This window comes from Nicotiana attenuata, unplaced genomic scaffold, assembly GCF_001879085.1.
Source record: "Nicotiana attenuata strain UT unplaced genomic scaffold, NIATTr2, whole genome shotgun sequence".
Lineage (NCBI taxonomy): Eukaryota > Viridiplantae > Streptophyta > Magnoliopsida > Solanales > Solanaceae > Nicotiana > Nicotiana attenuata.
This window is the reverse complement of record NW_017670711.1, coordinates 26,855-97,405: the sequence shown is the minus strand read 5'-3', so window position 1 is coordinate 97,405 and position 70,551 is coordinate 26,855. Positions and strand designations below refer to the sequence as shown.

Sequence of the window (70,551 nt, the reverse complement as noted above, 5' to 3'; positions counted from 1 at the left end):
GAGGAGCTCGGGGCCATGACAATGGGTCATTCACTTTCTCTTCCAGCTTACTCCGAAGAGACAATAAAGGATTTACGGGCTTTGCAAATACCTGACCCGAGCAAGATCCTCGAAGAAAACCCCTTTCAGGATTGTTTCACCGGGGTTGGAAACGTTGCTGACCTTAACGATGCATCCACCCTTTTCAAGGAGGCTCAATGTCTTCTTTCTCAGGTAAATGTTAACTTTCATTGTCGTAATTTCCTCTTCCCTTCCTTTCCTTTGGCTGACACATCTTCATCTCGTGTATAGGCTATCGCCAAGTCTAGAGCTGACCTGAGCCAATGTGAGGCCGAGCTCAGGAGGATTTCAGATGAAGAGAAAGCCCTAAGGCTCCTCTGTGGCCAGAAGGAGGAGGAGCTTAAGGACCTTCGGGCTGAGTTGGCCAAGGCTCGAAAAAATGAGACCGAGCTGGATGAGCAGGTAACTGTGATTTTAACAGAGCATGGTCTTTTTGACCTTAATTCAGAGGCTAATAGTTTGATGTCTCAGCTGCAGCAGAAGTTGGAGATGATTGGGTAGCTTCGGAGCGAGGTTGATCAAGTTAAGGCTGACTGCCATAGGTGGAAAAAGAACATGGATCAGCTCGTTGCCGATAAGGAAGTTGTTTCAGTCCAACTGACCTCGGCTGAAACTCAACTTTGAGGTATTAAAGCGAAGGGTCTGGATCAGGCCAGGAAAATCGAGGAGTTAGAGACGGAGCTTGCTAGAGCCCGGGCTGAAGCTGCACAAGCTAAGGCTGAGGTTGAGAAGACGAAGGCCATGGCTGACAAGACCATTGCCGTGTACTTGAAAGATGTTGCGGCTGAGCTGAGGGAGGCCTCCAACCGGGAAAAACAGAATAATGATTTGGCCAAGCGTCAAGCCCGGAGGAGACTCTCGAAAAAATCCATGCCCGAGGGTTCGACCTTACAGAAGAGATAGCCGAAGCAAAGATGCGGGAAACCGATGCCAGGTTTCTTGTCTCTTCTGATGAAGAAGATGTTGTGAGCGGATCCGAGGGCGGGAAGGTGAGGAAGGTGTTACCGAGGAAGAGGAGGCTCTCGAAGATAGAGCTGCTGAGGGTGCGTTTCCCGAGGAAGCTGCTTCCGGGGACGTAACCCCAAAACAGATTAGGTTCTCTTTTTTCTTTTTTGTGTAAGGGCCCCTCGTGGGCGTTGTAAATATACTTTTATAAAACATCCTTTGTGAATATAAATAATCTTTTTGCTCTATCCTCAACTTGTGTTGAATTTCATTTTGTTCTCACTTGTGGAAAATTCGATTGTATAACTCGAATGATTGGTCCGAGTATTGGTCTGGACTCGGAACATAATAAATCATTAGGTCTTTAAAATATAATAATCCACGAGCTAAGTTTAAATTGAATCGATGCGTTCTCGGGATATCGGGACTCTTGAGTCCGAGTTGAGTGAGAACGGGGTCTCGAACTATATGTTTTGGCCTTAAACCTTTAGAAGTTGGCCCTTAGGCTCTTATATATCGGCCCTTAGGCTCTTTAAGTTGGACCGATTCGGCCTCTAGAGTGGCTACACAATTTTTCCCTCTTTTCGGCTAAAAGACTTAGTGAAAATTTTGTTATGCCTTAGCATGTGTTTTTCGTACCCATTGGGTTTTTCGAAGGTTCGACGAATCGGAACCCTATTAATAATTTGTTTGTGTAAACATAATCAAAAACCTCTTGAGGTTTTTTCGAAGGCTTATGTTTATCAAAGCCTTTAGATTATTTCAGGGCTAAATTTATCGAAGCCCTTTATATTTTGCTTTTGCCGAGGGTAGCCTGATTTAACCAGTTTTTTCAATGTGTTTGAAGGCCTTTGATTTATGGTGGAAGTCGGATGTCTCCGAGCCGCATTATTTCGGTCGTAGCCTTTTATATGACCGTAGTCTTTAGTATGGCCGTAGCCTTTAATTTGGTTGTAGCCTTCGAGTGTGTCTCTTGGACTTGTTTCCCGATAACCTTTTGAACTTTTCGAAAAGTTAGTCCCCGAGTATATTGGTCTTGGCCTTTGTTTCGGGGGGATGCCTCTTTGAGGTCTTATGAGTCCGAGTTTTCGATGGTTCGGACAAGCTAATTGTCGATGGCAGTCCCCGAGTATCTCGGGGTTACATTCGTGCTTCGGTCCTTGAGCCGTTTCCCGTAGGATTAGAAGTGTATAATTCGTATAATAGTACACTTTTTTGAGACACAAAGTGTTTTTATATAAACAGGATGCTTCTTCAAATAATTGATACATGCGTACATGTTTCGCCGTCGGGGTTCAATTCATAAGCTCGAGGTGGAGGCAAAAAGTGATTCGCGTCGTGCCGCAACGTTAAATCAAACGCTTGTTGGGAGGCAACCCAGCTTTATTGCTTTCTTTTATTTATTTTTTATTTTTTTAATTGTATTATTTTTGTAGTGACAATTCTTTTTATTTTTTTAGGAGCATGGAAAGCAAAGGTATTGGAAGGATGCAACAACAAATCAAATGGTTGGAACTAAGTGTGAGGTACCCGCACGAAGGACCAAGCCTGGGAGAAGTCTGAGTACCCCATGAACTGCTAGTGCTTCGGCCTTTGGCCTACTAGGGAGTTTCTCTTACCCTCTTATGGTTATGTTGTGCATTGGGGACAATACAAAATTTTATGTGTGGGGTGATGAGATTGTCTGGGTGACTTTTCATGCTACTTTAGTTGTATTAGTTTAATTAAATAGTATTTTTTTTTTAAAAAGAAGATTGGAATTTTCCCGACGATGGATCTATTAGATAATTTTCTTGAGGGATTTAAGTCTAAAGAAAAAAAAATATCTTTTTGTAGGTAATGTAATAATTCCCCCTTGGTTTTTCTTTGTGCCACGATTCTTTTCCAAGGGTTTTATTTGAATCGGTTGTAGTTAGTTTTTTTTTAGGAATATGAGCCATTGTGTTGTGTTTTGAATTTAAGCAATATCTCTTGACTTTGTTATGCCTTGAGAATAGTGAGTACTTTGGTTGTGACGCTTAGGCTCAGTTTTTGACTCTTGTATAAGTACCTTAAATTGTATGATTTTAAATTTGCTTAACTGCTTTGACTAGAGTGTCTTGATAAATCCAATCCTGAGTGAGTTATGTGCCATGTGTGTGTGAGGTTTGGTGTTATTCTGTGCATTGCATTTGATGCCTAGAACTTGCCTCGTGTGTTTGCAAAGCGAAATAGTAGTGTTGTTCAGTCTTGGAAGTGATACCTTGTTGAGCCAGATATGTATATTTACCCACCTAATTGTTATGTATCGTAGTTAACCTCTTTGAGCCTATAATCCTTTTTCTTTGGCAACCACATTACAAGCCTTACCCATTTGTTTGAATTAACCATCTATTTGAACCTTTTCACCTCTCATGAGCACTTGAATTGTTATGAACATTGTAAAAGTTAAAGTGTGGGGTGGTTGGTTTGGCTTTTGAGTGGAACTAATTGGATAAGGAGAAAGGTGCACTGTTTTGAAAAAGGAAGAGCCACTTGAATTGAAAAAAAATATAGTTGGATTGTCGTGAAAAAAAAAATTCCATGATAAGTGGTGGCTCTTGACGTAAGTGTGCTTAAAGAAGAATGGGGTAATTTACATTGATGTGAAGGTGGAATTTTGGTTTGACATAAGTATGGGGTTTAAATCTTAAAACGTATGTATTAAAGTGCTTAGGGAGGTGTAGTCACTCTTATATCTAAATATATCCTACCCGTCCCGTAGCCTACATTACAACCAAATAAAGTCCTAATTGATCCTAGATTGAATGAGCTTGATTAGTGGAGTAGCACACTACGGGCAAGCTTATGGTGCATCTTTTGTGGCATATGAATGTTATTTCTGAGAGTGAGTGAATTCTTTTTATCTTGAGTTCCTAAGTGTTCTTAAATTTTATTGTGTGGAACTACTCTCTTTTGTTGTGTGAGGGCACTTGATTCATGAAAGAAAGGTAATGTCAGTGATCTCTATGTTAGAATAAGTGGGTGAGTTGTGAATAACGCGTCGTACTTGTGAGTCAAATCTTGAGGTGAAGATGTTACGCTTTTGTGCTTAGTCTATTTTAACTACTCTTGGTGTGATGAGTTAGGAGAATTGTTTAAAAAGGTTGTGTCTATAAAAAAATGTAGTTTAATTGCTCGAGGAAGAGCAATGGTTTAAGTGTGGGGTGTTGATGATAGGCTATAATTACGTATTTTAGTCACTTATTATACTCTAATTTACTGCACTTTAGTTGAGTTTGCGCTTTAATCGCTAGTGTTTTGCACTAACGGCGTGTTTTATGCCTTGTAGGAGTGATTCCGAGATATATAGATATTATGGAATGAATTCAAGTGATTTGGAGCTTTGAAGTCTAAGTAAAAGCCCAAGGAATTAAGCCAGGATCGTATTCGGGGATCAACGGATGATAGTTAGAGCGAACGAAGAATCGAGTAGGCATATCGTGCAGTGTCTAGTTAAATGAATATAACTTTTCGCTCAGAACTCCATTTAGGCTTCACAGTATATGGTTGGAAAGCTAACTCAAAGGGCTACAACTTTCATGTTTTACGTTTTTCTAAATTCTAAATGGAACAGGGTCACAAATGCGATTGACACTGCGACTGCGGACCTGACGCGGCAGAACACTGTTGCAGATTCTGAAGGCCACTCTGGCCGCCGTCCTGGCGTAACCGCGGTAGGACCGCGGCAGGACGTGTAAAATTCAGGGAACAAAGTGCAAAACACGGGATTTTAAGCCCTAAACCCTATATTAAATGAGGGAAGCCGGCCAAGAGCGAGGAGAATGATTTTCGGAAGTGAAAAACATCAGAAGGAAGGGCAAGAGGCAAGGAGGATCATTGGGCATCATCTTCTTCTTTGTTCTTTTACCTTTGAATATGAATTCTTTTGTGATTTTTGTTATTCATGAGTAGCTAACTTTTCTAATCTAAGGTTTTGGTGAAACCCGTTGGGGATGAATTGGTTGTTATAAGTAATATAGATTCGAATTAGTTTAATCTCTATTTGTTCAACTATGTTTTGATTGTGGTTAATTGAAATGATCCTTAATTAGCCGTTCCTATTTATTATGTATCTACTTGAGAGAGAGTGCATATTTAGGTAGTTGTTTGAACAACATCACTCCCGGAGTACAGGCGAGAGTCATAACCGAGGGTTTAGAGGTTGGATTAGAGATAACGATACCTTGGGTGCGATCTAAGTGAACTGTAATGCGAATCTAGCTAGCGTAGCTTGAGAGAGTGCGTCTAGTAAATTATCATAATTGCTTGAGAGAGAGTTATGATAGCTGGAGAGTTCATGATTGATAGAGGCAACTAAGTCAACGCTATAAGAAACATACAACCAAGGAAATCAACAACGGGGGAAACCATTACCTTAGGCTTTTATTCTAATTGTTTACAATTCAAGCATAGTTAGTTTTCAGCTGTTTATTTATTTTCAATCTTGTCTTCTTGGTGATATTAAATAGATACAGCTAAGCCTTAGTTCTCTGTGGGATTCGACTCCGAACTTTTAGACCGGATTATATTTGCAGCGACCGCTTATCCTTTTTAGTACTAGAGTTGGGCGTGATCAACATGGCTCATTTGATCGTTTGGCCCATTACAAAATTTTCCTATCGAGGCCCTCTTAGGCGAATTTTCCTATCGAGGCCCTCTTAGGCGTGAAGTATTTTCTTCGAAAATATAATCTCCGAGGGTGATGCCCCCCAGTATTTGAGGTTGATTGAAAAGAAGCCTTGGATACTGTTGAATTCTCCTTAGGTAGCATATAGTTGTTGCCTCGTTAAAAACCTTGTTGGTAAAACCCATTTGGGACAAAATCCGATCTAAGGGAAAAAGAGTGAAACGCATGCTTTAAAACCTAAGGCCTTCGTGCAAAAAGGGTGCCTTCGGTAGCTTCGATCGAGAATCTGCAATGAGTTAGTTTTAAACTCAAATGGACAAAAAGGATAAAGCCATACCTTAGCAGTAGTATCGTTTGAGTAATGATACGTTCCAATTATTTGGCAGTTGTTCACCTACCATCGTGCTAAGTTTGTAAGATCCTTTACCGACAACCCCGAGGACTCGGTACGGTCCTTCCCAATTCGGGCCTAGTTTCCCTTCATTTGGGTCTCGAGTATTGAGGGTAACTTTCCGTAGAACTAAGTCCCCGATTCCGAAGTGTCGGAGATTGGTCCTTCTATTGTAGTATCTTTCGATCCTTTGCTTTTGCGTGGCCATCCGAACAAGTGTCGCTTCTCGTTTTACATCTAGTAGCTCGAGGCTAGTATTCATGGCCTCGTGATTTGACTCCTCCGATGTGTATCAAAACCTGGTGCTGGGTTCTCCGACTTCGACGGGGATGAGGGCCTCAGAGCCATACACTAAAGAGAACAGGGTAGCCCCCGTGCTGGACTTCGATATTGTTCGATATGCCCAAAGAACCTCGGGTAGAACTTCTCTCCATTTCCCCTTTGCATCGTCCAACCTTTTCTTTAGGTTTTGAATGATAGTTTTGTTTGTTGACTCGGCCTGTCTATTTCCAGTTGGGTGGTACGGTGTCGATAATATCCTCTTTATTTTATGTGCTTCGAGGAACTCCGTCACCTTACTGCCGATGAATTGTTTTCCATTGTCACACACAATCTCGGCAGGTATCCCGAATCGGCATATGATGTGGTCCCAGATGAAGTCAATAACTTCTTTTTCTCGGACCTTCTCGAAGGCCTATGCTTCCACCCACTTAGAAAAATAATCAGTCATAAATAAAATAAACTTAGCTTTACCTGGGGCCGTTGGCAGGGGTCCGACTATGTCCATTCCCCATTTCATGAAAGGCCACGGGTATAAGACCGAATGGAGTTGTTCCCCGGGCTGATGGATCATCGGTGCAAATCGTTGGCACTTATCACATTTTTTGAGAAATTCCTTAGTATCTTTTTCCATACCGTCCCAATAATATCCTGCTCTGATGATTTTGCAAATCAAGGACTCGGCGCCGGAGTGATTCCCACAAGTGCCTTCGTGGATTTCTCGTAGAACATAATCTGTGTCCCCCGACCCCAAACATACCGCCAGTGGCCCATCGAATGTTCTCGGGTACAATGTTCCATCTTCATCTAATGCAAACCTAGCAGCTTTGGGTCGTAAGGCCCTCGATTCTTTATGGTCCGATGGGAGTTTTCCACTCTTCAAATAGTTGATATACTTATTCCTCCAGTCCCACATCAAACTTGTTGAATTTATCTCGGCATGACCCTCTTTAATCACAAACATCGATAACTGAACGACAGCCCCTGGGATGATGTTGTCTTCTTCGACCGAGCATCCCAGATTAGCAAGTGCATCGGCCTCGCTATTTTGTTCCCGAGGCACATGATCCAGTGTCCACTCCTTGAAGCGGTGCAAAGTTACCTGTAGTTTATCCAAGTACCGTTGCATTCTATCCTCTCGAACTTCAAAACTTTTGCTTAAATGGTTTACCACCAATAGAGAATCGCACTTAGCTGCGATGAAAACTGTTTACCTCGAAAATACGAGTAACAATTAAATTTGATTTGTGGTGTTAAAGATATGTGATTAGATTCAATACCAATTAATAATCAAGAAATATGAAGTAGAAATGAAAGAAACAAGTGAATCAAACCAAAGTTACTCAGCAGCGATGACCTCGAGGTAGGTTAAGAGCAATAAGAACAATTAAGTAAGAAAAGTAAAGTAAGAGCAGTAGAGCTAAAGTACAATTTTGATGAACAGTAAGAGAGAAAAGTAAGATAGTATATTCTTGCCAATGATGAAATGATGTTACAAATGATTGGGGTCCCTTTTATATAATAAGGGGCACCCTAAATAAGGTATATTTCTATTTACAGTAAGGAATATTCTTGGTACAGCCGTCTAACCGCCTGGTACAGAATAGTACAATCCTATCCGGGATTTGCGTAGTGATCTTGGGGACGTGGCAGGAATCTAGCCCATTCTGTCACAAGTCTATAACGGTACTATTCCGGGGTCGAGCATACTCGACCTCAGTATGTATCATGCTCTGTCTTCGAACCCGGGTCTGGTCCCTCGAGCTCGAACTCGACCTTTCCTGAACTCGGACTTAGGATGACCTCTCGAACATATAGATCGAAGGCATATGATCTCGATTGTATACAGAGAGTAAGTACAACAACAACAACAACCCAGTAAAAATTCACAAGTGGGGTCCGGGGAGGGTAGAGTATACGCAGACCTTACCCGTACCCCAGAGGGATAGAGAGGCTGTTTTCGAAAGACCCTCGGCTCAAGAAGAAGAAAATAAACAATAGACAATAGATCAGTGACAACAACAGAAGCCAGAAAAATGGTATCAGCATCGTAAGAAACAAAAAAGTAGATGTAAAAGCAATAACAATAACCAGCAATAATGCCATAGAAAATAGTGTAAAAACTACATAAACCACTAACAATCCACAACGAAACATTATCAGCCCAGCCCAGCCCAGCCCAGCCCCCGGAACAACATAGAAAAACGCTTGACTCCCTCCTAACCTATAAACCTAATGCTCGATCTCTACACCTTTCTATCCAAAGCCGGATTGTAAGTACAATCTTAACATTATCAAAATTTCATATCCGAACTTTCTTATAAGACGGAGGGCGTAGCAGCTGCGCGAAGTTGCACCCTGTAACAATAGGCTGACATTACTTGAGCAAACGCTTGAATACGTTGCTGAGTTGCTCCACATACTTGTTATCAAAGGCTACACAGCCATTGGCTACGGACAACACAAACTGGACAAATACAACTATAGCATCTCTTTGTAAATATTCTTTGTAAAATTTGTAAAATCTCTAGAGCTGGATCCTGCAAAATCTGTATGTTCTGGCTTATGTAGTGGCTTATATTTGCTAATGAGTCGACCAATCTTCCTATCCTTGAAGGTGTGACCTGCTAACTCTTTGACTTCTTTTTGGTCATTTTGATGTCGTGGTCACTTAGGCCGGAAGAAGGGGAACGTTGGAGCAACGATAAATTGTTTCTTTGTGATTTATAGGTTACGGGTTGGAGTCATGGAATTAGCCACAGATGTTTGCATTAAAGTAAGCTACCTATATTATATCCCTTGGAATGTAGCTTCTCCACAGACGTTACGTGAACACGATGATTCATGCATTAGGCTTAGGGATGGGCATAATTTGGGCAAATTCAAAATTCGAATTATTTGAATTTTTGGTTTGGATTTGATATTGGATTTGGTACTTCGGATCTTTATATTTAGTCCATTATCCATATGCTAATAGTAATAAGTTCAACACTCTACCCATTAGATATTATCTCATATATCCAATATTAATTACTAAGTTACTATCAGAATACTTTCTATTTGGACATGATTTTACTATTGTTACTTCTTATCAACCGTATTAATGTCTTTGCTGTATTTTTTAATAATAATTTCATTACTTGAATACTTTATTTGGATGATCGCGGCAATAATGAAAAACTTTTTAGGCAATTTAACATGGGTACTTCATCTGGATATTCATTTTGTAAAAAAAGTAAGAACATCTCAACTTATACACTCAAAACCAAAATCCATAATATCCAAACCGATATCCGAAATCGAACCTAAAAAATCCTATCTAATCCGAACTTATTTGGATTGGATTTGGATTATCATTTCTTCAATCCAAAAATCGAAAATCCAAATCGAAATTCTCATATCCAATCCGAACTGCCCGAACGCCCACCCCTAATTAGGCTGCCCAATGTTCATTTAGGTGGGATACAAAAAAATGCTAATTGATTTCTTCTTATACGTGTAAGATTTTGTGGGAAGAAATACTCCATACATTACTTTTTAAATAGTAGGAGCTGCATAAACCAAGCTCCCGCCACCATAAATTCTGACGTAAGCTCGACGACTTGGATCGACCTTGGGTAAGGACCTTTCAAAGAGGTCATCCATTAGGCCATGAACTTATTAATCGCCAATTGACCCCGTCCAGTTAAGTGAGTTACTCCATACATATGCTCTTATGAAATATACTTAAGTATCTAGTGAAATAATTAAAATATCGCAAACATACCAAGACACCACTAAAAAGAGTAGGTGCACTAAACTCCCTGTTTTACCAAAAAAGTACTAAACCTTTCTTAAAACGAATTAATGAGAAAATAGAGGGTGAATACTAGTTAAATATAATAACCACTAGATCTGACGTTTAGATGTATTGATAATGTAGGTCCGAATCCGAAAATGTTATATACCAACTACAAATGCTCAATGATTGTCAATGAATATAGTAACAAAAGCATGTAATAAATGTAGATAATGGCAATGAATGTAATAAGAAGGAATTTATCGCCCAAATATTAGATGACTTGGATGATTCTCCTTCCTGACAACAATGTGGGGGAATAGAGAATGAAGATGGACAAGGAATCTTTGGATCTTGTGAATAAAACGTGTATATTAAACAATGTAATCAGTGGACAAGACAAGCTTTTGTATATTCTTTGTAGTCAACCTTTTACAATGTGGTCTCATCAGAAAAGTGAAGATCCCCCTTTTATTCTTTATCTCTTCCTATTTATAGGGGATATTCCTAAAAAACCCTAAAAGTACAACTGAAAGAATATTCAATGGAATATTCTTTCCTTTTATTCTAAACTTATCCTACCGTTACTTCCTTACATCCTTTGTTCGACCTCGGCACTAATCCCTCTTAAGACGACTCCTCGCCATTAGACCGTAGTCGGCTTAATCCCCGACCACGTCCATTTGCGGTTATTAAGTCCAGTCCAAATTTTGACCAATACAGTTAGTCCCTCCGCTTGTTGAGGTCGTGATCTTGGACTTCCTCGATGAGTGGATCCTGCCTGCAACCGTTCAGAGGAAATTTGGTCGTGACGATTAAATCGAATCGGCCGAGGTCGAAATGGCGGCGAGGCTGCAGTTGGTGTCGCTATCGTAGGATGACGTCATGCCACGCGCATCATCATTATACGTCTTCCCAATGCAGTGCCTGTGCTTCTGTTGTTTCGATTTTGGTGCCATTGACGGCTCTTTGCCTTGGTTCTGGTGTTACCCAGCCCTATAAATAGAGGAGAGGGGTTTCATTTTTGAAGCTTTCAACATTTCTCTGTTTGCATGCATATTGTTCTTCTTTAACCTTCTCCTCCGATCTCCATTTCCGATTTCTCACAGCTTCTTCAATTCCGGTTCCTGACTTCTTTCCCGGATGATATTTTCTCTCTCTGATTTTGTTGTGCACGCTTTACTACAGAAATATGTCAGATTCCCCTCATATTCACAATGGAGTCTCCGATGCACCTCCTTTATCGGTGGCCATTCCTCCTGGCGATGAGGAACTCATGGTTGAGGAGGAAGAAAGCTTCCCTACCGTGGAGGAGGTGGTGAATCCTTTGGTTAGAAACGACTTCCCAAAGGAACCTGCTCCCGCTCCTACTCAGGAGCTTTCTGAGACGGGGCTGCGTCAAAATAGCCGACCTCCGATCCAAATATCGTATTCCTTCTCACGTTGAGATTATTCCTGCGGGAGACGACATAGTACAAGTTCACCGACCTGGATATTGTGCTTTCTATGTTTACCCGTTCCTAGTAGGTTATTCTCTTCCTCTCCCTCCACTAGCGGAGGAGTTTTGCCGCTTTTACAACATATGCCCGGCGCAACTCTCCCCTTATTTATACAAAGTTTTTTTTTGATGCTGGCGAAGTACGCAGAGTTGGCCGGCTGTGAGGTCAATATTTTCCATCTGATGCATCTCTTCTCGCCTAGCTTTTATAGAGGCACGTAGATACATCTACGACATCATGGAATCAAAGGGTTGGTTGCCGGGATGGATGATAAGGCGAACTGGTGGTTCTGGCATAAATACTTCTTCATCAAAATCGAGCACCCGGTGGCGAATCCGATCGGGTTTCCCGAGCAATGCAACTATAATCGTAAGTATCTTGTCGTGCGTTCGTTATTTTCTTTCTTCCTCTTCTTCTTTAATTTTTGAACTCATGGCTTCCTTATTTTAGGCGTGCACCTTCTCCCGTCTTCGATATTGAAGATTGGGTGACTCGCATGTTACCCCACATAGTGGGAATTCGCGACTGGGCGTCCTTTCACAAGCGCTTTAGACCCAAGACTTCGTCCAGTAAGTGTTATTTCTACTTTCCAACTTATTGCCGTTCACTATCGCCTTTTGAAGCGACCTTCCTTTGGTGCTAGGTCGGCGGATTTCCAAAAAGGCGAAGGCTCCAGTGCCTGCATTTCGCCAGGCTATCGCGTCGGCTGGAATACAATTTGCTTTAGCTGAGTCTGCTCAAGGAGGTCGGACTCAAGTTACACCAATGAGGGATTCCGCCCCTCAAACTGTTGTTATGCCGGATGAGATCTATTCTCAGCCTATCTTTCACCTTGTGGACGAGTCATCTCACGGCGAGGATGCGTCGTCGAGGAAAAGATGAAGGGTGGAGACCGGGAAGGCCATTGTCACTGATGTTGAGCCGAAAAGATTCATTGCTTCGGTGTTTACACCAGACGTCGAGGTCGTTTTCGCGATGGGTGCCGCCATGAAGAGTAGGCCCTCTGAGGTTGAGGAGGTTCGTGGTAGCGGAGAGATTATGCGAGCTGGTGAAGGTGGCTCATTATCGGCAGGTGGGAGAGGTAGAGCTGTCCCTGCGGGGGACGATGACTCTGGTTCGAACATCGACCCTAAGGAGATACGGACCTTCGTAGAGAGGACTACTTATGTGGAGATAAGGACGGAGGGTCCTAATTGGCATATAGTCATTCCCGTGGAATACGACCTCTTGGCCAACTCAGAACGGGCGGTGTCGGCCTTCGCTCCCCTATGCGTGGCTTCCCATAATACGATGCTACAGATGCGAAAAGATGCGGATCTATCGTTCGATATATCCAGCATGGCCCTGCGAGTGAGTTTGCTTTTCCATGTTAGGTTAAGTTTGTTTTGTATGTGTAATTTGCTTACAATGACCTTTTCTCCTTTTTTGCATGTCAGACCCTTATTATGGGGATTGAGCGCGGTCGGCGGGAGGAGCGGAGGACGGCCATTTTTAAGAAGATGACCTCCAAGTACAGAGAGTACCGGACCAAGCACCGAACGCTAGCTGACTTTCTCAGCCAGGAACCTATTTCAGTCGCTCCGTGATGGGCTCAAAGAGAAGGACGATGAGCTGACGAAGAAGGACGAAGAGCTGAGGAAGAGGGAAGAGGAACTTATGAGGGCCATCAGTAGGTGTAGCGTGCTTGAGGGAGCGCTAAAGGCTAAGGAGGACGAGCTCGAGGTGAGCAGGGGAGTGATGGCCGAGAATGCTGACCTTCAGGCGCAGGTGGCGTCTTTAATGGTTGAACTCGAGCAGAGGAAGGCAAGTTCCGTCGATCTGAGGTATGAATTGAGTGCCAAGATCGAAGAGTTGGGTCAGGCTGAGAAAGTCAGAATGGCTGCTGCGGCTGAGGCGGCGGCCCTAGATCACGCCCTTCGTGTTTGCAGGTCCGAGCGGGCTAATAAGATGGAGACGTCGGCGCTCAAAGTGGCGAGGTTGGTGGAGCGGATTATGGGTTTGGAGGCGGAGCTGTCTGAGTTAAATAAGCAAGTCGTTGCCCTGAGGGCCGAGAAGACACGACAGCAGGCACAACCATCTACATCTCATACTTCCGCTGATCCCGGTGTGCCGCGGGAGTTGTATGATATGTGGGTCCATGCCGAGGCTCAACTTGATGCGTACAAGTCTTTGAAGGTTGCCGGGAAGGTTTCTGAGGCGGAGCTTGAGGGCGTTCGTGTCAAGGCACGTGCCGCTCGTGAAGCTTGTGGTTATGACCCTGGTACACCCGGCGGGGATGATAATGACGATGCCGCGGATGGGCTTGCCTCTGATCCTTGGTATAATGATGAGTATGTTGATAGGGATGATGTGGCGTGAAGCTTTTGTACTTAGTTTTTTTTTGCTTTGCTATTTTTGTGAGGCCGTTCTCGAGCCCTTTGTAAAAAGTACTGTAATCCGACAATTGAAATGGAACAATTGCCTTTTTGCTATGTATTTCCGGATTCCCATTCTTTTTTTTCTGTTTGCTATGCGGGAAAGTCCCTGATTTTTCGGCCGTTTGCATGTAATGTTGATTTTGGCGTAGTCGAACATAAACCGACTTGAGGCCGAGTATTAATTAGCTCGAACGAGGTCGAGGTTTGATGAGGTCGAAAATCAAATAATTCGAGCAAGGTCGAATGTGAAGTATTTCGAGCGAGGTTGAATGTGAAGTAATTCGAGCAAGGTCGAATGTAGAGTAATTCGAGCGAGGTTGAATGTCGAGTAATTCGAGCGAGGTCGAATGTAAAGTAATTCGAGCTAGGTCGAATGTAAAGTAATTCGAGCGAGGTCGAATGTCGAGTAATTCGAGCGAGGTCGAATGTCGAGTAATTCGAGCGAGGTCGAATGTAAAGTAGTTCGAGCAAGGTCGAATGTCGAGTAATTCGAGCGAGGGCGAATGTAAAGTAGTTCGAGCAAGGTCGAATGTCGAGTAATTCGAGCGAGTCAAATGTAGAATGTAAAATGATTTGGTGGAGTTGTGTAAAGATGCTGCTGCTTTGTTTATTTCATTCATTGGAGAAAATTACATGTTTCTATTTGTTCCATACATACATTTGAGAAGTTCCAGTCTACCTAGTCCCTTCATCGCTCGGCCTGAAGAAGTAGTCGATAGGCGGGGCGATGAATTATACTTGAACTTCGAGACGTTCCCTTCGTCGCCTCATTAAAAACCTCCCCGATAAAACCCAATTGGGATAAAACCCGGGTGAGGGAAAAAGAGTACGACTTGGAGGGCGTCCATTCTCAGAAGTTGAAGTATTTGAGGTGGGCGACGTTCCAATTGTTTGGTAGTAGTTTTCCCTCCATTGTTTCTAGTTGGAATGATCCTTTATTTGCTGCTGCCGTAATTTTGTATGGCCCGTCCCAGTTGGTTCCTAGTTTACCTTCTCTTGGGTCTTTGCTCGCCTGTGTTTTGGCCTTGAGTACATAGTCCCCGACTTTGAGTGGTCGTACTTTGGTCCTTTTGTTGTATTACCGTTCTGCTTGCTGTTTTTGGGCTATCATTCTTATGTAAGCCATGTCTCTTCGCTCCTCTGCTTTGTCGAGGTCTTGTTTCCTGTTTTCGTCGTTGCTTGGTCCGCTCTCATTGGAGTATTTCAAACTTGGTTCCCCGACCTCGACCGGTATCAGTACGTCAGTCCCATAGACTAGTGAATATGGCGTTTCTCCTGTGCTTGTTTTTGGCGTGGTGCGGTATGCCCATAGCACTTCTGGTAGCAATTCCTGCCACAGTCCCTTGGCGTCTTCAAGCTTTTTCTTCAAGATGTTTAGTATTGTTTTGTTGGAGGACTCGGCTTGGCCGTTGCCTGCAGGGTGCTATGTGCGAGGTACGGGAAAAGACCAGACCAGAAAGGTTTATTGTAATTTGTAAGCAACCTTAGCCTGATCTTGCTGTTTCAACGGCTTGAACCCGTTACACATCGGCGACTGTCACAAATCATTGATTTGTGTACCACGCAGTGAGTGAACCTGGATACTATCCGTTAGTAATACTAAATTGTAGAAACACGATAGTATATATAGCTCATGTCGGTGCCTTTCTTTAGTCCTTTTTTTCCACTTCTGTCTCGTTTATTGTTGCTTCGCTTATCTGCCATTTGCTGAGTATTAGTAATAAAACTTATGCTCATAAATTGTGTGAACTCTCTTCTCTCTTCCTTTTTTTCTTCTTCAATACAATAACAGACGCTTACTTGTAGACAAACCTCTGCTTTTCCATTCTCCATTCTCCAGGTATAATTCCCAATTTCAACTTCTTATTATTTCCCCCCTCATTTTGTTAGTTTCTGCTTGTTTGCTTTCCAGTTCCTATTTTTCTGCTGTTATTAAATTATATACTAGTAGTAACAATTTCTTGACTTTAAATTGGGTTTTTCCTGCATTTAACAAGATCCTTTATTTGGGTTTATCTTTTGGAATTTCTACTGCATTTTGTTTTGGTTAGTTTCTGCTTATTTCCTTTACATTCTCAGCAGTAATTAGCTTTTTTTTCTGCTTATAAAGTTCTGAATTTTGAACTGGGTTTTCATTTACATTGAACAAGATCTGTATACTTGGAGCTTTCTCTTTGTAATTTTCACTGCATTTTAGCTTAATTTAGTTGTGTTTTTCTCAAGCTTTACTTCTTTAATTTCCTGGTATAGCATTCTTGGAGCTTTTTCCCCACTCTTGACAACCAAAAAAAAGTTTTTTTTTCCTAACCCTTTTGATTAATCTTGCATAATTCACAATTAGCTCACATAAAACTTATATTAGGTATTGTAACAGAACAGGTCCTAACGAAACAAATGGATATTGAGTATTCTCATAGCGAGCCCAAACTAGTTTAGGATTGAGATGCAGTTGTTGTGATTTGTTTATAATTAAAAAAATCCCTTTTTTTAGTTTTGATTAATCTATCATAATATTCTCACTTAAAGCTTGTGTACGTTTTTTTTTTGCCAGTTTTCTTCAACCTAGGGACAATGAATAAATGGGCTGGATCAATTTTCCTATGCATTTTGGGCATGTTGCTTCTGATGAACTGGTCAGTCATGGCGGAGGTGGAGACGTGCTCGGGGATAGTGCCAATGCAGTATAGGTATGATAAGATATCAATATTGGACTATGGAGGTGTAGGTGACGGACGGACGTTGAATACGAAAGCGTTTATGGAAGCAATTTTTCGAATTCAGCACTTGAAGAGGAGGGGTGGAACGTTGCTTTACGTACCTGCTGGTGTATATTTGACTGGTCCATTTAATCTTACTAGTCAAATGACTCTTTATTTGGCCCGTGGTGCTGTTATCAAAGCCACTCAGGTATACTCTAACATTTCCTTTGTTTCTGCTTTTTTCAGCAGACTTATTCTTTATTCTTCATATGTGTACTATATAATCTCAAAATAACTGCATTTAGAGAGAACAATTTGACCCATTTTTATTCTTTTTCCTTTTGATTATCATTTGATCCATTTCAACAATGAGTGCAAAACTTTAGTTGAAATGTGATGAACTTATTCATGAGTGCTAATTATGAGCTGAGTTTGCTGTGGCATAGACAGCTGAATGGTGAGTGGCATATTTTCTTGACCTAGATTTTGGTTCACGTGTTTATGCATCGTTGTTAATTTTGAATGTGGGGCATACAACATTATGTACCATATGTTAAACAAGATATGGATAGGAGGAGGGCCAGCTTAAGTTTCTGGTGTTCATTTAGCGGTACTATATTTGGAGTAGGCTACATTAAGTTTGTGTAGGATGAGCAGTAATATAGGTATGGCCTATAAGGATTATGTGCATTAAGTAATTGGTGGGCCTTGGGATAATGACGGGACCTCATACATGTGATGGTTTTTAAAATACTAAGGATTGTGGTGGACAACCATGGGGTTTATTGAACTATTCAATAATTTATTAAACTATTCAATTGTCATCAGCCACAAACAGATAAAAGAGGAATACAATGAAAGCCAACTTGATCTATGTCTCATTGTATTATTACAATTCAGGATGCCAGTCAATGGCCATTAGTTGATCCATTGCCTTCATATGGGAGAGGAAGAGAGCGACCTGGTGGAAGGTATATGAGCTTACTCCACGGAGACGGGCTCCATGATGTGATTATCACCGGTAAATATCAATTATCATATTCTTTTACATTTTTCTCAATACCTTTTTGGCTACATTTTGTGGCAAGTAAGGACCTCCTAACTAAATTATAATGAATTTCAAGGCCTGATATATTGTTGTTTGACTGAAGTATTTAAACTAATTTCTCAGGTGAGAATGGTACTATTGATGGCCAGGGTGATGTTTGGTGGAATATGTGGAGGCAAAGAACTCTTCAATTCACAAGACCTCATCTCATTGAACTAATGAACTCCAGAGGCATAATCATTTCTAATGTCATTTTCAAGAACTCTCCCTTTTGGAATATCCACCCTGTTTATTGCAGGTAGTTTTTGCATAATTTTGTATTTTACCCTGTGCATTTTGAAAAGCGTGTCAAAATCTGAATAAAAGCTCATAACCTCTCGAGTAATCTTCTTCTTTTATTTATTATGTATATTTCATTGCATTCACTTCCTAGTTTGCTGGGTCAGTTAAAATTTTTCTATAGAGCTGGATTTATTCCATGACGGATGTGTGATGACAGGTGACAATAATCATGCATGTGACACTAACATGCTGTCTTTGTTATAAGAGAACATCTAGCTAGTCCATTGCAGTCTGATCTGATTTGCTTGTTTGTTCTTTTGCCAGCAATGTTGTTATTCGGCATGTCACCATACTGGCTCCAGCTGATTCTCCAAACACCGATGGAATTGATCCAGGTTTCTCCTCTTGTCTTCTGAGTCTCCTTTCGTTGGTGCAATTCGTTATAGAATAATAGCTCTTGGTTAAATGACCTAGGCAAACTTTTCCGCAGAAATCCATTAGCTCTTTAGAGTTGAGATATCTAGTTTTCTTTCTTTTTGGGAAGTGACATTATGCAGAAGACACATCATGTAGAGGTTATCATTATTCTGTGCAAGAACGAGTAATCTTCAACCTTCTATTTGATGCATCGTTGGAGTGCATGTATTAAGCTTCCATTTAGCATCGCTTTTGCTTAGCAATAAAGAGGACTGCTAAAAGAAATTTTTCTGGGCCTATATTTATCCATTATCTTCCGTAAAGAAGCTAGTTGCTTCTTGTAAGAAACTTCGTTCCAATAACCCGATTTCTGTTCTTGGAGGGTGAATTAATTGGGTTTTTGAGTGCGGAGGGTTCTCTAGACATTATCAGAAAATTGAAGACCTACAGTGGTTAGTGGTTGCTTTTTCTTTCTTTACCGTTAATTCATTAGTGTGTTTATTTACTATTGCAGATTCAAGCTCCCATGTTTGCATAGAAGATTCCTACATTTCTGTAGGGGATGATCTAGTAGCTGTGAAGAGTGGATGGGATCAATATGGCATTGCTTATGGTCGCCCTAGTCATGGCATAACCATCCGAAGGATAACTGGATCATCTCCATTTGCTGGAATTGCTGTTGGAAGTGAAACTTCCGGTGGCGTAGTGGATGTTTTAGCTGAGCATATAAACCTTTTCAACATGGGAGTTGGCATTCACATTAAGACAAACATTGGTCGAGGAGGGGTGATCAGAAACATTACGGTCGCAAACGTCTACATGGAAAATACACGAACAGGGATTAAGATTGCAGGTGATGTTGGGGACCATCCAGATGAAAAATTCAATCCGAATGCTCTTCCAGTGGTTAAGGGTATCAAGATTAAGGATGTTTGGGGTGAAAAGGTTTTGCAGGCTGGTTTGATCCGTGGTTTGAAGAATTCCCCTTTCTCTGGGATTTGTCTCTCCAATATCAACCTTCATGGCAACAAACCCGGACCACGAAATTCCCCTTGGAAATGCTCAGATGTTAGCGGAGCTGCAATTCAAGTCAGCCCTTGGCCTTGCTCAGAACTCACCAGCAGCCAACAAACTGGTGCATGCTCTACCTTCTTCTGAATATCTTGTAATTCTTTGCTTCCAATTCAAGTCAGTAAATCACAAAGAAGAAATGATGAATTTTATTCTTGTTCTAAGTAAAATTGTAATTTCAACTTGGTATTGCAATCATATTGTATACATGTTAGAATCCTTGCTACTACATCTCACATGGATGCAAAGTTTGTTTACGACAACTAAAAAACACACATCAACAAGCTAAAGGCTTATCGTATGCACAAAGTGCTTCCCTGCTTAGTCCAGGGTATAGGGAGAGGATGGGCGTATATGGTATGCAACCTTCTTCTTGTATTTTACAAAGAAGAGGTCTCCAGGCCTCAACCAAAAGGAGCAATTCTACCATTGCACCAATGCTCGCTCTCAACGAGCAATCCTACAAATACATATGTTAATACAAAATACTAAAGCAAAACATGGAGCATGTTGGCAAAGGTGCTTCATTCAAAGTAGTGATCCAAGAACTTGCGAATGTGCCTCACGAAACCACCTGTCTTCTTTTCCTCCTTATGTGCCTCATTCTGCTCTTCAGCTCCTTGCTCCTCTTCCTCATGGTGATGGCGCAAATGCTTCTTCAGCTTCTTCTTAGCAATGCTATTATGATCGTCATACTGCATTGCCGTAATATTGTCATCCTCATCTTCATCCTCCTCATCCTCATCATCAAAGGGGTCATAGAACTGATTCTTCAGTTTCAGTTTAGCAAACTTATTGTGATTATCCCGCTTGATTATGAACTTTGACATCTTTTGTTCATCATCATCATCTTCGTTGTTGTCGTGGAGGAAACTCATCCATTCCTCCGGAACCTGATGCATACCTCCATCGAACATTGCATGGTCATCAAAATCACTCTTCTCACCAGAAGAAAGTATCATATCTTTACCATAAGGGATCTGATCATGATCATCAAGGTGTGTTTTTGGCTTCAGGTTATGTGCATGGTGGAAATGGTGGTGGCATAGTCTGTTAGGAAGCCTAGATGATCTGGCCCGAAAGTGGCGGTTGATCGGACGAAGCCGGACAAACGTCAAAGGTAATGCCTTGATCTTTTTGGCCTTAGGTTCAGGAAGATCTTGAATCTCTTGAACATGGTGAGTCTCTTTGTCAAGCTGGTTTGTGGGGGTGGCGTCGCGTTCGGGGAGAGTATGGGGAAGTTTGATATCATTTTCTTGTTGAGTTAAGGGTGTGCGAGCAAATGAGAGGGTGAAGAAGATGAAGAAAATGGCAATGGAGAGTTTGTCCATTATGTGAATTGGTTTAAAATAACTAAGTTTATTTCTGTCTAAAGGAGAAAAGGAAAGACATGGTTATATATAGGATAAAGCAACGGTAAACTCGGTTAACCATCAATGTGAATGATTATTATTTCCTCATTTGGAAAGGTGGGCAGTAAATATGGGGAAAGAAGAGGGGAAAATGTAGTGACATTTGAATCCCACATTATTTGTGCGTAGAGGGAAATAGTAACCATTTGGCTGTAATTTCAATATCATTGTCCACGTTGTTGGAGTTGAACTACCAAAGCTTTGGATGGATCTCTAACTCACCTTATGAAATTTCAATGGAGACAAATAAAATTATCTGTCTAAGTCTCGATGTATAAAGTTATATGGTACTTGTGGGATTGTTACACAAATAGCCGGCCTAATTCAATATTTACTTTTTCTAGCCGATTACCTTCCAAACAACTATGACATAAATAGACAGATCCGAGTGTACTTCAGGAAACTAGCAAGCTTTGCCATTCGGATTTATACATTGATTATATTCAGTTATACATATTATACATGAATTACATATATATTATATATTTTTCGGCTATTTTTAGTTTAAGAGATTAAGTGGACGACTATTTGGGTTAGTTCAGTACGAGAGAAAAAAGTGATAAAGGGGTTTGTTTCCATGGAAAAAAAAAGGTACTGTATTTCACTATTTCTTACATCACCTTTTTTTTACTTCTCTTGTTGCTGGACTGTTCAATTCGTTAATCTTGCTATTTGTCATTGGACAAGGTAGGTTGAATTAAAAACAGAAGTAAACCATAATATAAAAATGTAGCATTATTAATTTATAAATGTATGGAAGATTCAAGTAAAAACCCCTGGACCGATATTATCGAGATAGATCCACAAATTATTAATGACGCAGTTTAGTTACAATATAAGAACAAAAGAGAGATCAATGTTTTCTTGATATTGAAGTATATTTTTATACAGTATGTTTTATGAAGCAGGTGACGTGTGATATTGAAGTATATTTTTATACAGTATGTTTTGATCGTTACTACTCCATGTGTTTAAGTTTATATGAATCTATGTTCTTTTTTGTCCGTTCTAAAAAGAATGATCCATTTCTAAATTTGGTAACAATTTAGTTTAAACTTACAATTCTGCCCTTAATGAGAAGTTTTTATAATCACACAAATACTCTGGGTCCCTTTTTGACTTGTTTAAGACCACAAATTCCAGAAGTCTTCATTTTCTCTTAAACTCCGTCCCCAGTCAAACAGGTTCACATAAATTGGAATGAAGGGGTATCTTTTAAATTTTCTTTTTGTTGCATTGGGGAAGGCTCGAGGTAAGTAAAAAAGGAAAAGAAAGTAAATACTTATAGGTATCCGATGCTTACATAAAATTAAACAAGTTAATCTTTAACAGTTAAAAAAGTTTAAATACATATCATATAGTTATGATAGATAAATATATGTATGACAGACAAATATCTTGCATTCGTTAATTTGACGTAAACATAATGCAAGTAAATTTTTATCACACAATAATTAGAAGGTTATAATCAGTGGACACAGGACAATATGATTCCATGACATCAACTTCATTTGATCTAGCGAATATGCTATCATGAATTTAGTACGTAAGCAAGTATATAAATCAAGGTATATGTATCCAAACCAATAATTATTTGTGTTAAAAACAAGGATTCAAACTCACTATCTCCTTAAATCCCATAAATATATTAATCTTAAACATCATATAAAACTATTTTTACCACCTGGAATTCGATGTATTCTAAGATGCTATAACCAATAAGACAACACCCCAAACACAATAAATTCTCTCCAAGAAACCTCTTTCAGAAAATTTCCTTAAATTTAGAACCATTTTTTTTAGTTAAAAAAAAAAAAAAAAGATGTTATCACGAGCTTTTGTCACTAAACACCAAGTTAGAAGGAATTTCAACGATCATGAAGAAAACAGCTGCAGATCAATGTCTATACATGAGTACGAGGAATTCATCATCGGATTCAAACAAGATGTTCCCCTCGTATTTTTCGATGAAAATAACGATCCTAATCATAACCATGGTAATGTTGAATTGTGCAACCGTCTCATCTAAAAGCTTAATTAAACTCTTAGAAAGAAAATAATTTTACTTAATTATATTATGTCTCAACAGGTAAAGCAGTCGCTCGTTCTTGTGAGCCAAGATTGACACTAAAAGAAGTTTTAAGGGCTTCAGCTGGAGTCATGGGAGAGAGTCATTTTGGTATGACTGAGAAAGTTGTGCTTTTAAAAGGGAAAATATGTGCTCTAAAAAGGTTTAGGAAAGTTGTTGTGAAAAATAGTGAATTTGGGAAAAGAATTGAGAAATTTGCTAGGGTTAGTAGAGAGTGCAAGCAACTTGTTCCAATCACAGCTTATTTATACTCAAAGAGGATCAAGTTTGTTGTTTCTGACTATTATCCCATGGGTAGTCTAGCTGATTTACTTTCAGGTGAGCTTTCTTTTTCATATATATATATATATATATATATATAACTGAAAATAATCTAATTGCGGATTAATTATACATTATCAATGTATATAATATTTTACTTGTCGAGAGGCATAAGCTAATTTTTAATTAAATAGGAAGAAGGTTTTTAAAATGGCATATTATGCTTAAGTTACTGATATCTAAATTAATAATTTGTATATATTAAATAGATTTTTTAAAAATAAATATAGAGTTTGGACTAAAACGACTAGGTTTGACCGAACTCATGCCGTCAATGCTAGCTCCGCTACTGATCCAGACCCTCCTAGAAATGGTTATTGGTAGTATAAAATGAATAAAATAAGAGCTTCCTTGATATTAAAATTAAGTTAAATGTGCCATGTTTGATACAACGCCAAATAAAAAGTTAAGAGCTTTATTGAATACAAAACTAGCCAGAAGGTGAAACAAACAATCTGCTACAACATGTTAAATTATATTAATCGCATAAAAAGAGTTACACTATCAATGCATATAAGTGAAATCTTTTTACTCAAATTTCTTATCCTTATAGAATTCTTGGTTGCAGGGGCAAGGGATCTAGGTCAAACTGCACTAGAATGGAAACAACGTTTAAAAATAATTCTATGTATTGCTAATGGCCTTGCATTTATCCACTCTCAAAATCAACCAAAAAATCAAATTAAGGATCACAAGGACATATACTTAAATGTTCATGGCAATGTCAAGGCATCCAATGTAATGATCAACATTGATTTCACTGCTTGCCTTTCCGACTATGGCTTCGCGCAATTAGCAGAGTGGACAGAGTTTTCCGATACCTGGCAAAAGAAGCCACCCCTTCTTGAATATCTATTTTCTCATGAATTGCTAAGCCAGAAAAATGATGTGTATAATTTTGGTATTATTTTGTTGGACATATTAGGAAGGCAAGGGATGAAGAAAGAAGAGATGGAAAATATGGAGTTTGAATTTATAGTACAAGGGAAAGAAAGAAAACAAGCTTTCAATGTATTGAATATAGCTTTGAGCTGCACAAATAGTGATCAAGAGGCTAGGCCTACAATGGAAGAAATAGTGATATACTTAGGAGATGTTTTGAGGGTGAGAAATTAGTTGTTTTTTTTTTTTTTTTTTTTTTGTGCGCGTGAAATTAGAGACGATCCAAGATTTGAAGTTTATGTTTCTATTGATCTCAAGTTAATATACAATAATAATTGGGTTCATATTCAATTATGTATAAATATTTAGTGAATATGTGTATACTGAGTATAAGCAAAAACTACTATATTCACATGTACTCATATATTATACGGACAAGGGTTAAAAATGCCCCTAAACTATTGGAAAAGGTTTTAAAATACCCTTCATCCACCTTTTTGGTTCACTTATGCCCTTTGACCGTTAGGTTAATGCTGAATTAAAAATAATAATTATTTAATTCCACATGTCAACTTCTTATTGGTCGAAATTAAAACATCTAACCTATTAGAAAGATCCACCATATCTGCCCGTTTTTCGAACTAACTCGTCCGAACATTAAGCCGGCCTGAATAAAAGATTCAACCAAAAAAAGACGCCTCACTTCCATCTTACTATTTTCACCATGCTTATCTTAGGTTTGTCCACCTTTATGCCACTAAAAGTTGAAAGAAATAATATAATAGGAGTGACAATTTCTATCACTTATGCTAGTGCGAACTTCCAATAACTATTAGCAGTAGCATTACATCTGTGTGAAATATCTTTACCTCAACATGCATGTCGGTGAGTAAGTATTTTCCTAGGTTTGGTAGTTTCTTAATATTTATTAGCATTAACATTACATCAGGGCTAACAAATCCTAACTAATAAGCCCTATCACCCACATAAGCTGAACATTTATTTTCTCCAATTCAGTGCTAATTCTGTTTGTTGCATTGAAATTTATATATTCAACAACTTTCTCTGCCTCTTGTGGTTTCCCAGATTAGTCGAGAAAGTCCACTAGTGAAGCATAATTTTGATCTCCTGGTTTCCTAATGTGCTCTTTGCAGCAGTTAACCTGGAGTTAGATGGAAGTAGGACGTCTTTTATTAGTTGAACTTTTTATTCCGGTCCAGTTAATGTTTGGGGCGGGTTAGTCCGAAAAACGGGTAGATATGAGTGTGTCTTTCTAATAGGTTAGATATTTTAATATCGACCAATAAGAAGCTGTCACTTGGAATTTAAATAATTATTATTTTTAATTCATCATTGACCTAACGGTTAAAGGGTATAAGTGAACCAAAAAGGTGGATGAAAGGATATTATTAGCCCAATAGGTAGACGAAGGGTATTTTTATACCTTTTCTAATAGTTTAGGGACATCTTTAACCCTTTTCCGTATATTATATTATGACCCGCCCCACTGTAAAACATATGTTTGGTCCGCATATTATATGGATAAAAAAAATATAAATGATGAAAAAGAAAGTACGTCTTGAAACATGTTTGAAACTTTTGGGTTACTGAAATGATGTTTTTACTATCGGTCTTTGACCATATTTGTTGATATGTTTGATCTTTTTCACACTATATTATTAGATTCTTGACATAAACATAATGGTCCTTGACTAAAAAAAATTGGGATTTTTATCTAGTTATACTATATTAGAAACTTATTTACCTATGTTCTCTATGTTTTGAAGTTTTTAATAAGTATCTAGGTTTTTCTTACAAATTATATATATTGCTTCCTAAAAGAATACACTCCATTATTAGTGCCTTCAATTAAGGGATTAAATTATATTCTTTCCTTTTTTTTCCCTCTCCTCTTCTCTCTCCTTTTTTTTTTCCAATTAAAATCCCTTAATCTACGCCCAAAATCTCCATCGTCTCTCCTCTCACCATTAACTTTATATTATTAAAAAATATTCTGAAATTTATTGTAGGATAACTGTATAATAATTGTATCTGGGTTGTGTCAGCTACATAAATGCTTAAAATATAAATGTATCATACTTGTATCACGTTTGCATCTAACTTGTATCTGGTATATTAATACACAAAATAATACATGATACAATACTAATAAACTAATATACAATTATCATACTTGTGATACAAACTGTGAAATTCGCCATGAACGCACAATTGCTCGTAACAATATGCAATGAATATACAATAATCATACGTTTGTAATACAATTCGTGCAACAATGATACATATACAATTATAATACAATCCCGATACATTTCTGAAAAATTATGACACAATTATGATCTTCATCTTCATCTTCTGTATATGATTGCCAATGAGTCACAGCAAATTTCGCACCCTCCTTGATAAAGAACTTTTGTCTCTAAATTAACAAACAAAAAAGGTTTTTTTAATCGATAGTATTATTTTCTAAAATTTCATAAACATATGAAATTTAAGAAACTAAATTCATATGTAATAACATCAAACATACAAAAAACATACTATACTGATATAAAAAAATGTAGAATAATTTTTACAGTAGCTCATACAATCAGTATACAAAAAACTTAACGAGAATAAATAAAATTAATCTCTATATAAGCAATGTAAAACACAATAAAAACAATGTAATTAANAATCATGTCCTTACAATTCTTGATTGTGGAAGAAGTTAAGCTTTTGGCGAATAAAAAAATCTTTGACTATACTGATAATAAAAAAAATTGGTGAAATTAATTTTTTCAGAGGCCTCATACAATCAGTATACAAAAAAACTTACGAGAATAAATAAATTATCTCATATAAGCATGTAAAACACAATAAAAATATGTAATTTAACGTACATTTTTGAAAAATTGTGACACAATTATGATCTTCATCTTCTTCAAATTTCAATCACAATATAGGTCTTCATCTTCTTCATCTTCTATATATGATTGCCAATGGTAGAAGTTTGGGGTGGGTCTTACGAGGAAGGGAGGGCAATGTGGCTTGAGACTTGGAGAAAATTGAAAAAGATTGAAATTTGTTGAAGATGGGAGTTGAGGGAGAATCGGAATCGCTGAAGAAGAGGGGTTGGGGAGGGTTTTCTGAAAGAGAACATATGATTTTGGGGTGGGTTTGTTGAGGAAATGAAGGGATTTTGGGTAAGTATTGATTTTGGGTATCTTAAATGTGAGATATTTTATGTAACTAATACCCACTATTTAAGGTATATTTAATTTCCTCTTTTTTTAAGGTTTTGGGTAAAACAAGTAAATATAGGTATATAGAGTTATTAATAAGAAACCTAAATAAAAGTAGTAAATAGGTTTCTACCATAGTATAGCTAAGTAAAAATCCCAAAAAAATTATCAATTCAAATATGAATCTTGACGTGTGAAATTTAAATAAGCATTTTACTACGTAAAAGTTTGGTGGGCTTAATATGTTGGGTCTCCAAAGCCACACACTTAAGTTGGCTCATTCTTTATTTATTTGGTAAATAGACAGTTTTATAGAGATAGCCATTTTTTGTATTGTATTAGAAGTAGTCAGATGTAATAGCTTAGTTCAATACATTGTGCTAGTTTTGTAAACATTATGGATCGGGTCTAAGTGAAGTATAAACAGTCAAAGGCCCAACTGTATTGGGTTGGCCGACCATTTTCCATCTCTCACTGCCTCGTTCGTATCTTTCTCTCTGATAAGAAGGATCTAGAATCCCTAATCTCCATTGACGATCCTTTTGATTGAGCTAATGTTTTCTGTATCAACATGGTATCAGAGCGGGAGATGGTCAGTCCTTACTCTCCTCTATCGAGCAATGTTACCCTCACCTGATTTCGTCAAGTTTTCACTGTCGTCGGAGTTTGGTGGCTTCCGTTGATTTCTCGACTGGAAGTTATTTTTTTTGGTTTGATTTTTTCATTGTTGTCATCAGAGAAGCTGTATTAGCGCGAAGTTTCCATTTTCTGATTGAATTTTGGCTACTCGAAGGTTCCAGATTTTGTCAGATTAGGGTTTGCTCGGTGAACTCATCAGAGTTTTGTTCGTCTTCCAAGCCTTACTTCTTCAGGTTGCGAAGAAGGCTGGTATTCTCTTCTCTTATCTGATTGCTTGCTTTGTGGTATTTGGTGTTATCATTTGTGACTTGTTGCCGTGAGTTGTCGATTGATACTTCCTAATTGCTATCATGACTGGTTCTAGTACATCTTCTGCATATACTCCTGAGCCTTCATCCCCCTTGTATCTCCAATCTTCTGATGTTCCCGGAGTATCACTTGTTCCTGTACATTTCTCGGGGAATGGTTTTGGGGGATGGAAGTGTAGCATGATAGTTTCTCTGTCCGCTAGGAATAAGATAGCTTATATTGATGGTTCATGTCCCAAACCTACTGCGACTTCCCCTGATTATAAGCAATGGGATTGTTGTAACAACATGGTTATATCATGGATAACTAGCTCGTTGTCTTCAGAAATAGCTGAAAGTGTTCAATACTCTGAAACAGCTGAAAGCATTTGGAAACAATTAAATAATAGATATGGAACTATAAATGGGACCAAAGTATTTGAATTAAAAGGGGAATTAGCATCTACTTATCAAGGATCCCTTGATATTGCTTCCTATTTCACCAAACTTAAAAGAATATGGGATGAGTTGGGGGTAATGTGCAGTAGTCATGCAAATACTTGCATATGTGCTGCTAAAGAAGGTCTTCAGAAGGAGAAAGAGGAGGATAAAGTTCATCAATTCCTCATGGGATTGAATGAGGTATATGTGGGTGTCAGAAGCAATATGATAATGATGCAACCTTTGCCATCTCTTGACAATGTCTATAACATCCTCCTGCAAGATGAAAAACAAAGACAAGTCAATCCTGCCACACAATCTGCTACTGAATCAGCATCTTTCAATGTCAATCCTCCCAACAACAAACCTTTTCAACCACAAATTAATGTTCAGGGATATCAGAGACAATTTAATCAAAGAGTCAGTTTTGACCAATCCAAGTCTAACCTCTTTTGTAAGTATTGTAAGAAATCAGGACATTCCATTGATAAGTGTTTCAAGCTTCATGGGTTCCCTCCAAATTTCAAGTTCGCTAAAGGCAAGAAAGTAGCTGCCAATGTGGTTATGGACTCTGATTTTTCTACTTCTGAATGTTCTTCTCCCAACCAAGCCCTTGTTCCTGCTGTTGGTTCAAATGAACATAGTTCTTGGGTACCTGGTTTGACAAAGCAGCAGTATTCTCAGCTGATTTCACTGCTACAGCAATCTCATATCTCTGATTCTGGACCTTAACTCAACATTATGAGCTCTGCCAACTTTGCTGGTACTTTACTGCCTAAGAATGTAGTATATAGTTTTAATTCTACTCTACTTAGTCAATCTGATTCTTTAACTTGGATAGTTGACTCTGGTGCATCAGATCACATGACCTCTAACAAAGATTACCTTATTAATATCACACCTTTACCTATTCCTTTCCTTGTTTCCCTACCAAATGGGTACAAAGTTAAAGTCACTTGTACAGGTTCCTTTTCCTTAACTGATTCCATTATTCTTACAAATGTTGTCTATCTACCTTCCTTTAAACACAATCTTATTTCTGTACATAAACTCACAGACCAGTTTGATCGCATAGTTAAGTTTACCAGACTTTCTTGTCTCATACAGGTCCCTTCTCTGAAGAAGTCTCTGGATCTTGGTAAACTGGATTGTGGGTTATACAAGTTTGTATGGGAGAAGCCTTCTCAGCATCAAGCTGCTCTGTCAAATTCTTGCAGCTTACCATCTGTTTGTGATCCTGTTCCTATTTCTTCTATTGTAAATACTATTTCTTCCACCTGTAATAAAGCTGCTATGAATAAAATGATGGATATTGTTTTGGCATAGTAGACTTGCTCATGTTCCTTTTTTTAGAATGAAAAGTATTTCCTAAGTGTCTTCTGATATTTCTTCCACACAGTCTTTTACATGTCATGTTTGTCCAATGGCTAGGCAAACTAGATTGCCTTTCCCCGATAGCTCAATTCATAGCTCTAAGCCTTTCCAACTTATCAATGTTGACACTTGGGGACCATATCACACACCTACTTACTCAGGTTCTAAATACTTTCTTACTATTGTTGATGATTTCACTAGAAGCACTTGGACTCACTTAATGGGCTCCAAGAGTAATGCTTTCCCTCTTCTTAAGGCCTTTGTTGCACTTGTAAAGACACAATTTCATATGACTATTCAGTGTATAAGGTCTGACAATGCTTTAGAGTTAGCAGCTAGTCATGCTGCTATTTCCTTCTTTTCTGAACATGGTATAATTCATCAAACAAGCTGCCCTCACACACCTCAACAAAATGGTGTGGTTGAGAGGAAGCATAGAACTCTTCTTGAAGCTTCTGGAGCCTTACTTTTTCAGTCCCAAGTTCCCATTAGATTCTGGGGAGACTGTCTCCTCACAGCCACCTATATTATAAATAAACTTCCCTCTAGCTTGCTTCAAAATAAATCTCCTTATGAGTTTTTATTTGGCAAAAAGCCTCCCAGCACCTCTTCTCCTCCTGACATAGATGCTGCAGTTTCTCCTTCAGTTGTTGTCCCTGATTCTGCCCCTGCTTCTCCTTCTTTCAATCCTGATGCTGTTATTCCTGCACCATCCTCTATTTCTCTTAGAAAATCTGATAGACCTTATAATCCTCCTTCTTATTTAAATGATTACATCTACAAGCTGCCCAATTCCCTTTCTTTCTCCTCTTCTAAGCTAATAGAATTTGAACCATATACATATTCCCAGGCAGCTCCTATCCCAGCTTGGCAAGATGCCATGAGGAAAGAGTTTGAGGCTTTGGAAGCAAATCACACTTGGGATATTGTTGAGCTTCCTCCGGGCAAGAAGCCAATTGGTTGCAAATGGGTCTATAAGATCAAATACAAAGCTAACGGTGAGATTGAAAGATACAAGGCTAGGCTTGTCATTAGGGGGGACACATAGATTGAGGGGGTGGATTTCAATGAGACTTTCTCTCCTATTGTGAAAATGTCTAACTGTTAAGTGCTTGATTGATGTTGCTGTTAAAAAGAATTAGTCTTTGTTTCAACTTGATGTCAATAATGCTTTTCTTTATGGTGACTTAGATGAAGATGTTTATATGAAATTACCCCCAGGTCTCTCTGTTGCTTCTCCTTCTTCTGTCCCTTTGGCTTGTAAGCTGAAAAAATTACTCTACGGGTTGCGTCAAGCCTCTAGACAATGGTATGCCAAGTTATCCGAGGCTCTTTATTCTAGAGGGTATCATCATTCCCTCAATGACTATTCTCTTTTCATCAAAGGATCTCCAGGTCATTTGGTGATATTAGTAGTCTATGTTGATGATATCATCCTCACGGGTGATGATTTGGTTGAAATTTCAGCTTTGAAGCAGTTTTTGGATGATGAGTTTAAAATTAAAGACTTGGGTTTCCTACACTATTTCCTAGGCATTGAGGTTACTGTTTTCCCTGATGGTGTTCTTTTAAATCAAAAGAAATTTGTTTCTGATATGCTAAAAGAGTTTGATTGTTTGGGGGTCACTTTTTTTGCTAGTCCTCTAGAACTCACCCCAAAGTTCAAGGCTGCTGAAGGTGAGGTTTTGTCATCTCCTGAGAAGTACAGGAGACTCATTGGCAAGCTGCTTTTTTAACTCACACTCGACCTGACATATGCTTTGGGGTTCAACATTTGAGCCAATTATTGCACACTCCCAGGATACCTCATATGGTTGCTGCCCTCCACTTGCTCCGCTATCTTAAAGGCACACTTGATTTTGGTTTATTTTACTCTAACAATCATGATTTCTCTGTGAAGGCTTATACTGATAGTGATTGGGCTGCTTGCCCCGACACTCACAAATCTGTCTCAGGCTATTGTATATTCTTGGGCGACAGTCTTGTTGCCTGGAAATCCAAAAAGCAGCATGTGGTTTCTCTCTCATCCGCTGAAGCTAAGTATCGAGTTGTCCGGCATGTGGTGGCTGAATTAGTTTGTTTGTCCCACTTGTTACATGATCTGGCAGTCCCTATTTTTTTTCCTGTTTCCGTCCTATGTGATAACATGGCAGCTCTTCATATTGCGAAGAACCCGGTGTTCCATGAGCGTACAAAACATATCGAAGTGGATTGTCACTTCATCAGAAATAAATTGGCTGAGGGGTTCCTCCAATTGTCCCATGTTCCTACCTCCAATCAAATAGCCGATGTCTTCACTAAACCACTGCCTGGGGTCCCCCATCATACCTTTCTAGGCAAGTTGAAGGTGGTTTCCCCCTCCAACTTGAAGGGGGGTGTTGGGCCTCCAAAGCCACACACTTAAGTTGGCCCATTCTTTATTTATTTGGTAAATAGACAATTTTATAGAGATAGCCATTCTTGTATTGTATTAGAAGTAGTCAGATGTAATAGCTTAGTTCAATGCATTGTGCTAGTTTTGTAAAAATTATGGACCGGGTCTAAGTGAAGTATAAATAGTCAAAGGCCCAACTGTATTGGGTTGGCCGACCGTTTTCCATCTCTCACTGCCTCGTTCGTATCTTTCTCTCTGATAAGAAGGATCTAGAATCCCTAATCTCCATTGACGATCCTTTTGATTGAGCTGATGTTTTCTGTATCAACATAATATGAAATTAATATATGTGCCTTATATATCAAGGAGCTTCGTAACCAATAATGATTTAATAGCTATTTCCTTCTCTCTTTATAAATAACAGTCCCGTTCGATTCATAGTGTTGATGTTACTTTTTCTTTGACTTTTATACTATTGCATTTCTTTCTATATTATATTGCGATCATGCATACTTGCTTTGAGCCGAGGGTCCTGTATGGGGTCAAATTTGACCGTCAACGTCTCTACGCCAATGGGTACGCCCAGTGAGTATACGTCAACTAACGTAAGGGTACGACTTGGACGTGGGGACAAAAGCGACATCGTTTAAGACTCAGTGTCTTCACTAGGAAAACGTTACCTATTTTTGTATCTTTTTGATTATTTCGAGGGAGGTCTCCTACTATATAAGGGAGACCTTCACATTGTAAAGGGGGATGATTCTGGAAGAATACAACTCACTCATTTTCTCCTACTCTCTCTCTATCTCTATCTCTAACGAATACTTTCTCTTGAGTTCATATTATCATTTTACACTATTAGATCTACAACAACAACTTCATTTTTCATCTCTAGGTCTATTATATTTGATTACGATTTACCCTTTCCTACTTTTGATTGTTCTTAAGCTTGCAAAGTATATCGATAACTTTTGAGCAAAACAATTTGGCGCCGTCTGTGGGGATTTCGAGAATAAAAATCATAGTATCCACCTAGAGAGCAACCAACTACCATTCTCTACAAAAGATGGCTGAAAATAACACCAGAATGAAAGCGATAGTGGGTGTTACAGCCAATCTCCTTGATCCTCTCAACGAGGCCGGTGACGAGGGCATTTTTAATGCAACCCCTAGCATCACGTCAGGTGCATAGATCTCATCTTCCCCATCCGAATATCTGGGAGCTTCCACATCTGCGGCTAAGGAAGCACCCCCGGTGGTCAAGAAGCTACTGGGAGAATGGCTAACAAGCACTCTAAGTGGCTTGGTTGAGAAGTCACCGCAAAGTAATGTCAGGTGTATACCAACGGTAGGTACCACTGCTGCCGTGGGTGAACCTGAAGCTGCACGAGAAAATAACAAACCCATCGAAGAAATGGAGAAAAGGCACTCCGCTGAAAGAACATCAGGAGAGGGTAGACAAGATCCCCGGAGCTCCCAAGTTGCTACCAAAACGCGACGTGGGGAGGTTCGTTGAACAACCATACACTGAAGAAGCTGCCCCTCACCCTATCCCAAAAACCTTCAAGATGCCACCCTACTTGAGGGTATATGACGGAATCACAGATCCCGAGGATCATCTGATCCATTATGTCACTGCTGTAAAGGGCAAACAAAGGGATGGTTCGAGGGCAACCAAGAAGCTACTAAGCCGCCTTATGAAATATCCCCCTACCACATGGGAGGAAATCCACAACGCCTATTGCGCTGAGGTACGAGCGGACGAGGATGATCTTAATGGGTCGACCCAACGGCTAACAACGATACACTCAGAAATAAGGAGGGATCGACGCAATGAAGGACGGCGAGAACAACTCCTACGCTCCAACAAAGACGACACCAGCCATACACCAGATCCTCCCATCCACCACCAAGGCATACGGACGCGCTACAGCGACACGTCGCCCCACTCTGAAACAAAAGAGGTACGCCTCCTTTATTATCCGCCCATAACTTTTGTATGTCTCCTTCAGAAATAGTGTACGCACTGGAGAAGCTGGGCACCAAAGTGCAGTGGCCGCAGAAGATGAAATCAGACCCTGCCACGAGGAAATCAAACGTCCTATGTGAGTTCCATCAGGAACGGGGACACAAAACCGAAGACTGCATAGGCCTACTGCACGAGGTGGTCAGGATGCTGAACCAGGGATACCTGAAGGAATTACTCAGTGACAAAGGGAAAATCAACTTGGGACGCGGACGGGAACAACCCCACGGGCCGCCAAAGCTGCCCTCCCCAGCACGCACGATAAATATGATCGTCGGAGGCGGCGATGACTTAGCGATCAATCATGTCAAGTTCGCCACCACGCACAAACTAAAGCGGACCATCGCCCATGAACGGTATGACGACTTCGAAGATAGTATCACCTTCGATAAGTCTGATGCCGACGGTTTGTCTTTCACTCATTACGATGCTTTAGTTATCACTATACGTATCGCTGATACAGATGTTAAAAGAATCATGATTGACGACGGAAGCAACGCCTGTATTATCCACCCGAGGGTCCTCATACAAATGGGACTCGAGGATAAGGTAATACCGCGTTGCATAACACTAACTGGTTTTAACAATGCAGTAGAACAGACATCCGAAGAAATATCACTGCCCGTTTTAGCAGGAGGAGTCACGCTGGAAACAACTTTCCACGTGATGAACCAGGAAACGGCGTACAACGTCATCATAGGGCGCCCGTGGATACACGCTATGCGAGCGGTCCCTTCAAGCCTTTACCAAGTGATCAAGTTCCCTACCCCATGGGGAGTATTCAGCATTCGAGGCGAGCCGCGCACCGCACAGAATGCTACAAAATAGCTCAAGATTGCGCCCACACCCAACAGCTAAAGGGGGCGAGCGCGGAGGCATAGCAATTAGCTATGTCGGGGACTAAGGTCAACCCGACAACGAACGCCATTAGAGACCCCGACGTCGTGGAGGCCTGTAAAGCAACGGTCGAAGATCTCGACCCAGTCCAATTGGACGACACCGACCTTACAAAGAAAGCCTACATCGGGCACGGCCTCGCCAACCCAAGTAAGTATCATGAATTCCTAACTAACCATGCAGATTTGTTCGCTTTTTCCCATTCAGATATGCCGGGAATCCCGCGAGACATCGCCACCCACAAGCTGAATGTCGATCCATTACATCCGCCCGTGCGACAGATGAGAAGGAAATTCAACGCCGCTATCAATGAACCGGTCAGTGAGGAAGTAGACAAGTTACTGGCCAACGGCTCCATCAGAGAATCGATGTACCCCCAGTGGGTCGCCAATGTCGTCATGGTCAAAAAGAAAAATGGGAAGTGGAGAATGTGTGTGGATTTCACCAATCTGAACAAAGCATGCCCAAAGGATTCATTCCCACTACCCCACATCGACCAATTGATTGACGCCACCGCAGGACATGAACGGCTGAGCTTCTTAGATGCCTACTCTGGCTACAATCAAATCATGATGGCCGAGGAGGACCAGGAGAAGACGACTTTCATCACCCACCAAGGGACTTACTGCTACAAGGTAATGCCCTTTGGGCTCAAAAATGCAGGGGCTACGTACCAAAGACTGGTCACCAAAATGTTCAAAGAGCAGCTTGGTAAGACTATGGAAGTCTATATCGACAATATGCTGGTGAAGTCGACAAGAAAAGAGGACCACATCGACCATCTGAAAGAAGCCTTCGGGATATTGAGAAGGTACGGGATGAAACTGAACCCCGAGAAATGCGCCTTCGACGTGACCTCAGGAAAATTCTTAGGATTTCTCGTATCACAACGAGGCATCGAGGTCAACCCAGATCAGATCAAGGCGATAGACGCAATACCTGAGATGTTGAACAGCAAAAAACAGGTGCAAAAGCTGACGGGGCGAATAACCGCCCTATCCAGGTTCATCTCACGATCTTCCGACAGGTGCCATAAATTTTTGAATGTGCTGAGAAAGGACAATGGGTTACAGTGGAATGAGGAATGCGTCCAAGCCTTGAGAAAATCGAAAGCATACCTATCTTCGCCACCACTGCTGGCCAAAGCAAGTCCAGGCGAGCCCCTGCAGGTATATTTGGCCGTATCCGAGGTCGCTGTCAGCGCAGTCTTGGTTCGTGAAAACGAAGGTACGCAATCTCCTATTTACTATATTAGCAAAACCTTAGTGGACGCCGAAACACGGTATCCGCACCTTGAAAAATTAGCTTTGGCATTGGTCGTAGCTTCACGGAAGCTCTGACCCTATTTTCAGTGCCACCCCATAAAGTAGTGACGACCTTCCCCTTGAGAAGCATCCTACATAAGCCTGAGTTATTAGGCAGGCTCACCAGATGGGCCATAGAGCTCAGCGAGCACGATATCTCATATCACCCAAGAAACGCCATCAAGTCGCAAGTACTTGCCGACTTCAGCGCAGAGATATTACCAAAGGCAGAACTAGAGGCACGTCGTGCCCCCTCCAACACCGACCTATGGACTCTTTACACTGATGCCGCCGCTAATGCCTCGGGATCGGGACTGGGACTCGTTCGCGAGGTCCCCACGGTGAAATAATTTACCAGTCCATACGATGCCCCGAGATGACTAACAACGAGGCCGAGTACGAGGCTGTTATTGCAGGTATTAAACTAGCCATCAAGTATGGAGCTCGACGACTCATTCTCCATTGCGACTCCCAACTCGTGGTGAACCAGGTCACTGGGACTTACCAAATCAAGGAGCAGAGATTGCAAAAATACCAGTCAGAAATCCACAGATTAATGACTGAGTTCGACGAGTGCCGCTTCGAACAAGTTCCGAGGGCACGAAACGTTGAAGCAGACGGTCTAGCAAAATTGGCCGCAGCCACTAAAAACTTCAACAAAGAAAGTATGGTCACCCTCCTCCATTCAGCCATCGATCACCCTGAGGTACTCTCTTTAAATTTGACTTGGGACTGGCGCAACCAATTTGTATCCTATCTGCAGGATGGAACACTCCCACTCGACAAAAAAGAAGCCAAGAAGCTCCGCGTACAGGCCGCCCGGTATTGCCTGATAAACCACGAGCTCTACAAAAGGACGTTTGGCGGACCCCTAGCCAAGTGCTTAGGGCCACACCAAACAATGCTCGAAGAGGTATAAGAAGGTCATTGCGGTGCCCACACAGGTAACCGCGCCCTCGTGCGCTGCATAATACGGTCCGGCTATTATTGGACCACTATGAAGAAAGACGCAGCGGAATATGTTCGCCGATGCGAACAATGCCAAAAGTATGCCCCCATGATACACCAACCAGGAGAACCACTTCACTCAATCACTTCCCCATGGCCTTTCATCAAATGGGGAATGGACATAGTCGGTCCCCTACCAGCGGGACGAGGAAAGGTACGATTCCTATTAGTTTTAACTGACTATTTTTCCAAGTGGGTGGAAGCAGGTGCGTACGCCCAAATACGCGAACAGGAAGTCATCGCCTTCATATGGAAGAATATCATCTGCCATTTCGGCATCCCCAAGGAAATCAGCTGCGACAACAAACGACAGTTTATCGGCCAAAAGACGACAGAGTTCTTCGACAAATGGCATATTAAGCGAATACTCTCCACGCCATATCACCCTGCCGCCAACGGCCAAGCAGAGTCTTCCAATAAAACAATACTGAACATACTGAAGAAGAAATTTGAGGAAGCTAAAGGGCTATGGCCCGAGCTACTACCGGAAGTGTTGTGGGCACACCGGACCACACCCAAATCCTCCACAGGAGAAACACCATACTTACTGGTCTACGGAACCGACGCGGTCATACCAGTCGAAGTCGGCGAACCAAGCTTGAGGTATTCACATACCAGCGGAGCAGAGAATGACATAAACAGACTTCAAGACCTCGATGAGGCCGAGGAAAGAAGAGAAATGGCCCACATAAGAATGGTGGCTCAGAAACAACAAGTCGAAAGATACTACAACAAGAGAGCCAAAATAAGACCACTAAAAGTGGGAGACTACGTCCTCAAAGCCAAAACGTTGGCATCAAAAGACCCAAGCGAAGGAAAACTGGGCACCAATTGGGACGGACCCTACAAAATCACAGCAGCAGCAAGTAAAGGAGCATTTCAATTAGAAACAATGGAAGGAAAAACGCTCCAAAACAATTGGAACGTCGCCCACCTCAAGTATTTTCATTTCTGAAAGGCGTCTCCCGAGTCGCACTCTTTTTCCCTTACCCGAGTTTTGTCCCAATTGGGTTTTCTCGAGGAGGTTTTTAACGAGGCGACAGAGGGGACACCTGGAGATATTTGCGGAACAAGTTTATCATACCAGTCACTCCATACGCTCTCCTGACTGACATGACAAAAGGACTGGACTAGCATGATCTCCAATGTATAAACGGCTAAGGCCATCTCCAATGTATGAACGGCTAAGGCCATCTCCAATGAATGAACGACTAAGGCCATCTCCGATGTATGAACGGCTAAGGCCATCTCCGATGTATGAACGGCTAAGGCTATCTCCAATGTATGAACGGCTAAGGCCATCTCCAATGTATGAACGGCTAAGGCCATCTCCAATGTATGAACGGCTAAGGCCATCTCCAATGTATGAACGGCTAAGGCCATCGTCGTCGATAAGTCGACCCAGCCCGACTACGACAAACTAGTAATTCAAAGACAATCGAAGTTATGTACATGGCTAAGGCCATTGACAGTATTATGGCTCAGGCCACCATCGTCAATAAGTCGACCCATCTCGACTACGACAAGCAAGTAATTCGACGACAATCGAAGTTACGTACATGGCTAAGGCCATCGACAGTATTATGGTTCAGGCCATCGTCGTCAATAAGTCGACCCAGCTCGACTACGACAAGCAAGTAATTTGACGACAGTCGAAGTTACGTACACGGCTAAGGCCATCGACAGTATTATGGCTAATGCCATTGTCGTCAATAAATCGACCCAGCTCGACCACTACAAACAAGTAATTCAACGACAGTCGAAGTTACGTACATGGCTAAGGCCATCGACAGTATTATGGCTAAGGCCATCGTCGCCAACAGTCGCCAATCCTGTTCGACTACGATGAAAGGTACTCAAATAACAATTGAAGTGATGCCATTATTATCTAAAGCCACCACTATCTAGCGTCGAAGCCGCATCCTATCGGCGGATAACACAGACAACGTTCGAGAAACACACTGAAAATCCTAGAAGTAAGTGAGCACCCGCTCTGCGGAGACGAGGTACCAAAAATAAAAGATACAAAAGGAAAAGAATGACAGCAAAAGTACGACTTTCATTATCATTCAAAAAATGCATGTACACCTGACCTTTCAAAAGGTCCCATTTACATTCCAAAATACAACAAAACAAAATATATACAAGTCCTAAGAGGCTTCGCCGCTTCAACCGTCGTCCCCCGCCTGAACGCCACCTTGTTCATCGCCGCTCCCGGGTTGATAAGTTGCAGAGATCCAAGAGCCGGATTCTAGACGGTTAACGTCTTCGGAGTTATAGCCCGCCTGGTCTGGGGAGTCAGAACTATAACCACAGGTTTCGCGGGCGACGCGGGCTACGCGCCGTTGCCAGAGGCGTATACCCACCCTCATCAGGCCTTGGTGCATGCTTCTTTTGCGCCCGCCGCCTCCTCTCCACCTCCAAAATGAGAGTCTAGGTCATATCCTTGCGGCCTGCTCGCTGTGTTGTAACAGGTTATACCCTCCTGGGATCATAATTCGGCGGTTGGATCGCTATCCCCTTGCCCGTTATCAACCGCCGTCTCTTTCTCTCTGGCGACTCCTCACCTTCAGAAGTCTCCTCCATAGACCGCGGGGACGGCACTGAAGGAGTCGTTTCACTTGCGGACGCCGCCATAGGCGCAACCTCCTGCTGCTCTTCTCCCTGTCAACACGAGTAAGTCAGGTAACAAAACCTAAGGGAGCTTCCAAACCAAGGCCGAAGATTACCTGACGGGCCGTACTGTTGAAGAAATGCAGCCCAGGTACGGCATTCCTCCGCATAAGGTATCAATCTTTCCACCCACGATTTAATACTGTCAATAAACTGGGGTGGAGAAGCCCTCGCTACAAAAAAAAAAGAAATCACAGTGGCCGAATGGTCAAGGTCACGAACAGTCATGAATTCTGCAAATAAAGGTACTGGTTCTGGGTTCCATCTTTCCGGGAATCCTTTAGGGTTAGACACCAGGTGCTCCGTTCTGATGTAGAAGTACCTACGCCAGAAGTGGCGGTTGGCCTTGTCGTCAGACTTAACTACCAAACCTTTCGTGCCACGGCTTTTCAATTGCAACATGGTACCCATCAGGTAACCAGGGCTGAATAACTGTAAAAGATGATGAACTGAGACGCCGCACTCAGCCTTAGCTGCGTACGTGGTCAGAATCCTGCACACCTTCAAGGTGTAAGGAGTAAGCTGAGTCGGACACACATTGAAAAAACGACAAAGCTCCTCTGCTAGAGGGTAAATCGGGAGACTATAACCGATCAAAAATGGGTACTCGTAAAATATGCAGTACCCAGGCCTGTGCACATTGGCATAGTCCATCCCAGCCGGAGCCATTTCCACATGGTCCGGAATGTTGTGTGTCGCTCGAAGGTTGTCTAGATGAGATTGCAATAAATCACTATGCTCCCAGGAAGGGCTCGCCCTAGATGGGTCAGTGTCCTTGGTCTTTTTACCACCTTGACGACGTTTTACCATGATGATTCTGTTGGGGAAATAAGGCACTAACGACGAGAAATATGACTTCAAAGAAGTGGAGGAGTCTCACACGAAATAACGGTTACAAGAAAGAAAGGCAAAGAAGTAAACCAGAAAATGTTTTCCAAAGGTTCGAAAGATGAATCGGATTGAACCTCTCCCCCATTTATAGGGTTAGGTTGCGCAGAAATCGAAGAGTCATGATTCAAAACGTGCGCGGGAAACCAAAATGTCACATCATCCTTTGAACCGCCTCGGGAGTAAGTATAATAGTGACGCATACAGGTGATGACGTCATTCCGAAAAGGAAGCCACGCGTCAGTGGCTCAACAACGTCATACATTTCCCCTCATTCACGTTGCCGCCCCAGGTCGAGGTCAAATTCTCCTAAGACGAGGTTTGCATTTCCGCCCATTGAAGACGCCTACTGAATGCGTCTCCAACGAACGGAGGGACTAACTGTATAGGGTCAAATTTGACCGTCAACGTCTCTACGCCAATGGGTACGCCCAGTGAGTATACGTCAACTAACGTAAGGGTACGACTTGGACGTGGGGACAAAAGCGACATCGTTTAAGAATCAGTGTCTTCACTAGGAAAACGTTACCTATTTTTGTATCTTTTTGATTATTTCGAGGGAGGTCTCCTACTATATAAGGGAGACCTTCACATTGTAAAGGGGGATGACTTTGGAAGAATACAACTCTCTCATTTTCTCATACTCTCTCTCTATCTCTATCTCTAACGAATACTTTCTCTTGAGTTCATATTATCATTTTACACTATTAGATCTACAACAACAACTTCATTTTTCATCTCTAAGTCTATTATATTTGATTACGATTTACCCTTTCCTACTTTTGATTGTTCTTAAGCTTGCAAAGTATATCGATAACTTTTGAGCAAAACAGGTCCAACGGAATTAACCTCTTTACTTGCATAAAGTAGGGGTAAGATGGTGTATACACTAGCCTTGTAGATCCCATTGTGAGATTACACTGCGTATGTTATTGTTATTGTTATTGTTGTCCTATTTGATTCAATTTAGGAATATCTTAATTGATTGAACATAATATTTTACGATTTTCGTCCATTTTGAATAATCGTTATACCACATATCTTATTGTGATCTATTTGAATGTGAAAAAGAAGTTGTGGTAAAGAAGGTCTTATTTTTCCCCCATAATAAAGGGATCTTAGAAGGGACAGACACTGATGAAATATGGAGTAGCCTCACGTGTGGTTCTGCACTTTGATTCGTTGGTTCCTTTCTAGTTTTCTATCACTAATTACAGAGTCAAGAGGACCACTTTATTTCTATAATGTCACTGAATCATGTCAGATCTTACACGTGTGCTTTTATTACTACCCTTCACTCTCATGCCAGACAGGGTCCTCCTCCTCCTCATATAATAATAATAATAATAATAATAATAATAAATACTTTTAAGAAAAACACTTCTCAAGATGTCGGACTTATTTAATTTGTTGATGTTGAAACATTGATATCGAGTTTTGAACATGTTATCATGCAATAAAATTTTAAATCTTATACCATACTATTATTTTTCGTGCTGTATCTGAGGCTGCTTTTAACTTTTTTTTAAAACTTCAAGGGCAATTTTGTCATAAGAATTTTGGTACCAAATTACTTTGGCACATGAAAGAATTGTAATTAGCAATAGCTTCTACCGTAACTCACAAAAATGACTTCGTTTGGATGTGGTTATTCATTAATAACATTTACTTATTCTTCAAGAATTGAATTTGTATCATTAAATTAAACTCAATATTCCAAGTAATATACAGTTCACATTTCAAGCTCTAAGTGTAGCGCGATTAAGATATGATTCAATCAATCTCATTTAGTCACGGTATCTATGACACTTGGACCAATTACTACACATTGTACCACTCCTTTTCCTTTTAATAACTGAAAATATAGGTGAATAGGCCTGCAGTTAGAATATTATATTACTAACAGTAACAAGCTATCATTATTTGTTTGATTAAATCATGTAAATTGTTTAGTCTAATCGTACATTTTGACTGATCCCAGTAGCCAGTAGTTTACTTTAATTTTTTAAAAAAAATATAATGTGTTGACTTTTTCTTCCAAAGCGTGTGGGTTAGCAGTATTTTAAGATTCTTTTAGCAGAACCCAAGGAATCAAGAAGCTTCGGGTTAGATTCATTGTGTCTCCTTAATTAAAGCATGCTTTTGCAATAATTTACATTAATTTCACATTATCTTTAGCGCTTACACGAAGGATTAGTGAAGAGATAAACAAAACTTCAATATCTTTTTTCTTGAAAAACTTCACTATTTGAGAGTGGCATATATATATATATATATATATATATATATATATATATATATATGTGTGTGTGTGTGTGTAAAATTTAAAAGTTATTCTAAAAAAATCATACATTTATACAAAGCTTGTACTGTCATTGCTAATTATACCATACTGAATTCTACTCTCTGTAGACGACTAATAGTAGGAACTGCATTTTTTTTAATTAAAAAATAGTGACAAAAGGAGGACCGTTAATCAAGAATATCAAAATATCATATCAAGCAATTAAGCAGTTGTTACTTGTTACTATTCTATTGCATTCGAATAAAGTGATCAGTATTGGCGAAATAATTACAACACGACTATATCGCCTGCTGATAAAGGAAAGACAGTATATCAAGCTTGTCCAATCGTTCGAATTTCATGCATCCTACGGGCAGCAACTTCACACTGACTGACTTAAAATTTTGAATCATTTTTCTAGTATTTGGGGTATTAAAATTTTTCGGGCTCTCTAAAGTCTAAAACAAGTAAATACCAACATTGTGAGGTTTAGTGTATTTCTCAGTAAGTCAAATTATTTTCTCTCTCTGTAAATCACTTAACCCTTTTATTACTTGCAACAATTATTATATATATTTATGTTGCAGAATGGAGCCTTGGAGCAACGGTAAAGTTGTCTCCGTGTGACCTATAAATCATAGGTTCGAGCTGTGTAAACATACACTAATGCTTGCATTAGAGTAGGCGGTCTATATGACACCCTAGGGTTGTGACCCTTCGGTGGACCACGTGTGAATGCGAAATGCTTTCTGCACTGAGATTTTTTTTTTTTTTTTAAATAAAGTCTGTTGACTCTCTATGTATAAATAGCACCCTGTTGAGCTTCATTTCCTCGTGCACATTTTCATCGGAAATATATAAGAAGAAAAAGAAAAACTAAAGGCAGAAGATAATGGCAAGTGGAGAGACTGAGCTTTACTTTGTTTTCATGAACTATGATCCTGAATACGAACGCCTTCTATCCAAAAGGTCAGTATTATTATTCTTCTTCTTCTTCTTTTCAAAGAAATCAAAACCTTGAACCTGTTAGGTTTAAATCTTGAATCCGCCTCTAAATTTAATATTAATCAGAAGTTATATTCTTGGTTTTATATAATGATAGAAAAAAGAAGGGAAGCTATGAGCTGGATCTGTACATAAGCAAGAAACATGATGAGCTGTTAGCAAATACCTTTGAGCCAGGCAGCTATAAAAAGAGATTATCTTTGGTTATTGTTGATGGTTTTGCTGTTGAAATCACTGATTATCAGGTTTGTTTAATACTAGCTTTCTTCTTCTTCTTCTTTCCTAAATAATATTTATATATTTTGAGTCATGTTGTTCGCACTCTTCAACACTTAAAAAAGTAACTGCCGGATGCGTGTCGTCAGATCTTTCAAAAATAGTATTTTTTCTATCCGATACGGGTGCGGGTGCGGGTGCGGGAACTTTTTTAGAGAGTCGAAGCAACATAAATTTTGAGTATTTTTTTTTAAATTTATTGTTAACATTAATGGTATTTCATGATTGCAGGCCAATGTGCTTAGATCTGCAAAAGAAGTGAGGGTTGTGGAGAAAAATCAAGAGCTTGCATAATGCCGGCCGATGACTGTTTCTTGTCAATGATTAATTCTTGGAGAAAATTAATGGAAATCTAAAACTCCCCCCCCCCCCCCCTCCAAAAGAAAAAATTAAAAAAATGAGAAAAGAAAATTGTGGGGTTTGGTGGGGAAAGAAATAATTGTTTTAGTATTAATGCTTCATATTTTGGAGCTAAACTATATATATGTAAACTCATCTTTGTTCTTAATTAATTAAGCTAACATATGGTACTGTTTTCTAGCTCTCTCCCTCCTCAACTGTATGTTCTTTTTTATTGGTAAAGGATGTATCTTCTCTCTCGAACCAAAGCCTCGCATATTTAATTTCCACATTTTATCTTAAAATAAAGTAACTAAATGTTACATATGAATACACTGAACTAAAATAATGGATGTCCACTGAGTACTCCTATCCAATGTAGATTATATATGTACTTATTAAATGTTTATCTAAGTCATGTGACATTCGTGGTGGTCCTAGAAAATAGAGCATTCTTAGCCCAATGAAAGATTAATGAAATTATCTGAAAATAATCTTCCAATTCTTTATACTTTATAACAATAAATATATTTTAATTTAAGGTGGCATACTAATATACATACTTATACGTCTCCGTAGGGGAGTACTACATAGGTCGGGTTCGTTCGGATTTTGCAATTACCAAACAAACTAATTGTGTCGGGTTATTAAATCTAAAGATCAAACCAAACCAATAAAACTCGGGGTTTTCAATCTCGGTTTCTCGGGTTTTCGGGTTATTCGGGGGTTTTTGGTTTTTTTTTTCCGACAAAATCTTCGTAGCACAAAACATATAACTTGTGCTCAAAATATTTCTTTAATCCTAGTAAGATACAACTATATAAGGTATTTTCTAAGAAAATAATACAAAATATGAGATGTGTCATGGCATTATCCTAGAATATTCAACAATTAAAACAATAAAATTATGTAATATAAATATTGCTAATTAAAAAGCTGTAATAAAAATAAACATAATCTAAAAGAACTAAGTCATGCCAAAGTAAGTAGACTAATAAGGGAGTATTAATTACATGACTAAACGCTAAATAAAAAATAAAAATAGGTTATGCATTTTTATCTAAATTATTGCAAAAAAAAAAAAAAAGATATTCAATACATTGTTGTTCGTAGCATTGAATTGAATGTTTTGTTAGTTAATTTGATTTGATTTTGGTTTGGACTTTTGTTAGCATTATTTAACTTACTAATATTAATGGCTATAAAACTTATTGGAATATTCAAAAGTTGTAAGTCCAACCTTGAAATAATACCTTAAAAGATAAAATTATGAGAAAGTTTAAGAAATATTTATAAATTACATCACAATAAGTATCGTTATATATTAAATATATCTGAAATTTCTATATATGTAATGTCAGGTTGGTTTGGTTTTGGTTTGACTTTCTTTAGTTAAAACCAACCCAAACCAATTATGGTCGGGTTTTATTTTTCAACACCAAACCAAATCAAACCAAACCATAGTCGGATTTTTTTTCGGTTTGACTCGGATTATCGGGTTGGTGCGGTTTGTCGGTTTCCTTTGTACACCTCTACGTCTCCGACTAGCAATCTGCCAATATTATATTGAGCATGATGAATCAATAATTAAGAAACCAAATTCCAATTGACTTTCTATTACAACTTGGATATGTAAATCAAAAATATAAAAGGAGAAAAAGAAAAAAAAAAGGAAGCAAACGCATTACGCAATAATTAAGAAAACAAAATTTAAGAGATCAATCAACTACTGTGATTCAGGGGGCGAAGTAGTATATATTATGCGAGTTCAACAAACACAGTAATTTTGGTCCAAATTTTGCATGTGTTAAAAATTATCAAATATGTATAAAAGTTAAATTCAAAACCTAACAATTAAGGCCGTGTTTTAGGATTTAGAACCCATAAAATTTAAATTCTGGCTTCATTTCTATTATGACTTTTTTTTTTGGTTTCCCACCCGGTATTCGTTATCCGTATTGGAGCCCGACTATATCCGAATTCGCGCCGCGTAGGGCCCCATTCGGGGGGAAAGTGCTCCCTACCAAGGTTTTTTCCATATCCAGGGCTCGAACTTGAGACCTCTGGTTAAGGGAAGAGCAGTCTCATCCACTGCACCACATCCTTTGGTAGTCTATTATGACTTTTTTTTTTGTGTGTGGAGATAACCATGTGGGGGTCCTGGTGAATAGATAAACAGTCAGGCAGCACTTGGTGCTGTCGTCGTCCATACAAATGCACAAACAAATTTGGTGAACAGATAATGGGAAGTCAGATTTCTGCAATTGTTGGAATCATAAGGGCAAAAATGAATAGTGAAATTCAAAATTGATGTGAAACCGCATACTCAGTACTCTGCATTTTTATCTAGTTAAGGTTATATTGGAGTACAACATTTTTACCTGCAATCCTTCTATTTTTCGACAACGTTTAAGTGCAACTAGCTAACCCCTGGCATTATTGTTGTGGGGTACTTCGTCCTTGTGCATTTGTACTATACTCCCTTTCACATGCTACCTTTTTTTCTGCCGAACCGAGGGTCTATCGGAAACAATATTTTTATCCCATAAAAGTAGGTATAAGGTCTGTGTATACTTTACTTTTTCGAGATTCCACTTGTAGGATCACACTGGATATGTTATTAATATTGTTGTTGATGTTATCAGTTTGATTCTATAGTTAGATAAATGGAATCTTACATAAATGTTCCAAATAAGTTTTAACTTACCAACCTCTAACCATTAATTATAGACTTACCAAAACTAGTCAAGCACATATAAAAATTGAAAACCCAAATAAATAAGGTTCTTTCTCTCCGAGAGTCACACGCAAAAGATCTCCTTTCTTATTTTTAAGCGTGATCAACAATATTAGATGCAAGACGGAAAGAAAATTTTATGGATAAAGTAGCAAACAAGGTGATGAAATACAAAAAAAAAATATATGGTTGAAATGATTGAAAACATATAGATGAGTCAATATACAAATTTTGAGGAAGATTGGAGGTAATTTGAACGGATTTGGTATCAAAATTCGTAGTTAAAATCGAGTTCAAAAATTCATTTGCGACACATGTATCAAACATGTATCACACAAACATGTATACATGGATATACATGTGATACAGTATATTTTTTTTCCATGTTTCATCTTCTACTTCGAATTTTCAATTCAAACCACCTCAAAACTCCGCCAAATCATCCCAAAACTGAGATCCAAACTCCTTAAGATATACTCAATCGATTCTAACAACACCCACTCAAAAAAAATTGACATTTTTTGGCTACAAATAGCTAATTGTCTAATATTAGGAGTAATATTTATTGAATTGATCAATTTTTGTAATGAGCTACTTATTGAATGGACATAAAATAATTAAATAAATAAAAATGAATTTTAAGTTGGACGTATTGAGTATGACTCATTGTTTAGTTCAAACCGACCTCCCCATGCTGAATTATGACTCAGTTTGTTTGGTTCAACCCTTCTAAGTCCGACCAAATGTAACATAGTCGCCCATATTTAAAGCTGGAATAAACAAAAGCAAGCTAATAAGGGAACTAAAATCAAATTGACCTTGGGAAAATGCCTTGATTAGTGAGTCAAAATTGAAAAGTCAACCCAAACACGATACAGTTAATTTGCCTGAGAAGGTGGAAGTAATTGGGGCGATTGGGACGTTGTTAGTTCGCCCGAAAAGTTTTGTCCAAGAAAGTGAAATATTTTAAGACAAAAAGATCTTGGAATAAGAATAACATGAAGGTATTTCACCAGAAATCTGAGTTTTTAAAAGTATATAGTTTGGTCAATTGACTTGTATTTATCGGATTGAGGACAGAAAAAGTCAAGTTAATAGTTTACATTATTTTAACTCTGGGGAATGCTATGAGAGAATTAATTTAACATATCAAGAAGTCAATCTTCCTCAAGAAACAAATACCTAAGGAAAAAAGAAAGAAAGAATAAGTTTCTCAATAAATTTAAAAAGTCATTGGACGGTGAACCACATGCATGCATGCAAAGTTAACGCAGAAAAATAAAGATGTCCCAATTGCAAAAATTAATGCAAATTTTCTCAATATTTTGCATTCGTCGATATAAATTTTTGAATCTGTAATCTTTACAAAAAAAAATTATGACTGACAAGACATGACGACCTGTGAGAGAGTGAACAAGCAAGTATGCCTTGAAGAATCTAAATTCCTTTTTCTATATTTTGTATTTACTTACTTGAAATTCTGAATTCTTCTTTATTAAATAGTTATCACGGACAAGACATGCATAACTTGTTCGTACTCCGTCAAGAGATTCTTGTCATCATAGGTAGAGCCAAGATTTGAGGTTTATGAGTTCTAAATTTGTCACAGAACCCATAACTTATGTTAGTTATTGGGTTCACAATTAAATATTTGTACATATTTAATAAATTTTCTAGTACAATATTGTATTTTAGCAAAAGTAACTGAGTTCAGTCGAACTCGCACCTCATAAGCTAACTCCGCCTCTGCTTGTAATGCGTGATGTGGATCCATTGGTGGTCTTTAACTATGCTACAATGTGTGCGTACATGCAGGGACGAATGTAGTGTTGAATCGACAGGTTCAATTGAACTCGTAACTTTCAACGCGAAGTAAAAATTTATATGTAAAATTCATTAAAATTACAAAAATAGTAGATATGAATCCGTAACTATAAAAGTATAATGAGTTTAATGTTATAGACCTTGAAAGTTGAACTTATACGATTTAAATCTTGAACTCGCTTCTGCGTGCATGGCCAGACCATACTAGATCAATATCACGATAATAAGAAGCCCTTGAGGGAGAGTGAACAACCCATGCATTGAAATTGCTCGATACACAAAGATTGATTAATGAGCCCCTTTTTATAATAATTATATAGCCCATGAATGTAAAAAAAGCAAGTTGCCTACAATGAAATCTTGGAGATCAAAACCATTATCCAATTTGGGTGTGGGATCTCTCTCCATACATATCTTCTGCCTTTTGTTACTTTCAATTTTCAATGCCAATTCTTTAGAAGGATAAGATCATGGAATAGTCATAGCCATATTTGCAATTTATGTTAAGCACATTTGACTTTAATTTGTTCATTTTAAAAAGAAGAATTCACCCAAGTAGCTGTCCACATAATCTCTAAAATTATAAATAGCAAGCGGATATATATATATACTAGTGAGATGATGCCCGGGCTTAGAATGAAGCTTCATGTTAACAAATTTATGAACATTTTCATCTTCCTTGGAATTATCAAAACAAATAGTAGAAGTAGCAACTGAACCTAACATTCTGCTAGTGTTGTTACCAAAGATTTTGTCATTTCCTTGAACATTCATATCAAGGAAGAACACGTTTACAAGAAAATACAATGGAACAATTAATGGAAGCCTAAAAGAACAAATAGCACTTTAAAATTGCAGAAGATGAAATCTAAAGGTAATGTCTGTAATATGCAGGAAAACAGATTCGAATAACCCCCTTTGGTATTGTCAATACTTGCTTCTCTTGAATCACCAAGTGGTAAATCTTCTCTGCTGCCTGAACATTTGAAGAAAACAATGATAACAATCAAAATCGTTGCACAAACGAACTACCTTGAAAGCTTAATTAATCTAGGCTGAAAAATATCTGCTGCCTTAGTAGACAACATAGGCATCACCATCCAGCAGTCACTGACAATACAACTGATCTCACAAATATATGGTACACTTGTTAATAATTTTATCCAGACACCACCCAGGGCAGTACACTGAAAAGTTAGCAGCAATAATTGGAAAATTTACACATTTTCAACTCCTTACCACTCTGCCTTCTCAGGTTCCATACGTACTACTTCAGCAAAACCCTCAAGTACTCCTTCACGATCAGTTTCGACCAAACATGTGGGTGACATGAATGCAGATTGTTGGTTTGATGCTGTGTTTGAATGGAGAGGGAGAAGGATCTATAATAAAACAGATCAATACAATTAGAAAGTATATCTCTAGGCAGCAATATCAAAAATTACAAGAGGACGCATAAAGTAATAAAAAGGCAACAGTTTTACCTGGCATTTAGCATCAACAAAAGGTACCTTAGCTTACAACTGAATAATACTAAAAAGGAGCGTCTATCAGATTACCATTTTTTGTAGTTACTCAATATTTACATTGGCTGATTCATTTAAATAAGCAGTGCTATACTTCCACCTACAGTGCAGTAGTGCAGTTTAGTTTGCTGATAAATGTACACCCTTAAGAATGTCGTATATGCAGCTATTTCACTGCAAGACACAGAAGAAAACAATAGCAGCAATTAGTGAAATTTGTAGTAAAGCTATTACTATTAAACAGGAAAGGACTTTGATGGATAAGAAGCAACTTTATTATATAACGGAGAAGAACAAATTCAAGATGAATAAAATCATCAAGAAATGAAAATGAGACAGTTAGAGGACTAACATCTAATAGACAGTAAATCCTGCTCCTTTAACCAGGCGCGGGACCAACCATGTTATAGTATATCTCAAACACAGTCGGAGTTTAAAAAAATATTAAAAGATTGGAGACAGAAAAGTTATCAGACACACTATTAGATTTTTTTTATGCAAGGGTTGTTCGCCTGAATTAAAGATTGACTTAAGCAACAGCCGAAAATAAAAGCATGGAGTTGTCGAATAAGCATTGCCTATTTTTTCAGTAATATGTTACATAATAGAGTCTTTTAATACAATGTGCTTCTCTCAAACAAAAATAACACTTAAGGGAGGTAAAGAAATGAAGCAGCATCAGATCAAGGAAAGAGAGAATTCTCAGATGGTATCATGATATTTCATGAATATTCAAAACAAAATACAAAGGAGGAGATAGTAAATATCTGTATCGTACTTCAAAATGCCTCGACCGTTTACATCAAATCTGTGGTGTACAGTTAAAGTAACATCTTTGTGTTGTATGTCATAAGCATGTTACTTTTCAATTAGGTTACTAAATTCAGGAAAATGTTTTTCGAATAACTTCATTGTAAACTACATTATATGTAGAATGGTCATCATGGTTATCTGATGTAGGTGGTCGTATCAACAATCTGACACACTCTGAACTTTTAGCTCTCGATAATGCAACGTAGAGTTGACCATGCGAAAAAACAGGCTCGCGTAAATAAATACCAACAATCTAATGTTTGACCCTGTGCTTTATTTATAGTCATTGCAAAGCATAGTCGTATAGGAAACTGTAATTTTTTGAATGGAATAGGGACTTTTTCATCATTTGACGATATCAGTGGAATTCTAGGAATAAATACATGTATACCCTGGAAATCACCGGTGGCAATTTTAGCACTTATAACATGCGTTTTGAAATCACAGCATGTTAATCGTGTGCCATTACATAACCCTTCACAAGGATTCAGAATTCGCAGTTATCTGGACAATTTTTTTTAAGAGTTAACTTGTACGGAGGCAAGCAAGGAGGGTTTAAAGTATGCAAAAAATCTTCAAACTGACTTTGATCGGTGCGTTCAATAGTTTCATCAATAGCAACATATGTCTTAGATGCAATCGGAAATTTAGCGATAAGCATATCATTTAATTCATCAACAAAATTATTTTTTGTTGTTAAAATAACACGAGAAGTTACTTGAGATGAATCAAAAAAGAATGTACTCACATTTGGATATGTGATCTTAAATAATTCATCTAAAGATTCTTCTTCAGATGTAAAAGGAATAATTATAGAATGTGGAATTTCAATTTTATTATCACAATTGACTTTTTCTGTTCCATTTCCAATTCTCATCAAATATTTACAAAAGGAAGGATCAGTTTTGGCACGCATATTTTCAGATAACTGTAATTTTTCAAGTCGATTTCAGATATTACAATATAACAAGCTTTCACGAATAAAGTCTTCCTTTTTTCCATTTCGAACTACAGGAAGGGTTTGTCTAAAATCACCTCCAAACACAACTTCCCCACCAAATAGTGCATGTGAATCCATAATATCTTTCAGAAGCAAATCAAAGATTTCAATCATCTTACTCTTCACCATTGATACTTCGTCCCATACAATTAGCTTTGCATCTCGAATTAAATATGCTAGTGAACTTTGTTTACTAATGTTACAACTGAAGTTTTGATCAATATCAATAGGAATTTTAAAACGTGAATGAGCAATTCGTCCTCCAGGAAGGATAGAAGCTGCAACACCTGAGCTTGTTGTTGCTAGCGCAATGAATCCTTTAGATCGCACGGTAGCTAACAAAGCACGGTATAAAAAAGTTTTACCTGTTCCTCCAGGACCGTCAATAAAGAATGCTCCCCCTCTATCTGAAAATATTCTGGCAATAATTACATTGTATGCTCTTCGTTGTTCAACATTCAGCTATTTTTCTAACAACATATCAGCCTCAGAAACAGTAATTGTTCTTTCAAAGTGAACTTCTCTTGCTTCTTTTGCTTCTCTAGAAGTCTGGATAATTTCAAAAATAAGTTTGTATTCATTAACATTGTGTCCCATCGAATGTAAAATTTCATTAATATGACTCAAAACTTTATGTCGAATATCTTTCACGGGAAGATCTTGCAAAATGTTAAAGTCTTCTGACATTGAATCTTCAAACTTTTCCCATAAGTCTCTTGGATTAGTAGGACAACAATGTACCAACAATGTGGCAAATAGGTGTCTTAGACTGTAAGGGATCTGATAGCTCACCGCCTCTGACATACAATCAATCAAATTACTATCACAATGTAATAATCCTCTTCTTTCGCGGCCTCTCTAAATGTATCACAACATACTCCATTCACTGTTCGTATATCTTCATATGATTTTGGACCTCTTATATTCATCAATAATAATCTAAGATAATATCTTTCTCCTTCAGTAGGGTGACACGTTACCACACGCCCAATAGTACATTGTAGTTTGCGGCGACTCCACATTTTCTCACTTACTGACCACACAAAGTGTTCTGGGAATTCTTTATATAATAAATTAAGCTCAATAGCATCATCATTTGTTTTATTCATATAGAAATATTCAGTTAACATCGTTTTTCAAATCATTGGGTTGTTTAGCACTGTCTATATTTGCAGTGCTTTTAAAAGAAACAAATTGTTGTCCTTCAAGATGTAGCTGAAGATGGTAAACACTTGGATTCATTTCACTTGTAGAGAAACCAAATAAACGCCACATAGCTTCAGGAGGGGACACCCATCTAGCTGAACGATATTCTTTTATTTCATCTATTTCTATAGTTGTGTCGTTGTGTACAGAAATTGCAATTTTGTCATGCCCTTTACAAATGTATTTGTAGAGATACTTGACGACTTTGATATCTGAACATATTTCAACATTCATGTGACAATTGAACTTACCAAGTAAATAAGAATTATAAGGAACCACCCAAGAATTGTCTAAAAAGTATCCTCTGACTTTTACCTTTTCTCCGGTATTTCTTCTCCTGTAAACTGGGTATGAGTTTTTTCCCTTCGAGTTTGATCAGACTATTCTTTTGGATATTCAAATTTACAGCAATCTTTTTTTTTCATGCATGATTTCGTAGGATTTAGTTCTCCACAGGGACCATGCATCATATGTTGAAGAACAAGTGAATAAAGATCTGGTTCTGTATCTTCATTAGGTATTTCAGCACTGATGATATTATCATAAGAGTCAGGTGTCAGTAATTTATACTTGTGAGTCAATATGATAAGAAAATGAGCGTGCGGAAGACCTCGCTTTTGAAATTCCACAGTATACATAAAAGCAACAACTTTTCCAAATATGTTTCGTTTTAGTATATCCTTTTTCAATTCTTCTACTTTGGCTCTAAATACTCTACTAATTAAGTCAGATCTATTTTGAACTTCATCTGTTGGCAACAAATGTTCTTTTATTTTTGGCCAGGATGGGTTGCATGTCATAGTTAAAAATATATCAGGTTTTCCAAATCGTTGCACTAACGCTATAGCGTCCATATATCGTCGACGCATATCTCTTGGTCCACCTATAAATGTAACAGGGAGGAAATTTTGTCTTCCAATGTTAGCAGCTTCTCTCTCACCAAGCCGTAAAGCATCGACAATTCCCTGTGACATATCGACTCTGAACAAATCTGGATTAAATGAGATAAAGTCTAATCTTTGTGTTTCAAGTTTTATATACTCATCTACAAGAGTATTGCTGAAATAATCTTCCAATGTGTAAAATATAATCTTCATCGTCATTTCTCATTTGAAGTTTGTAACAATAATACTCACGAATAGAAACATTGTCTCTTTTTCGTTTTTTCCGTTGTAGCACATGCTCTTCCATTTCAAGATATCCATTAATTGAGCACATGTTTCTAATATTTGGTAACTCTTCATTTTCACAAGAAATAGTTTGTCTATGAACTCTAGTCGCAGGCATAATTTTTTTAATTCCACAATGCCATCCTCCTTAACCATATGGAAATAGTAATGGATACTGTAAAGGATCATAACATCCATAATAATAATTTACTAACTGTGATCTGTTACTGCTAGTGTAAATTTGAATATGAGGTGCTCGAACAACATTACTACTATTTTCTTCAACCCATATTGCAGCAACTTCTGATGCAGTAGGGAGATTATATATTCGTTGATCCAAGCCTGCGTCACATTTAAGCGCAATATAGAAGTTCAGCAGGTTTGGAACATCACTCAACGATCTTAAAAAAATGGAATATGGATTATTTCCCAGCAAGTCTATCAGATTTCTAACTATACTTTCATCGATCCTATCGGAACAAGCCATTCTGTTGGTTAGTTCATTATCATTGTCATAGAAGTATAATTGCAGATTTTTTGCTTTTTGGTTCGCAGGAAATAGATCATCTATGAAATGATACATTTGTCCTTGAACTCTAAAAGTATAAATACCATGATTTCTTCTCGCTAAATCTTTGTCGTAGCTCACACCAAGTGATGTAAATGCAAAGATATTATTGTATGTTCTAATGTATGTGCGAAATCGTTTAGATTCCTCAGTGTTTGCTACATATAAATTCCGCAATTCTGTGGGCATTTTGTGTGTAGTTAAGCTACCTGAACCATTGCTACAACAAAATGCAGGAGGTTCAAACTGAAATTTCTTAGCTCGGCAGAACTTGCAACGTGAAATTAGTTTTAGTGGGACGTATTTTGATCGCATTTGGCTAATGGTTATGTTGCCTGTTTTATTTACATTTGGACCTGCAACTACTAAAACATCAGAATGAATGAAGGGAGAAGGAAAGCTAGATTGGTAAGGAATAATACTGCAATATACACCAACCTTAAGCCAGATTAGTGTAAGAACTCTGATTTTGTTCGTTAGCCGTACCAGACGTTGACCCTAGTAGCAGATAATTTTAGGATAAATATAAGTAAATATTTTCTCAATTAGAAAATGGTAAAAACTTTTTGCACAGAGGATTGTACTTGCCTACTTCAAATATTGAGGATGGGTGAGCAGAATTTGTTGCCCTGTGATAGTGGGCTGCCAACGTAGTGGCGCAATGCATATTAGATAATAATTGCAATACAAAATGTGGCTAATGTCAAAGTATAACTAAATAAGCTTGACGAAGTAAGAGTATTTATCAACAGATATATACAAACATGTAGAAAATTCTAGACAAAGGCAGAAAACACATATGATTAGTATTCTAACCTGTTTCAGATGACAATGCAGATGTAGTGGATTTTTTTGCTCGTAGTCGGCGTTGTAGCAGTAGAGCCTGTTTTTCAGTTGATGCCATTTGCTTATACTTCTCACGCCGTCTGAAATTCATTTCTGCGTTTCATTCTGCCGAGTAGGAAGAGCTATTTTTATTCCGAGAATGCATCTGTTTCAATGTAGTCTGTATCTCCAATTATCTGTAGTTGAGGCCAAGTTTGATAAGAATCAATATCCACCACATGGAGAAAGAGAGTAAATATTCTGAAGTACAAAAATAAGCAAATAACAATACTAAAATGGAGACATCAATTACCCTATCTTCCTAAATTAATGTTGCTGGAGCAAAATCAGTACCTATTGCGAATTGCCCGAAATAAATTTTACACCTTTTTCTTCTGGAGAAGATTACAGTTTGACTATACTCCTTAATTTTAACATTCTTTTTTATCATTTGGAATTTTAAAATTTTAAAATTAGTTCACTTTCATCCTCAAGCAAAGGCGTAGCATTTAAAATGTGTAGTACCCATATCTTCCTTATAACGACAGTAGTAGCTTCTAGATTCAAATAAACTATCCTTTTCCTCAAAAAATTTCTGATCAGAAAGTGGGAAAAGACGTTTTTGAAATTTGAAATGTAATTTTTTTTCTTTAAAGAGAACACAAAAGCAAAATCCATATAAAAATGGAGAGCTAAACTGCTAGGTGTGGCCTTGAAACATCCAAAGTGTGGCTCACATGATCTCAAGCAGAGCAGGGAAATAAAAAGGGAAAAAATAAGTGCAATAACCACAGAACAACTGTGCTTACCAAAAGGCAAAAAAATCATAGAGACAACAGCTGAAACTGAAAGTGAAGCGAAGAACATATAGACCTAGAAAGAAGATTGAAAGAAAGTTTCTGAGAAAAAATGCAGAAATGTTAAATTGCAGGAAGATAAAAATACAAAGCCACAGTTTAGTTGGTGAGCAACGTCTAGTAAGTCCTCAGCATAAAGTGTTCCTTACCTTTTTTCAAGGACAAAACTGGCACATAGACAATATAAATATCTACCCTAGTTCCACCGTGTTGGGCCATTAATCTCAATTTACTACATAAGCTCTTCAAACAGAAGCACACATGGAAAACTAATATAGTAGTAACTTTTAATTTTTCAATAGAATTCCAATTCAAAAACATCGAAAGCAATAGCACAAAGGTGGAAATGATAAAGCCAGGGTCTCAAGTGTGAATGATTTTTCTTATTTATAAAATAGTCGGCAAAAGCAACATATTGACTGATTATACATCTCAGTCCATTCTTTTTTTATGTCTTCAACAAATCAAGAAAATTCTCAAGCAATGAAGTTGGCGTTCATCAAAATTTTGATTTACCCATACCATTTACAATGATTCAGCAAAAAAGATCAAGAAATTGCACTTAAGGATATGCAAAATAAGTTGCTATTAAAGATCAGTAAAGCTGAGTTCTTTAGTAAGGAAATTACACTGACAGAGTTAGAAAACCTTAAAGATCAGTAAAGCTGAGTTCTTTAGTAAGGAAATTACACTGACAGAGTTAGAAAACCTTAAAGATCAGTAAAGCTGAGTTCTTTAGTAAGGAAATTACACTGACAGAGTTAGAAAACCAAATATTTCAGAAGTGTTTCAGTCTGTCAAATGGGTATCTCAAAAAGAAAAAACCTAATCAGATGGAACCCAAAAAAATAAGAGAGAAATAAAATGGAAAAACAAAAATCCCTAATTTAAACGCCTACCAGTTTTAAGGGAATACCAGTGAGTAAAGAAGAACGGCAAAGAAATTCTCACCAGACGTATTGTTATTGAGAAATCCAGGAAAGGCCCATGGAGAAAACTTGATAGAAGATTGTTATTGAGAAATCCAGGAAAGGCCCATGGAGAAAACTTGATAGAAGATAGAGAGGAGAACAGATACAGATGATGAAGCTGAGTAAATTCCCCTGAAATTTCATACAAAACATCGACAAATATCTCATAGCCCGCTTACTCAGCAGTATTCAACACACGTGTAAGCGCAAGTTGTGCGAAAATACTTAAATACCTCTGTGTCTAAGTCATGTTAAATGCAAGCACACACGACGACGGGAAGCTGCTTGGCTTTCCTTGATGTATAGAGTAAAGTAATATATATATAGATATAAATATAAAATTCATATATAATAAATATGTATAATCTATGTGTACTCAGTCAAAAAAAGTAAACATTAAATTTGACGGGCTATTTGTGCAACAACCCCTTTTAGAAACGTGTTAGTTTTTAGAGAACGAAAGACAATTTTTTGAGTTATTAATTGAAGTTTGGCATCCTACCACCCATGGCAAGGCAAAAATCATTTAATTGTATCCAAGAATAAAGGTTAATCCCTATGGCATTCCATTTTACTGCTTTTGCCTTCCCCTAGTTTGACTTTTAATGTACTGCGACTTGTATGGATATTAATCTTCGCTAGCAATTTGTAGTGCCGTCAAAGGGGAATCACGATCCGATTTTACATCACAGAAAATTAATTTTGTATACTATTGTATACGGTCGAAACCGGGTTCGCCTATTATATGATCAATTGAGACTGAAGCGTGACAGGTTAAAGTTCGATCTTGGGTTACATCGAACCGAGATGCGAGATTGCATCGCTGGGCTCGTGACCCTTGGACAGAACAGAATCGAGACCAAACAAGATCGAAGGAAATTAACCGAGCCGAGTAACAGAAGGCTGAAATATCCGCGATCGGTTGGAAATCATGACGGAAATCTCGGCACGTATCAAGGAGAGGCCGATTAATTAGACAATCATGAGATTTTTTTATCTTGTATAGTAACACACATTGAATTACGCAATACAAAGCAAATATACTGTTATTTCTAGCTTTTATCATCTTGTTATTACTGTTCTTACATCAGTAAAGGCTTTTCTTGGCTCGAGGATGATCAAACTCTAAGGTCAAGGCTGTTCAATTTGTGCGGTTTGCATTCACTCTCTTACCAGCAATTTCATTACTAATCTATTTTCTTAATTTGTATCAAGTTAGATCACGTATCCTTAAAATCGCGTATAAATTTAATTGTTATCCGATTTTAAGGGTAAACAACTATTTAATTTTTGCGCTTTGATTCAGAACTTGATTCAAAATGTTCAAAATTTTGAGAAAGATAAAAGGAGAAACGCCAAATGAGAGTGTATACATTATCCATATGTATAAAAGGTTAACTTCATAAGAAATTTTGATACCATTGGTGTATTTTAATAAGTTGCAACAGATTATTTACTACATGACCTTGTCGTAAACAAACTGAAAATCTTACGAGAAAGCGTTAGATCACGACCTAAATTTTGTAAGTTATTGTCAATATTAACCACAGCCTAATGCTTTATGAGCAAATATTAGACCCGAGACCAATGTTATCAGGAAGGAGTAAATATTTAAGGACTATATTTCAAAATAGTGACAAATCTAAACAATGACCTAAAAAGGGGACATTTGCGTAAATGTGCCATAAGTTTAGCTAGTTTTGATGGGAAAATAACATTACATAGCCGTTCTCAAAATAATAGCCGAAAAAAAATATATATCTATATGTTATATACAAAATTATAAAATTTTATTTTTTTGGTTACTGAATGTAAATAGTGTCTAGCGCGAGCTAAAAGTGACATTTCCCTTGTTTGATGTACTTTATCCATGTAAACTATGGGCCTAGCTTTTGATTGATCTTTTCGTCAGCCCAGCCCAATACTTCCACCGTTTCACAAATTGTCCCAAAATTTGGCGCGAAAATCGATATCAGCAAAATTCGGTGTCAGCTTCCACTTCCGGCATAACTATTCCGATAGCTCAAAACCAATCCCTCCGACGGTTTATTCAACGGTATCGAGCGGAATGGCTAGCCGACGAGCTTCAAAACGCAAGCGTACAGAACAGAAGGAAGAAGCAGAAGAGCCAAAAAAGCAACAAGTAGAAAAAGACGCAGAAGTGCATGAAAGCTCAAAAAAGTCACCAGTAGTAGTATTTGCTCATGGTGCTGGTGCTCCTTCCACCTCTGATTGGATGATCAGGTCATCTCTCTTATGTACTGACAGTGTAATGAATTTGTATACCGTAAGTGTAACTTAAACCTGTTATAGCTGGTTAGTTATCTTTTATCGTAGGTTACCAATAAATGCTTATTAGGTAAAGTTCTCCATAATCACCTTTTGATTTTAAGTTAAAAACTCATCAATGTAAGGAATATTTACACTATCAGGTCACTTTTACATGTTATTGTAGCTGGTAACCTGTCTTATTTTCAAGATTACAAATCCACATTTTAAGGAGGCTTACCTGTTTTAAAGTTATCTGATTGTGTAAATATTTTTTATACCTTGAGACATGAGTGCATAAGAACTTAAACTCAATTTTTATGAAAAAGAGTAAAATGGCTTTTCTCACTTATGGAGGGAAGTCAACTTTGTCTTACAATAAATACAGATTTTACTCTATATCATTTGCTTCAATCAACATATTGACATTGTTGTAAACGACTTCTTAAAATCAGAGTTTAGCTGCATGCTTTATAAGTAGCATAAAGCTTCTGTACTAACTTATCCAAGCTTTGTGAAGATGGAAGGAGATGTTGACCAAGGAACTGAATGCTGCTGAAGTTGTGACCTTTGACTACCCATGTAAGATTTATGTTTCACTCGACGTATTATCCACAAACATTTATAGTACGTATTTTCTTGCTGAAATTTTATGGACTCTGGCAGATATGTCTGGTGGAAAGAGGAGGGCTCCCCCCAAGGCAGAAAAATTGGTTGATTTTCACTCCGATATTGTCAAAGAGGTGTCTGCTAAATATCCTGGGCATCCGCTGATATTGGCAGGGAAGTCAATGGGTTCAAGGTGATAGTCGTTGCTCATATTTAGAACACTGTGTATACAATTTGGAACTTTCTTCTGTCTTATTTAAAATCAGTTGACGTCATCTACTAGACAACCTAATTTTAACCTTTGTGAATAAGAAAGAGGGGTAATTCATGTTGAGTTGAGTTTCTAGCACAGATTAATTTATCAGGGTGTTAGTCAGAAAGGATGTCCGGGTCGTACATTCTAGACCTCTTTCAATAGATGAGCTTCAGTATGTGTCCATTCAAATCTCCGTAGCATTGTAAAAATTAACCTATGTGTAAATATCTGATGTTTCCTTTGCTCAAATTTGGTTTGCTGGATGCTCTACTACTTTCCAATTGCAGTGTTTGAATTGTTTCTTTCTAAGAGATTATGCTGAAAGGTACTTAGAACTTTGTTGTCTTTCACATAGCCATGTTTATATGGGTGCATTGCCTGATCTTATGTATTTATCGCCTTGTTGCACCGGATAATTGATGAAGCGCAGGGTAATGCCATTTAATTCCATATTGGTGAATGTCCTCCTTTGTGTAGGGTTAGCTGCATGGTAGCTGCTAATGGCGTCGGTGCTTCAGCTATCATTTGCTTGGGGTACCCATTAAAGGTTATCTATTATCCAGATAATGTTCCTGTCCTTCTTACCCATCTGTATTACAGCTCCAATTCCTGCTGCTCAGTTTCTATGCGTGTAAAATGTGTATTTTGGTTTATTTACTTCTTTAATGTTCCCTTTTTCTCCCAAGCTGGAGAAGTAATGATGATTGGATTTGCCAGATTTATGTCTAATCTTCCTAAAGCTTAGACGGTTAAGATTCTACCTCCAATATGTATTTTACTGACGTTCATATGATGGTGCCTTTTGGAAGATTGCATCGAAATAATTCGAGTAACCTGAGATGGCGGAAAGATGAGGCTTCTCACATACTGAAAATCTAATCCCACCATAAATTCATGGATTTTTGTATTTCTCCTGCTGGATTGAATTATTTACTCTTATCATACAACCAAAGATTTTAAAAGCTTATAAAATTTGTCTCTTTTTATCACAAGCTAGTAAGATGGATACAAATTTTAACTTGTGTTTGCATCCAGACATGGAGGACAGTTGGACACCAGTTGGTTTGTGTCTTTAACACCAACTTAAATTTCTTTTTCCTTTCTAGTTGTTAAAAGCTGGATTGTTGTGCCCTCTATTTGAAACTATGAGCTGCTCTTCAATTTGTCTTTTTTTAATCTCTGTTTCATAAGTCAAAATTCCATATTCCTATTTATAATTGTAGAAGAATAAAGGCCTCCTTTTAATAAATCTAAGTTATTATAAGAAGAAAATACCTTAATTCCCTCGTTGCAAATTTATCCATATTTAGCACTTGAAGTTATTTTCTAATCTGTCTTGATAACTATTGCAATTGAAAATTCTTGAATACTTGCATCTTGGTCATTGGAGCCTACAAATTGTTTGAGTATGTACTTTATGCATATACACACAGACACTCTTCAGGTGCAGTGGTTGTGCCAGGAATTTTGCTTAAGGGTGTTAAAAGTTTAATATATAAAAAGTAATTTTTGACCTATAAACACAGTATAGTTTTCTATATATGCAGTATCTATTTGTGTTTGATGTGTATGTACATGTTCTTGTATGATGTGCTACATTGTTTCTTATTCCAAAATCAAGTTCTTTATTTCTGTCAATCTTGAGTGGTCTAAATAGATTATTAAGATTAGAATGCTCATCATATCAACTAAGTACTGGTATCTGAGCAACTTAGTGAAGAACAAACACAATCACATTAGTTTTTGAGTTCGACGCTCATGTTCGTGATGTCCACTACTTGTTCATTTATAAAAGTGGAGATATTTAGGCATTTATGTGTATACATTGCAGTGAAGATATATACTGCATATAAATGCATGTGAAGTTTACCGTTGATATTAACTTACTATTGTTGTTTTTACTTTTTTATTAATAATTACATCTTTTACTGAATATATATGCAGTCATTTCTTTTTTGTCTCTTTTTTAAGTCTTGCTGTAAATCTTTCAGGGTGCAAAAGGTGCACGAGATGAGTTGCTGTTACAAATTGATGTACCTGTTATGTTTGTGCAGGTAAAATCACTTGCTTATAGATGCATCCATGTCACATGGACATAAAGGTAGATCTTATGGGAGGCTTATTTGTTGAACGAGCATTCTTGTTTAGTAATACTCACAAGAAAAAGGGGTGCACACATTAGCTAAACATACTAATGTTATAGCCGTAACTGTACATTTGCACTGACATACAGATGGGCTATACGCATACTTGTTTACAGATGGGCTATACGCATACTTGTTATAGCCGTAACTGTACATTTGCACTGACATACATGCATACATAAATACGTCTCATTATGATATAATTTGATGGCTTTTGTGCACTCATTGCTAATTTGCTAGGTCATATAGCTAATTTTTTAATATTATTCACAGCTCAAATAATCATGTTTGTTGTCAGCCATTGCTATAATACCATAATATTAGTTTCTTGGGGAAGGGTGGTGGTGCTAACTATAAACTTATCCATGCTCAAGACTTTGTACAAGTGTTGTGGCTTATTTTCATGTAGGGTAGCAAAGATGGGCTTTGTCCACTGGTGAAGCTGGAAGCTGTAAGAAATAAAATGAAGTGTGCTAATGAATTATATGTGATTGATGGTGGTGATCACTCCTTCAAAATTGGGAAAAAGCACTTACAGTTGGCTGAGTCCACCCAAGAGGAAGCTGAAAAGCTTGCTGTTCATGCTATTGCAACTTTTGTTTCTAATCACGTGAAAGAGGGGTGCTTTTCAACTACTTAACTGTAAGCAATGGGTGATAGTTTTACCTTTTTTGTCCGGTTTGTGCAAAGATGGTTCATGACTGCTTCCTTGTAGGGTATAGGATTTTTTCCCCTTTTTCTTTAGGGGGTGGGGGTGAGGGGGCATCTTTTTTGTTATGGCATTGTTGTAGCATATCTGCAAATGTTGCTCACTATGAAGTACTACTAGTAATTAGTATCATAGCCTCTAGTTCTTTTCCCCACCTCAGGAGTATCCTCTGTCTATTCTTCTATGATACCATTACTTTCATGCAATGGACCAATCTTCTGTATGGAAAATATGATATGTACTCACTTAAAGAAGTAGCAAGGTTCCTATGAGTAGTTTCTGGAAAACTTGTATATGTTTTTTTTTGCTTATAGCCAAGATATATGGACTTCTAATTGGGGTTTTCATTTTCTATAAGCTTTGGAAAGAAAATAGGTGGTCATTGGCCATTATATGTGCAACCCTGTTCAGAAAGTACTTTCTCACCATCCAATTTCTTTTTGTTTGGTTTAGGTAATGCTAATGAAGTTGTAGTGCGATTATATGGTCATATTGATTGGTTTAAGGAACAGAACTTTGTTCTGATCACTTAAATTCAACATTGAACGTTTTCATTGCATAATCAAAATGATAAGCATTTATTGATAGGCACATCATTCCTCCATTCAGGTATAAGAAATGTTAATGGAATGTTAAGGTACTTTAGCATATGTCTTGTTAAAGGATTCAAGTTGCTTTCATCTTTGCACTCCTTGTATATGATCTTTCATGGGCTCTTCTCTTAGTTCTGCACACAAAACAAGAAATTTAGGTTGTAGAGAAAAGTTCTGATATTCTCTGGTCATGGGCTCGGAAATGAAAAAACATTTATAAATTTCAAGACATGTTACTTTATTATAAAACTTTGCTGTTGTGACCGTTTCTGCAAGTGCCCTACTAGGGTTATATGGATAAATTTAGGAGGGTGTGGATCATACCTTCTTTTGTCCACATTTTTCATTATCACTGTCATCACTGCTGCTGCTGCTGCTGCTGTCACTGAACTTGTATTTTTCTTGTTTGTTCTTCTTCCTCATTTGCATCGTAGGCATGCAATGCCCTTCCATCTTTTTCCTTCCATTAATTGTAGTATGAGTCGAACCATGGTATGAAGAATGCTGGGAATGCTTAGCATGAGTGCCATGAGTTGCACAGGATTCATGGCAGACAGACTGATGTAGTTGCTGGGTGTGTGCCTTCTGACCATTTTGAGTTTGATGTTCATGGTGAAACATTTTGTGTGCCATTTCTTTCATTTTGTCAGTGAAAGAGTGGCGCTCATTATTTGCCTTTTGGCTTGTTGGGGTGCTAGTCTTGTTACACACAGCTTTTTGGCTAGTCGGAGTGCTGGTCTTGTTGCAAACAGCCTTTTGGCTAGTTGGTGTGCAGGTCTTGTTGCACACGGTGGAGGATTGAACATGATTGTTTTGCTGAGTGGGCTTGCTACATTGAACTGATGCCATGAGTGATTGAATTGAAACTAGAGATATTTTCTTCTGGACTATTGTCTTCTTGTTGCCTGATATTCACAGAATGATTGAAATATATACATGTATGCAATAGCAACATGAATTAGTGGTGGGATTCTTTTCTTATCAGTTGTCCTATCATCTTTGAATCTCCTTTTCTACCAAAGGCTAAACTTTGAAGAGCATCTCATTCTATTCCAGGCCATTTTTTATTTTCTTATGGTTATATTCCAAATCCTTCAACTAAGCTTTTGACTGCATCCACGAGGGAAAAGGCAGTTCACAAAGAAGTGGTAATGTAGCCCATGAACTGACCTTTTGGCTCTTACAAAAATGCACAGAAAGAATAATCCAGGTTCCCATCCTTTTCAGATTCCCATACCTTTTCTTCCTCCTGTTTCAGTTAAAAAATACAGGTAAAATTGTTCTGGTTCAGAGACTTGCATAATAAAATAGACCCAAAAAAGAAAAGGAAATGCTGGTACTCGTTTGCTATTTAAATCTTGAAAATTCATTGCCCTAATAATTTAACGATTTTCTCTAGAAGGACTGAAGTGTAAATTTGAGAGAAGCAGTAATGAAACTTATTCTCATCTTGACTGATATGAAGACGAATCAGCAGACTATTTTAATGGAAAGCATGACAAAATTATTAGTCATAATTTCTTTTGAAAATAATGCATATATCTGGTGTTCTCAATTAAATCCCAGTAGCTGAGTTCTATGGAAATAATGAACATCTTTTAGGTTTGAACTGTCCAACTATGTAGAAATATAATGCCATTGTTGTGCCCCTTGGCTCCGCGAAAGGATTTTTGTGTTACTGGCTAGAATCCTTGTTTTCTCCGTCTCTGCTCTCCATCTCTTTAGGTGTGCGTATTATGAATGACAAAAACCTAAACGCACTCAGTGTTTACACTGAACTTATAAGTTTAACATGTTAAGCGGTTTAAAGTATATGTAGAAGACATATGTTATGCATTCATTGATCTGATGCAAACACTGGTCTGGGTGCGTCTTTATGAACATAGGCGTTGCAGAGTCCAATAGGCCAGCAGAGTTTGATTAGTTTCAATATACTCTTTCTGACCCCTGTTTACCAGCTGGACGATGGTGCTGTCTGTCCTAATTGTGCATCTCGTTGCGTTTTAATTTTGGACTTTGTGACGTATGGATTCCTGCTTTATTTTCTAGTAAAAGTGCAGCAAGATAAAAGCCTTCAAATGGCTGATGGAATATACTATTTTGCTAATACATTCATGAGTAGCCTGAACACTTTGAGCCTTTCTTTATTTCCATTTACACTTGCTGCTTTCTTATATTGGTTTCTGGAGTTTTATGAGGAGTTCCCCGGATGTCTTGAGCATTCCTTTTAGTTCTTACCTCATCTGAATGGTTAGAAACAAGATGAAATTGCTTAGTTACTACCAACTCCTTCAAAATTTATTTCATCAGCTTTAAAATCGATATGTGCTGTCTATTTTGCCTATAAAAAGAATTATGATGAGCTCTTCTGCTTATTACTTAAAGGCAGACTGTATCCGTTCTACAGTTAATACTGGAAAAATGCCTGCAAATGCTGGTGAAAATTGTCATTCCGTTATGATTTACTCTTTCTTTCCTCCATTTTTTCTCTCTTATCATCTACTAATACTTGTTCCATGGTTATTTGTACATGGCTTTCTGTTGTCTTTGCTCATTGTTCGTCCATTTCATTTTTCATCATGAGGCAATATTGATTACTTATCCCAAAAGCAAGAGACAATATTTATCTCAGAAGCTTATTTCATTACCGGATAGACCATAGGTGATAGGTACATTGAAGTATTAGCATTTATTCATATTGCACATCCACACTTAGCTTTCTCTCACAGACACAGACATCGCTTTCGGACAAAGTACATTATTACTGAGCAACAGTTCATTAGTAGTATAGCTTCTGTCTCTTATTGAGTATTGCAGTTTACTTCTTCAGCAGCTCTCTCTCTGCAAAAATAAGAGGAGACTTTAGGCTTCAGTGTAACTAGTAAAACAGCTATCTTTATGAAAGTGAGCATTGTGCAGAGTTAAACTAACAGATTCCAAAATCTGTTCTCTTCCCTAGTGAATGTCCCAAGTTTTAGATCAAATTTGTGAAACTTTTATAATACCTACCAACTACCAACAATGAAATGACCATCTTTTTCCTCATCAGTGAACATTGAAATATACAGAAGCAAAAGGTAGACATTAGGCTATACCTTGTTCCTTCCACAGTTCTCGTTGTCGCTCTCATCACTGCTGCTACTACTGCTGCTATCACTGCCATCTCTGCAGCGTCCATCTTTATTCTTCTTTCTCCTCATGGTCTTCAGCTGATCACCCATTTTATGCATGAAACCCCCTTCCTTCTTCGAGCCATGGCATGCTGTCTGCTGGCTGTGGTTACCATGACTTCCTTGCATAGCAGTGGAGCCATGGCATCCTGATTGTTGAGGTTTGGCGCCATGGCATGCATTTTGCTGGCTATAATTAGCATGAGCTCCATGCATAGCAGTGGAGCCATGACATGCTGATTGTTGAGTTTTGGAGCCATGGCAGGCGGATTGCTGACCGTGATTCTCGTGGTGGAACATTTTGCCTGTCATCTCTTTCATTTTGTCAGCAAAAGAGTGGTGCTCATTGTTTGCTTTGTGGCAAGTCACAGTGGTGTTTTTTTGGCAGACAGTTTGTTGCGCAACTGGCTTTTGGCACTGAAGTGATGCCATTGAATGTGGCTGAAACTGAACAGAGAATGACTCTTGTATTCGTGTTCTAGTTTCTTATGGCTCGCTTGCTTGACATGGCCAGTCATCTGATATCTATTTATAGTAGTTTTGGTAGTGGAGATTCTTCTCTTTGCACCTCACATCACTAGCTCTATCATTTTTGAATCTCTTTCCGTCAGGTAAAGGATTGAGAATTTATTCTATTCCTTGCGATAATTGTGTTATCTATTCATTATTCTAATTTCTGGACTTGGACAAGTTCCACATGTATGGAACAAGCATAGCTGGAAGAAAACTCTAGACAAGTGATCATGTGGCTTGGGATATGACAGTTTAAACTTGTTGATCCTTTCCCTTTTAAGCAGTAAAACTGGGATATGACAGTTTATTCCTGTGATAATTTTCTTATCTGTTGGATCTGTTCAATTAATTTGTTGCTACAGTGTGAAACTTCAAAATTTTAGATTGCTTAAGCTGAATAATTTGATCAACGTTTTTCTTATTTGCTATTTGATGTACTATCTTTAACGTGTAGAAATCTTCCAAGGCATCAGCCAACGAGAAAGTTAGGTAGTATTTTTCTCCCTAATTGGCAGAATACATTTGAATAATATATAGAAAATATGTGCTACTGAATTTGAGATGCTTCTCCATTCGACTTTATTCTATATGCATCTCCATTATTTGTTGTCTAATTCCTATATTCTTCTTTCGCTTTTACCACATAACAAATAGAGAGGGCAGGGAAGAGCTAATTGACTTTAGAGGCTTATGAGTTCTAAATTCTAGAATGGCGATATCAACGGTTAGTATTTGGCTTCTAAATTTGAACTTTTTTACATATTTAGTAGATTTGTTAATACAACTCCGGTGTTTGGACTAAAGTTATTGAATTTGCCCGAACTTGTACATAACTTTCTAGCTTCGCTAGTAATTGTGCAACAGTGTTCAAGGTGATATTTGGATTCGAACTCTGCAAACATTTTGGAGATATACATTCTAGTCTGACAGCAGTGGATTACATATTGGGCTGAACATATGTGTCCCTATTAAAGCAAGGAGTTGTCACATAAGCACATATTTAAGCCCAGTGCCATGGATAGTCCATAGAGCTTTTTTCACTTTTAGCCCGCGCTAGAAACTATTTACATTTTAGCCAAAAAATGTATAAAATTTATATAACTTTTGTATATTATATATAGAATGTATATATATGCATTTTATATATAAATTATAATTTTGAGAGCAGGTATACGTGTCATTTTTCCTAGTCCCAATAGGGAAGTCCTGGCCCAACAACTAAGATACATTGGGTGCACAAGTCCAATAAAGCCGTACTTGAGAAAAACACACGGCTAAGCATCTTTTAAAACCTATTTAAGAAAATGATATCATTTCTTGTTTATTCCATAAATAGCATATTTTTTTATAATATTAGCATATTGCAAAAATTATGCACAGAATTAATGAGTAACACAATGCACAAATCATGGGATCCATATTTATCATTTCACACTCTCTTTCCTTTTATTTTCTATTCTAAATTTCAGCAGGTTTGCAAGAGAAAAAAGAAACA

General features: G+C 38.2%; 7 protein-coding genes and 1 long non-coding RNA gene across 12 annotated transcripts; 5 read left to right on the top strand and 3 right to left on the bottom strand.

The window, feature by feature from the left end:
- The first annotated feature begins 15,666 nt into the window (after positions 1-15,666).
- Positions 15,667-21,201, top strand: LOC109242550 (probable polygalacturonase). Its single transcript, XM_019409395.1, has 7 exons — positions 15,667-15,857; positions 16,569-16,924; positions 17,617-17,737; positions 17,888-18,062; positions 18,371-18,441; positions 18,978-19,598; positions 20,551-21,201. Exons 2-7 carry the CDS (start codon positions 16,589-16,591, stop codon positions 20,589-20,591), a joined length of 1,365 nt encoding a protein of 454 aa, XP_019264940.1. The 5' UTR covers positions 15,667-15,857; positions 16,569-16,588; the 3' UTR covers positions 20,592-21,201.
- Positions 21,202-22,768: 1,567 nt separating this feature from the next.
- LOC109242538 (probable inactive receptor kinase At2g26730) lies at positions 22,769-28,166 on the top strand. The gene is made up of 4 exons (XM_019409387.1): positions 22,769-22,948; positions 23,062-23,353; positions 23,925-24,460; positions 28,065-28,166. The coding sequence occupies exons 1-4, from the start codon at positions 22,769-22,771 to the stop codon at positions 28,164-28,166; spliced, it is 1,110 nt and encodes a 369-aa protein (XP_019264932.1).
- A 306-nt stretch (positions 28,167-28,472) lies between these two features.
- LOC109242537 lies at positions 28,473-29,582 on the top strand. Its single transcript, XM_019409386.1, has one exon. The coding sequence runs from the start codon at positions 28,473-28,475 to the stop codon at positions 29,580-29,582; it is 1,110 nt and encodes a 369-aa protein (XP_019264931.1).
- Positions 29,583-44,505: 14,923 nt separating this feature from the next.
- On the top strand, positions 44,506-45,499 carry LOC109242541 (subtilisin-like protease SBT2.5). Its single transcript, XM_019409389.1, has 3 exons — positions 44,506-44,647; positions 44,781-44,928; positions 45,191-45,499. The coding sequence occupies exons 1-3, from the start codon at positions 44,571-44,573 to the stop codon at positions 45,251-45,253; spliced, it is 288 nt and encodes a 95-aa protein (XP_019264934.1). The 5' UTR covers positions 44,506-44,570; the 3' UTR covers positions 45,254-45,499.
- Positions 45,500-50,508: 5,009 nt separating this feature from the next.
- On the bottom strand, positions 50,509-59,056 carry LOC109242549. 5 transcript variants are annotated; one of them, XR_002070412.1, is made up of 6 exons: positions 59,028-59,056; positions 58,775-58,926; positions 57,776-57,839; positions 56,958-57,163; positions 51,099-51,559; positions 50,509-50,835 (listed from the first exon to the last, which is right to left on the bottom strand). It is a non-coding gene; the product is annotated as an uncharacterized LOC109242549 (long non-coding RNA). The 5 variants fall into 5 exon arrangements; XR_002070413.1 differs by lacking the exon at positions 59,028-59,056 and adding an exon at positions 53,564-53,747 and having other exon boundaries at positions 58,775-59,003; XR_002070415.1 differs by lacking the exon at positions 59,028-59,056 and having other exon boundaries at positions 51,099-51,241; positions 51,344-51,559; positions 58,775-58,999.
- A 1,715-nt stretch (positions 59,057-60,771) lies between these two features.
- Positions 60,772-65,244, top strand: LOC109242545 (KAT8 regulatory NSL complex subunit 3). Its single transcript, XM_019409392.1, has 6 exons — positions 60,772-61,038; positions 61,583-61,644; positions 61,729-61,864; positions 62,405-62,474; positions 63,919-63,981; positions 64,481-65,244. The coding sequence occupies exons 1-6, from the start codon at positions 60,863-60,865 to the stop codon at positions 64,709-64,711; spliced, it is 738 nt and encodes a 245-aa protein (XP_019264937.1). The 5' UTR covers positions 60,772-60,862; the 3' UTR covers positions 64,712-65,244.
- A 32-nt stretch (positions 65,245-65,276) lies between these two features.
- LOC109242546 lies at positions 65,277-66,301 on the bottom strand. Its single transcript, XM_019409393.1, has 2 exons — positions 65,698-66,301; positions 65,277-65,507 (listed from the first exon to the last, which is right to left on the bottom strand). The coding sequence occupies exons 1-2, from the start codon at positions 66,220-66,222 to the stop codon at positions 65,502-65,504; spliced, it is 531 nt and encodes a 176-aa protein (XP_019264938.1). The 5' UTR covers positions 66,223-66,301; the 3' UTR covers positions 65,277-65,501.
- Positions 66,302-67,995: 1,694 nt separating this feature from the next.
- Positions 67,996-69,055, bottom strand: LOC109242548. Its single transcript, XM_019409394.1, has 2 exons — positions 68,469-69,055; positions 67,996-68,214 (listed from the first exon to the last, which is right to left on the bottom strand). The coding sequence occupies exons 1-2, from the start codon at positions 68,973-68,975 to the stop codon at positions 68,200-68,202; spliced, it is 522 nt and encodes a 173-aa protein (XP_019264939.1). The 5' UTR covers positions 68,976-69,055; the 3' UTR covers positions 67,996-68,199.
- Between the last annotated feature and the right edge of the window lie 1,496 nt (positions 69,056-70,551).

Bases quoted from the DNA above. Each gene is read 5' to 3' on its own strand.
- LOC109242541 (XM_019409389.1), top strand. From the start codon at position 44,571: ATGGCAAGTGGAGAGACTGAGCTTTACTTTGTTTTCATGAACTATGAT. The intron at 44,648-44,780 runs GTCAGTATTATT...ATATAATGATAG, and splicing joins GAACGCCTTCTATCCAAAAG to AAAAAAGAAGGGAAGCTATG. The intron at 44,929-45,190 runs GTTTGTTTAATA...TCATGATTGCAG, and splicing joins TTGAAATCACTGATTATCAG to GCCAATGTGCTTAGATCTGC.
- LOC109242537 (XM_019409386.1), top strand. From the start codon at position 28,473: ATGACTGGTTCTAGTACATCTTCTGCATATACTCCTGAGCCTTCATCC.
- LOC109242548 (XM_019409394.1), bottom strand. From the start codon at position 68,975: ATGGCATCACTTCAGTGCCAAAAGCCAGTTGCGCAACAAACTGTCTGC.
- LOC109242538 (XM_019409387.1), top strand. From the start codon at position 22,769: ATGTTATCACGAGCTTTTGTCACTAAACACCAAGTTAGAAGGAATTTC. The intron at 22,949-23,061 runs GTTGAATTGTGC...CGTTCTTGTGAG, and splicing joins CTAATCATAACCATGGTAAT to CCAAGATTGACACTAAAAGA. The intron at 24,461-28,064 runs GTGAGAAATTAG...ACATGGTATCAG, and splicing joins ACTTAGGAGATGTTTTGAGG to AGCGGGAGATGGTCAGTCCT.
- LOC109242546 (XM_019409393.1), bottom strand. From the start codon at position 66,222: ATGGCATCAGTTCAATGTAGCAAGCCCACTCAGCAAAACAATCATGTT.
- LOC109242545 (XM_019409392.1), top strand. From the start codon at position 60,863: ATGGCTAGCCGACGAGCTTCAAAACGCAAGCGTACAGAACAGAAGGAA. The intron at 61,865-62,404 runs GTGATAGTCGTT...TCCTTTGTGTAG, and splicing joins GGGAAGTCAATGGGTTCAAG to GGTTAGCTGCATGGTAGCTG. The intron at 62,475-63,918 runs GTTATCTATTAT...TAAATCTTTCAG, and splicing joins GCTTGGGGTACCCATTAAAG to GGTGCAAAAGGTGCACGAGA.
- LOC109242550 (XM_019409395.1), top strand. From the start codon at position 16,589: ATGAATAAATGGGCTGGATCAATTTTCCTATGCATTTTGGGCATGTTG. The intron at 17,738-17,887 runs GTAAATATCAAT...CTAATTTCTCAG, and splicing joins CCATGATGTGATTATCACCG to GTGAGAATGGTACTATTGAT. The intron at 18,063-18,370 runs GTAGTTTTTGCA...TTCTTTTGCCAG, and splicing joins ATCCACCCTGTTTATTGCAG to CAATGTTGTTATTCGGCATG.